This window comes from Stenella coeruleoalba, assembly GCF_951394435.1.
Source record: "Stenella coeruleoalba genome assembly, chromosome: 13".
Taxonomy (NCBI): Eukaryota; Metazoa; Chordata; class Mammalia; order Artiodactyla; family Delphinidae; genus Stenella; species Stenella coeruleoalba.
The window spans coordinates 88,332,824-88,404,912 of NC_137159.1; positions in this window are offsets into that span (position 1 = coordinate 88,332,824).

A 72,089-nucleotide genomic window follows, 5' to 3' on the forward strand; every position below is an offset into this window, starting at 1 on the left:
TGGGAGAGGGACTGGAGGAAATTGGCCAGGGGAGCAAGTGACAGGAAAGATCAAGATAGTGCCTTAGTCCGATGTCACATCTAGATCACTAGTACCTCCTGGGATAAATGACTTCCAGCTTAAAAACGTTAAGATTTGTTGAGAGGGAGGGGGAAAGAAGGGGTGGTGGGGAGAATTGAAAAACACCAAATTTCCTGGAATTCAAAGAGTACAGGTTATAAAATGATAGAGAGAAATAACCTGTGTGACAAACATATGTAGTATATTTATATACAATATGTATAAAATTATTTCTATAAATATATGCATTGTTTATAAATATGTATAGTATATTTACATATGCACATGAATATATCAATATATATATGCATATGCATTGTAATTCCTCCAATTCTTAATATCTTAGATTAGATAGAATAAACCATGTCTGTGCTAAAATAAGACTGTTTCTGATGATTATTATTTTCTTTCTGAATATCCATCCTACAAGAAATAAAACTCTGGTCTTGACAACTCCTGTTCACGAAGTGCTCAGTATGTGCTAGATACTATGATAAGGACTGCATTTATTTTCTTAGTTAACCCACACATTGAATGCTAGAAGTAAGTTATTCTTTTCTAATAGCTAAGGACAGCGAGGTTCACCTGAGATTAAATAGTTTTCCAAGGTAGCATTAAAGTGGAAACCACTGCAGGTAGGGGCATGTCCACCTGCCCTTTAGGGAGTCCTCATGCTCAGGCTCGCAGGCCTTCAGGAGGTAGAGCCTGATTTCTGATTTGGGACGAACCTCACAGATCCTTTACTCAAGGTTCCTTACTTCCCAGGTGAGGAAAGTGAGACCTGGAAGGGGAAGCTACCTCGTCCAGTTACAAGTGTTGTTAGGTTGGACCTGGGACCAGAAAGCTCACGTCCTGCTCCTCTGACCTGCTCTTCTCATTATCCTGCAATCATCTTCAACATGGCAAAGAATTAAGGAGTGAATACATGGTTGCTTAGACACAGTGTAAAAACAAACATTTGACTAAAGTGAAGAAGAAGCTAATTCAAATGTCATTTTATACAAAATAGAGGCCCCACAGGAGTTATGTGTAATTCACTCCTCTGTAGATGGAATTGTTGATGCCTTTCACTTGGGGATTGGTCAATTGGCCAGCGCCCACAGTTCTTGATTTTAAGTTGCTTTGCTTCTTCCTTCTTGTCAAGGAACTCATGATTTATTACTGAAATATCAAAAACTCTAAAGCAAAGCTGGGAGTTTTGACTTCAGAGTTCTGTGGACATACCGCAATTGCACAAAAAGGAGCCTGTGTGCATATGTGTGTTTCTGTGTATGTGAACTTGTGTTGCATGCTTATAAGTGAATTTTTTCTTGGGAGCTAATCCATAAGTTTTATCAAATTTTAAAGAAATGTACCCCATATGACAGGCAACTCTAGAGCATGGAAACTTTCAGGCCAATAAAGAGTCACTGATGTAATAATATAATTTTCTATAGTGATGGTTTTGACAAAAAAGCCGAGCTTTTAATTTAGACTGAAAGAAAATTGAGAGGTAAATGTGAAAATGGTCTTCTAAGCCATTTTATGCATTTATAAGCAACTCTACAAGAGTTTCTGGGCTTAGGAGACTAAAAGCTCATCTCACCCTCCCATGGTTCAGGAGTCATGGGTGAACATAGATGTAGTAGATCTTCACACTTATCATTCAGTTGTCTATTTGGTACTTGCATGGTCATTACTACTTCATGTGCCTCTGCGTACATTTCCTTTCAAGCTACTCCCTCCAATGTTGGAAGGCTTTGATTACTAGATCATCCCTTTCTGGAAGTGCACACTGCTACGCTATATGGTAAATTTTATGTGTCAACTTGACTAGACTATGGGGTGCTCAGAGAGCTGGAAAAAACATTATTTCTGGGTGTGTTTGTAAAGGTGTTTCCAGAGAGATTAGCATTTGATTAGGTGGACTGAGTAAAGGAGACACTCTCATCCATGTGGGTAGGGATCATTCAGCCCCAGAGGGCCTGAGCAGAACAAAAAGGTACAGAAAGAGTGACATTTCTCCCTTGCTTGAGTTGGGACATCCATCTTTTCCTGCCCTGGGACATCAGTGCCTTAGTTATCAAGCCTCCAAACTTGGACTTGGACTTTTACTAGTGGCTTCCCTGGTTCTCAGTCCATTGTGTTTGGACATGAGCTACATCACAGGCTTCCCTGGATCTCCAGCTTGCAGATGGCCATTCATACTTCTCAGCTTCCATAATCAGGCCAATTCCTAAAATAAATTTATCTATCTATCTATCTCCTATCTATCTATCTATCTATTTATCTATCTATCTATCCATCTATCACCTATCTATCATCTATCTATCCATCCATCTATCCATCCATCCACCCTACTTGTTCTGTTTCTCTGGAGAATCCTGATTAATACATGCCCTGTAACTATTTGTCCTTGTTTTCCCATCCAGGGTTAGATAGATACATCTAATGATGCAACATCCTCATGACAACCACCACTGCTTCCTGTCTACCTTCCTCCCAGCTCTTGTCCTCAGCTTCTTCCCCTCATCCTCAAATGCCATGCTTTCTGGTCTCCCACTGATATCTAACCAGATGAAGTCTGTTCCCAGAGATGAGCCCTGACCAACCCAAAGTAGTCAGGCAAGTATCACTTTCCCTTTTCCTATTACTACACTTTCCTTTAAAAAATCTTAAGAAACAATAACTTACTTGGCACTTATATTACACTGAAGGCTCATAGCCAACCCTAAAAAAAAAAAAGAAAACATTTTTTCACATACTATCTTTAAACTATGGCTCTTCCCCTATGCCTCAAATGTCCAGTTATCTTTATGGACAAAATATAACATTTTTCTATTTGCCCATAATAGATTTTATTATTTAAGATTCACAGCCTTCTATGACAAGCCTCCAGAGGCACCTGATGGAAAATTTATAGACAATAATCTCTAAACCAGGAGGTGGTAGTCTGGCGGTGCCTGACTGCTGCCCCAACTTTGACTACTTTATATTTCTTATATCTATATTTGATCAGATTACTGTTTTCTTTTTTTTTTACTGGGATTCATATTCTACCATTTGCTACCTTATAAATGACTGTGGTATTGGATGTATTTGAGTCTGAGACATGGGAAACTGAAAAAGAAAGAAAAAAATGTTCCTCATTCTTTTGAGGTCACTATAGTTCCATTCACCTACTTCTAAGAAGGTTTATTCCCTAACTTTCCCTTATTATTCCTGTCTTCTGCCTCCTACCTCCTTTTTCTTTTCTTTCTTTACTCCTAACTTTGAACTGCCATTTCCCTTGAAAAAGCTTTTCAGCACCATGGACAGAAGTGCGGGAGATGGATTCATTCCCAGTCATTTTGCCCCACCCAGAGCTCATAGTCCTGACCAAGGAGTAAAGAGGTATCTGGTTCACTCTAATGATGTTCTTGGTAAATAATTTTCTGAAGGACACTAGATAACATAGTAATTTTAATATATATTATCAGTCAGAGTAATATACAGATGTAACCCTATTTAAATGTTCTCATTTTGTATCAAAAATGAAGTTTTATAATAAATTAGAAATGGTGTTGTTTTGTTTTGTTTTGTTTTCATGTTTTCTAGTCCAGGAAATCTGGTCCAACAAATACACCTTGCTCCATGTAAAGACAAATCCAGCTTCATGAAAGCTAAAACTTCTGGAACAGCTAGAAGCCTCTCATTTTATCCTAGTGCAAGTTAATACAAGAACAGCACACCTGGTTCACAGCTGAGCTGTTGGCAATACTGATGAACATCTATAGGCCCTTTCTCCCTAGGTCTTTGGCTCCACCCACTTTACTTAAAATATTTATTATTATTATTGAGGTAAAATTGACATACAACATTGTCATATAATACACTAAGAGCCAGGTGTAAAACACAGTAATGCAGGACTCATTACCTTGCAAAATGATCACCACAATATCTAGCTACTGCCTGTCACCACTACATAGTTACATTTTTTCTTGTGATGAGGAATTTTAAGATTTACTCTCTTAGAAACTTACAAATAAGCAATAGAGTGTTACTTATTCTAGTTATCATGCTGCACATTACCTTCTCAGGGTTTATTTTATAGCTGGCAGTTTCTACCCTTTGACCTTCTTCACCAGTTTTGCCAACTCTCCCAACCCTTGTCTCTGGCAACCACCAATCTGCTCTTGGTATCTATGAGCTTGTTTTTTGTTTGTTATAATGCCACATACAATTGAGATCATGTGATGTTTGTCTTTCTCTGTCTGCCTTCTTTCCCTTAGTGTACAGTCCTCAATGTCCAGCCATGTTGTCGCAAATGGCAAGATTTCACTTTTATTGCCAAATAGTATTCCATTGTTTATATACACTATATTTCCTTTATCCATTCATCGATTGATGACACTTAGGGTTCTTCCATATCTTGACATTATTATTGTAAATAATGCTGCAGTGAACATGGGGGTGCATTTATCTTTTTGAATTAGTGTTTTCATAATCTTCAGATAAATACTCAGAAGTGGAATCAATGGATCATATGATAATTCTATTTTTTATATTTTGAGGAAGCTCCATATGGTTTATCAGATAAATGATTTTCCTGTATTTCTTCCCATTCAGTCAGTTGCCTTTTCATTTTGTTGATGATTTCCTTTGCTGTGTAGAAGCTTTTTAGTTTGAAGTAGTCTAACTTGTGTATTTTGCCTTTGTTGCCTTTTCTTTTGGAATCAGATCCAAAAAATCATCACCATGACTGATGTAAAGGACCTTGCCACCTATGTTTTCTTCTAGGAGTTTTATGGTTTCAGGTCTTATTTTCAAGTCTTTAATGCATTTTGAGTTATCTTTTGTGTATAGTGTAAGACAGTAGTCTAGTTTCATTTTCTTACATGTGGCTGTCAAGTTTTCCCAAAACCATTCATTGAAGACTATCCTTTCCCTTCATAAAGTCTTGGCTCGTTTGTCATACATTAATTGACCATATATTCATGGAGTTTTCTCTCTCTTCTTTTCCATTGATCTATGTGTCTATTTTTATGTCAATACCATAATGTTTTGATTACTATAGCTCTGTAATATTTTTTGAAATCAAGGAGCAAGATGCCTCCAGCTTTGTTCTTTGCTCTCAAGATGGCTTTGGCTATTCAGTGTCCCTTGTGTTTCCATACAAATTTTGGGATCTTTTGCTCTGTTTCTGTGAAAAATGCCATTGGAATTTTGATAGGGATTGCACCGAATCTGTAGATTGCTTTGGGTAGTATGGACATTTTAGCAATATTAGTTATTCCAATTCATGAGCATGGAATATCTTTCTATCAATATTTATTTGTGGTTTTTTTTTTCAATTTTCATCAATGTCTTAAAGATGGTCTTTATTTAAATTAAATATTTTGTGTTTGCTGTGGCTGTGGCCCCATAACATATTCCTAAGCTCCAAATATGTTATATTCAACCATTTTCTGAGAAAAGTGCAATTAATACTTTCTTTAGTTTTAAATAAAATATTATTCTCATGTATTTTTCTTTATATTGCTTTAACATGAAAAGACCAAAAAGACATTTTAATAAATGATAATAAGAATGGTTATAATGGTATTATCTATTTTGTTCACTTATGAGAAATGGAATATTTTCCCATACAGATAAATCCCTTAAATAATCATTTTTATGGCTATCAAAAGTAATTTACAAAAGCACAAATTGTTAACATGCAGTTCTCAGTCTCACCACATATCATTTATTTCACCTATAAAATTTTACTGCATTTCTAATTAAACTTGCTCATAAAAGGGTATCAATAGAAAAGCCAGTGTCTCACTTTCACATAGTAAATACTCATCTTCTTGCCTACTTCCTGCTATTATCTTTAACCCTGTGCACACATATGGTTTTGATGCCCTTTCTGTGTCTCTGTGTGTCAGTGTGTTCTCTGTATTTTCAGAATGGAGAAGAGATTCTAAAAGGAAATTTAGATACGAGAAAAAGAGTGAGCTCTGTATCTTATGTTTGAACAGTCTTCACCAAGAATCAGGTTGATTTACTTAGTGTGTTAGAACTGCACTACTTTGTAAATACCATGATTACGTATTTAGAAATTCCAAATATTTCTGCAGAAAAACTATTATAATTTAAAAGTCAGGTTGGCAAGGTTACTAGCTATAAAATCATATATTCACAAATTGATCAGATTCCTATATAGCAACGATAAACAGTAGAAAATAAAATTAATAATAGCATCAAAATGCATCAAACATATAAAAATAAACAAAAATCAGCAAAATCTCTACACTGAAAAGTATGCAACATAATTGAGAGAAATTAAAACAATAAATACGTGGAGAAATATAACCCCCTCATGGCTTGGAAGAATCAGTATTACATTAATTTCAATTTTTCTCACACTGATCTATAGATAGAATGAAATTACAATTGAAATTCTAGCAGATTTTTTTAGAATACTAAAAAACTGTTCTTAAAACTCATATGGAAAAGCAAATGGCTAAGGCAATCATGGAAGAAAAAGAATATAACTGGAGGCCTTAATCTACCAGAAATCAGGATCTATTATAAACTATGAAAATTAAGACAGAATAGTAAGATAGACAAATAAACCAAAAGGACAAAATAGAGCACAGAAGTCAGTCCCACACATAAAACTCACCTGATTTATGAAAATTGTGATCCTGTGGTGTAGTGGGCAAATAGGAGTCTTTTGATTAATTGTGTTAGGTCAATTGGATATGTATATGGAAAAAATTAATCTTAATCCCCACTTTAACCATTCACAAAAGTAAATTCTTACACACTGAAGATCTAAAACTGAAATATTTAAAAATAAATCTTTTAGAGGAAAATTATAGATCATGTCGATGACTTGGGGTAGGTAAAGGTTTTGTAAATAGGACAAAAGCCTGAAAATGAAATATTGATATACTTGACTATAATAAGATTAAGTACCACTGTTTATGAAACTATACCATTAAAAGCATGGAAGACAAACTGTATAGAAAGGGAGAAGTTATTTCTGATACATCCATCCAACAAAAGACTCACACACAGAATTTGTAAAGCTTGATTGAACAAATCAATAAGAAAACAAAAAATCCAGTAGAAAAATGGGGAAGCAACTTAAACAGACACTTCACAGAAACATATCAAAATAGCCAATGAATACATAAAAGGTGCTCAACTTCCTTTGTCCTTAGAAACATGCAAATTAATCTTGCAATTGATAACCATCAGATGAGCTAAAATGGAAAGAGACTTTCCATGCCAAGTTATATCAAAGATGGGGAACAACCAGAACTCTCAGACATTTCTGGTGGAAGTATAAACTGGAAGCACTTTGAAAAGCAACTGGGCAGTGGTACAATATAATCAGCAGCACTCTTCATAATGGCTAACCTCTATAAAATAACCAAGTGCCCAGCACCAGCTCAATGAATCCATAAATTGTGATAACTACACATGGGATTCTGGGATGATGAGGACGACCACACCAAAACTGCACACCACAACGTGGGTGAATCTTACAAACTCAGCGTGGAGCTGAAGAAGCCAGATGTGAGAGACCACATGTTGTACAATTCCATTATGTTAATGTCAAAGGGAGGCCAAATTAATCTATGGTGAATGGGCCAGGACAGCAGTTACCCCTGGAGGCAGAGGAGTGACCAGGAAGGGACACAGGGGTGGCTTCTGAGATGCTGGTTATACTTGGTTTCTTAATTAAGGATCTTGTAAATACAGGTGTGTGTTCTGTTTGTGAAAATTCATTGCATCATATGCTATATAGCTATGATTTTATATATTCATTAACGAATGTTATTCTTCAGTTAAAACATCCCCCAACTTATGCCTCTTCACATAAAATAATGTAACTTGATGAAATTAATGATTCTTCCAAACCTTTAATTTCCAAAACTGATTTCTGTGGCTGACTGAAGTTCAGAATTCTCGACTTTTCATGGTGCCTTTGCTCACATTAGCCAGAGTCCAGCTCAGCAATGTTAATTCAGATTCCTAGAGAGTCTTCAAAGCAAAATTCACAAAACTCAACTCTTCTTTTTATATGCTACTTTCAAAGTCTCAATAAATTTTAGCATGTGTTATTCTGTGAAGAGAGGTGTTTTCCTATGAAATTTTTGATCAAGGTCATCTCCCAGTTGTGACCACCTAGAGGGGTGGAATAGGGAGGGTGGGAGGGAGGGAGACACAAGAGGGAAGAGATATGGGAACATATGTATATGTACAACTGATTCACTTTGTTATAAAGCAGAAACTAACACACCATTGTAAAGCAATTATACTCCAATAAAGATGTTAAAAAAAAAGTCATCTCCCAGATTGGAAAGCATATCATGGACTATATTTATGCAAGTTTGGTTATACTTGGGTCTTTTAAGACCATACCTATGAATACCAATTAAAGAGAAAGTTTATCAATGCCACTTTGGAAAAGTAGAACTTATGAAAATGTGTGGAAATCTGAATATTTTGTAAATAAGAAGTTATCTCTACTGGTTGAGGCAAATTTATTTTTGAATTCGTGGCAGAATGCCTGCTGTTTCCCCCTGTTTTGTCCTTCACTGTCACAGGAAGGTGTGGCTGGGGAGGCCCCACTCCCTTCCTTGACTCCTTGGTTGTGCCGGGTGTGCCCTGGGCAAGGACAATGGCCAGGGGGCAAAGGGCGCTGGGGTCCAGCCTGCCCTCTGCTTGCAGACCCCTGTGCCCTGGTGTAGGGCTGCCTTTGCTTTAAACAAGAAGTGGGTTTTCTTATTGGTAAAAGGGTATGGTGAGAGCTAGCCAGATCTCATTTCCTTTTAACCAGAGTTCTCCAAACTTTCTCTTCCCCAGTCTCTCTGTCTCTGTCTCTGTCCGTGTACTGCTGTGTCCCTCTTTAAACTAATGATTACAAGACTTTTGGGATAATATCAATCCCTCGACCCAATATTTTTTAAAGGATCACATTCTCCTGGTCTAGAATGACCTTGTCATCTAGGAACATCTTATTCTGATCGTGCATACAAAGAATGGCAGCAGACGTGTAGATACACGATTTTTCCCCATTCCATGACGTGAGTTTGGTGGCTGAAACAGAAAATAGCTATGTCCTTGTTTCCTCAATGCTGTGGATCTTTTTACCTGCTCTCCCAATCCTCCTCACCTTAATCCACGTACCCAAATGTGTGCAAACTCACGCATGCACATATACACTCACATTCTGAATAATTTTATAAACATTTCTATCCTTGAATTTTTTCCTAATACTTACACTTGGCATTTCACACAGTCTGGTTGGAGGTTCTCCTTTCTGTGTATGAACTGCTGAATTGTCTTTACCCTCGACTGAGCCATTGCACAATCACCCTGGAGGGAGGTAAATATAACAGGCCATGAGCATTGAGGCAACTTTGCCGATAGCCCTGCGTGCTTGGAACTCACATTGTTTTAATGCCGTGTACTTATGTCAACTTGAAGCCGTTCTTGGGTTTGAGAATTGTCCTTGAGTGTTCTGCAATAAATTATTTAAGTGAAATATGGAGGAACCAATAAGTTAATAACCATAATTGGGATTAAAGGGTAATTTTGATTTTAAAAAGATGCTGAAAAGGATAAATACTCCATTGTCTCATTTTGCCATTAAAACGAAGTAAGCCTCCTTTAAATGCCTCCACGTAATGGAAGGCACAGGTGGGCTAAATACTACCCTCACGGTGAGGTGATAAGCCAGCATCAGACCCCATTGATGGTGGGATTCCGGGGGGGAGGCTTGCTTGTGCACTGCCCTGAGGACATTGACTGTTATCATTTACCTTGTATGTACCTTGGGCAGAACAATAGATTAAATCATGCTGAACAGAGAACACGATTCCACCTCCAGGAGGGGATTTAAATTTTAGATGCTGAGTGACACAGCTCAGGACCTGCCCAGAGTGGGTGTGGGGTGCCCTAAGTCAGTGAATTAGGGAGGAAACCTCAAGCCTCATTAGGAAGAGAAGAAAGGCCAGCAGTCTGGTAGGAGTCTGGCAGTACATGAAAAAGAAAGTACAATTCTGCTTCAAGAGAAGAAAATGAGTCCACAGAGGGAGGAAACTTCAGACAATGGAAGATGTGTGATGCCTCTGACTTTGGTCTGCAGTTGTATCAAACCAAGCCCATCCCACCCGTTGCATTGGGGGGGATCTTGACCCTTCCTCTGGGCGCCCCCTATGTAGGGCCTCGGTCATTTTCCCTGTCAGTGATTTATCAGATGCTATAACAATTTGATTACCCTGTGGCTTTGCTCTTACATGGGTCTGAGCGCTCATGGAATCGTAGTGGTTTCCTTGTATACTCCATACACAGTTCTTTACACACAGTGAGTGCTCAATAAGTATAATATATAAGGATTTTAATTCAGGAGGACCCTTCAAAATTATACCCATCAGTTCAGGACACGTGCCAGGTCTGACTCTGGAAATGCTGGAATCATCCATCCCGTTCCTCTGTAATGATAGGCAGGCCCTCTCTATGGCCTAAAGCTCACGTTTCCTTCCTTATTCATTTTTATTACCGAAGTTTTACTTCCTAACGAGCCACTTATTTTGAGAAATTTCTAATCTGAAAGGAAACCCAGTTTGGCACAGAGACAACACCTTTCTGGGCCCAAGTGACCATTTGGGAAGTAGTTCTCGGAGTACGTCTGCAGGGATGGGACGATGGGAGTCGAGACACCGCACGTGCTTATCGGAAAATCACACATCTGCCTTCTCCCTCTCATCCTAAATCTCAGCCTCCGCCTCTCAGCTGCATCCCCTCTGCTCACAAGGGCAAATATCATCTATTCAAGACACATCTTTACCTGTGGCCTCTCAGAGAAAAGCTGAACTCCTTAGCTTGGCAGACACAGGCCCTTCGCTAGTGTTCCAACTCACCATGTGTCTTCAAACCCGTAGGTGCTGAGATTTTCTCTCTTCCTCAGTCGTTCAGCACCCCTTGCCTCTGCAAATACTCCTTTCCTCCTGAGAAGGTAATTCCTCAACTTCTTCCTTCTGCAACTGCGGACTGAATGTTACATTTAGAAAATTCTACCGGAGTTCAGAGAAGGAGTGACGCTTAATAAGCCTCATATAAAAAGATTTGCACTGAATATACTTCAAAAAATCAACATTGTCTGACTTGATTATTAGAAGATTTCCTTAAATTTCTTTTTTAAAGTATTATTACAATATCAAAGCATTAATGTAGACTGTTGTAAATGATGTATAATTTCATCACCTTAACATAGCTGATTTTATTTCTTTCTGTTTCTAGTCTTTAATTGTGTCAGTACAGTTTTTTTAGATAGATTTAATAATGGTATATATACAATTTTATTGTGTTTTATTATCTTGACATTGTTGTATTTATTTTCCCTCACATAAGTCTAATATTAATGTTTATATTGTATCATAGAGTTTCTTCACCATAGCCTTGTAGTCATTCTTTTATTGCTGGACACTTAAGTTTTTTCTAAACTTTCTATATAAATAATAGCATAAAAACATCTTCAAGCACCATATTATTTTGATTTGTTTTAATTATTTCCTTAAAATAAATGTATAAGTAATTAGGTAAAAGAAAGAAAACAATGTCCCAAAATGTAATTAATAAATAGGTACCTTGATATTTAAAAACTTCATTAGCAAATTTCAATATCCATAACAGCTGACCTGGAAACTTGTTTAAAAATAAAAATACAAGTTCCCTGAGTTTTACTTAGAGATATTTGGATACAGGATAACAGAGATGGACTAGGAATTCAAATTTTAACTGTCACCTCAGACGATTCTGATGAAGATATCTAAATTACCAAATATAAAGTCAGAAACAAATAGAAACTAGCAGGTATGAAAGCCTATAAGAAATCACAACTTTATCATTCCTCAGTTGTGCACTTAAATACTGTCTTAAATGTTGTATTGCAGAAATTCAAGTTAACACAACATCAAGAAAAATTATGTTTTTAGTATTTTTAAAGTGTTTCTAGATGTTCTTACTGAGTGCATTTTCATCTTATTACTTTAGTTGAAATGTTAATTTATTTAAAAAGAGGCTGAAAACACTTGAAAGAAAATATTATTATTTAACTATTCGCATATTATTCCATACATGAATAGACAAAGGATAAAAGCAGTCCTAACAGTGGAAAATGAATGTTTGCATATACATGCACTTTGTAAAGCTTGTGCCACAGAACTTTAGTGCTATATAGAGTTTTTTCAAAAGCATGAGAGGATCACACACCCTTTATATGTTTCTTGTTATGTTTATTCAGAAACATGGAAACCTTTTTTAGTGCTGTGGATTAGGATGACACGTTTGTGACTTTCTGTCCTTAAGGCATTTTCATCCCCCAGCTTTTTCAGGAAAAGAAAAGACAGTTTAACCAGCGAGGGGTGGTGTGATTGGTTTGAGAGGCAGAGAAGCTGAAAACTTAAAAGGGAGATTTGGAAAAGAGGGAGGTAGAAAAAGGCAGAGATAATGAAGTCCCCACAGTCCTTAGCTGCTGGATAAGTGGCACATCTGTGTGGAAGCTCCAGAGCCCACTGGAAAACCCGGGAAGTCTGCAGGTTTGTCAATGTTTTAAATGCATCCCTCAGTCCACACACAGCATGAGCAGATAGTAGAAGACTTATTGGCATGAGATATCTGATCACTGGCTGAGAGTTAAACAGGAACAAGGGAGACACCTAGATAGGTAAGCTTAAGAAAAGAACAGAAACATCTGTGGCTGCTTGCTGAACTGAGGAAGACATATTTTATAGTTTATGTGAAGGCACATGAATTGCCTGGTAAAACAGAACAAAAAATGAACAATAAAACAACCCTCTGCGGGGGAAGGGGAGGACCAGAATCTAGAGTAGCTACAATGTTTTATCTACGATGTCCAGTTTCAACCAAAAATTATTAGACATGAGAATAAAGAGGAGAGTTTAGACCATATTAAGGGAAAAAACCCAAAATGGACTTTGATGTTGGATTACTAGTCAATAACTCAAAAGTAGCATTTATAAATATGTTCAAGTGGTTAAATGAAAATATGATGAAATGAACCATCAAAATATACTATTAATGAGTGAACAGATAGGAAATATCAATGGAAAATTGAAAACTATGCAAAAGAACTAGATGGAAATTCTAGAGCTGAAAAGTGCAATATCTGAACTAACAATTTACTAAATGGGTTCATCAGCAGCACATCAGGTAGAAGAATCAACTTAAAGAAGATAGATCAATTAAAATTAAAGAGCACAGAGAGAAAAGACTGATTAAAAATGAAGACAGACTCAAGAGATTTACCAAGCATCCCAACAGATGTGTAATTGGAGTTCCAAAAGGAGAGAAAGAATACAAGTCATAAAAAATATTTTAGAGTAGTAATGTCAGAAACATTCCCAAATTTGATAAAAACACTGATTTACAAATCTATGAAGCTCAAAAAGCCCCAAGTAAAAAAAAGTTTTCTATATCTAATGAAACAATCTTTTACTATTAAAAGCAAGAAAAAGACATTTTTGATAAAGAAACATTGGTAGAATTCATTGCTATCAGATATACGCTATAAAAAATAGTGAAAGAAATCTTTCATACTGAAGGTAACCCCTAGATGAAGATGAACCCCTAGATCTGTGAATAAGATAAAAAACACCAGAAATGGTAAAAATGTGGATAGATAAAAAAAATTGTATTTCATTGATTTTAAAATAAAATATCATTTTATTTACATAAATATTATATATATATATAATATATTGTATATATTTATCATTGATTCTCTTGATTTTATTAAAAGGCTGTTAAAGCTAAAGTTATAAAACTATATTTGCAGTTTATATTGCATATTTATTGAATATATATGACAATAAAATAACAAAGGAGAGGCAGGTGATATGGTTATATAAACTGGTATAGAGTTTTTACATTATTTTAGTTTTTATATTATTTTAGATTTCACTTCATTATTGAGGTGAAAGATGAATATTGTATTACCCAGAGCAACAATATAAACAAAAGAAAATACTAAACATTCAACATAGAAATTAATAGGGCATACTAAATTATATTTAACACAAAAGAAAGAGGTAATTGAATAAGAAAGGAATAAGAAAAGGATGAGATCAATACAAAGCAAAGAGCAAAGGGAAAGGTCTATATCCAATCATAGCAATAGTTGTATCAGATGTGAGTGGACTAAACCAGAGGTCATCAAACTATGGCCTGATGGGCAAATGTGGCTGGCCTGTAGTCTGTTGAGATGAGACTTTTGCCTTTAGGATTTTTAGTTGACTTAAGACATTTTGGGGTATTGGGTTGAAATGAATATATCTTATATGTGAGAAGGACACAAATTTTAGAGGCCAGGGTTGGAATGTAATGGAGTGAATCTTTATGCCCCTACCCCCAGTGTGTCTGGAAAGTGAGACTTCCACCCCAGTGTGTCTGGAAGAAGGTGGGACCTCCACCCCAGTGTGTCTGGAAGGTCATCTGGAAGGTGGACAAAAGGCCCTGTGGATTTGGAAGGCAGACATCAAGCCAAAGAAGATTATTCTCAAGTCTTAAGGTTTTGGACTTGCATGGGACCTGTCACATCTTCCTTTTATCTTATTTCTCTTATTTTTCTTATTTCTCTTATTTTGGAATGGGAATGTCTGTCCTATGCCTGTCCTACCACTGTATTTTGGAAGCATGTAACTTGTTTTATTTCACAGGCTCACAGCTGGAGGAGACTTTGCCTCAGGATAAGTTGAATCTCAATCAATATTTGGCTTACCTACCTATACTGTGTGGACTGTGAATCCACTAAGGCTTATTTTCAGCAACAGGAGGAGAAATGGGCAGAGGACTTACAGAAACAGGATATACTGTCCTGAATCAGAATCTCTTGCATGTGTTCTGGTTGATTACATTTTAACAAACACTCTAAATCCTTCTTCTCTGGTGTCCTATAAACCAGAGTTTACATAAGTATACTAAGGGTGCATGTTTTATACATGTGCTAATCACTTACAAGTCTTATCACTAGCCCATTAACTGGTCAGAATATCTAACACATCCCATAATTGTCAGAGGCATGATCACTTTTATGAGAAGTTTATCATCAAGCAGCCAAATGACGGTGATTGATGAGCAGGAGGAAAAACACAGAACATGTGTGTGCTTTGAGGAGAACGTGTGAGAGAAGACAGACACTTCCACATGTTTGGAATGTGCACAGTTTGTGGATGTTTGTGGTGTGCTTGGGAGGGATCCTTCGAAGGTCTCCTACTTAACTAGCCTCAGTCCATCAGCGTTGCTCCCAAGCTCTTGAGTGAGTCCTCTCCTAGGATACAGTACCAGCTCCAAAGCCCCTGAGGCATTAAAAATCTACCCCAGAAGATCCTGTTGATTTAGACAAATGCCCAAGTTCCAATTCCTGTCTTGTGAGTTTTCCCATATGGAGAAAGCAACTGATCTGGAAAAGGATGGAGGTGGCAGGGAAGTTCTAGGGTCATGGTGACGTGGAGCGATCATTCTTTAACAGGATAGAAATTCCAAGAAATCCTTGAGGGAGAACAGGAGCTGTGGAGGAAATGCCCATAACCATATCTCCTAGGGGTTCTTTTGATCACTGAAGCAATTTTTTTCCAGGAGTGGGAAAAAATCCACTGAGGCTGCCACACCACGCTTCCACTGCTTGACACAGGTGCAGAGGATCCCATGTGGTCTACATAGGAAGTGTAGCCAGGACCAGTAAGTGTTCCACTAGCTGCTAAAATAATAGTGGCCAGGCATGCACCCATGTGTTTGTTCATTCAACAAATTTGCTGAAGACTTTCACCATATAAACCGAACACTTTATAAGTGCTGTCCTTTTTTTGGCTCTGTGCTCTGAGCACAGAGGAGGGAGAGGTTGCCTCCTTTGGGCTAGAATGGTCAGGAAACTTTTCTTGAGAAAGTGGAACCTGAGCTGATAGAACCTGGGACAGATAGAATTTACACAGAGAGGAGAGGGACAGCTTTCCAGTTTGAGGTGATGACCTGAGTCACCGTTCAGATGTAGAGATGCACCAGAAATAGTAAGGAGCCTGACTGAACTTGAGGATGGAGGTGGGAATGTTCTAGGAAAGTAGACAGAAAGCACGAGAACGTCAGCCAGAGTGCAGAACTGAGATGTCAGACGTGGAAAGCAATGGTTAAGGAATAGGATTCTGGAAATACTGTGGGTAGAGGACTAGAGAGAGATACAGGAGTGGAGGAATGCCTAAGCTGGATCGTTACAGAAGAAAAAGTAGTAGAAATAGGGAAAGAAGAGAGATGGAAAACCCTTGTTTCTTTGTAAACAATTAGGTCTCGGAACTGGAGGAGGAAGTAGAGATTATAAAAAGAATGAGAGGCACTCTGTCTGGTCTTGTATCCAGATGACTGGGTGATAGAACCACAAATTAGGCAAATAAGATGCAAATAAGAAAACAAACAGGAGGGGGTGAGAAGATGATCGTGGAGGGTGAAAGAGCTGGATATTGGAGCTTCTGAGGCTGAGTTTCACAGTGAGATATACAACTGGAAACTGTAGTATGAGCACTCATACGTGGAGTATGAGAGCTTCGGACTTCTAGGAAAAGACAGCAAATTATCTTTTGGGGTGATCGGCACAGAAATTATACAGAAAGTGCAAAAATGGCTGAGGTCTCTGAGAAGAAACTCTTTGAAAGAAGATGTCTCATCAAGCACCTCGACAACTGCAAGTCAGTTGAGTAAATTAAACTTGTGTTTGACCCCCATCCTTTCAATCCATCCTCTTGTTCAGAGTTTAGATATTGCATTGATGTTGCAGTATGAACATCGATAGCAGTAGTGGATGTCAAATCAAAAGGACTCTCGTTCATTTATGGCTTTCCCTCTGCATTTGAAAATTTTATGAGACCTGTCCTAGATGTAAGTTTCCATTCTTTCCAGCTCATTGCTACTATTTCATCCTTTAAGCATCTTTGACCTCCTTGGAATGCAGAGGCTATCAAATCAACAATTATTTACTGATTTCTCACTATGTGCCAAACACTATACTAGGCACTGAGAATACTAAATAAATAAGTTATAGTCCGTGCTCATAATTTATTAGCGGGAACGCCACCTAGGCAGTTACCTAGTAAAAAAAATTGTAATGAGGACACTAATAGAGATATAATCTATAATAGAGATACAATAGAGACATAAATCAATAAATTACTATGGAAGTGTAGAAGATGGGGAGGAAAAGTTTCCCATAGGATGTGACATTGGATCTGGGCCTTAAAGGATGAATGAGAGGAATGGCAAAGCATCCCATGAGGTGGAAACACAAGGAAAAGGGAACGGAAGGAAGAAATTACACGTAATGTTTGCCTTTGTCATTCATGATAAAAATTTATATGGTTGGGGCTTCCCTGGTGGCGCAGTGGTTGGGAGTCCGCCTGCCGATGCAGGGGACGCAGGTTTGTGCCCCGGTCCGGGGGGAATCCCACGTGCCGCTGAGGGGCTGGGCCCGTGAGCCGTGGCCGCTGAGCCTGCGCATCCGGAGCCTGTGCTTCGCAACGGGAGAGGCCACAACAGTGAGAGGCCCACGTACCGCAAAAAAGGAAAAAAAAATTATATGGTTGATTCTTGCAGAGGCCACACCAACCTTCAATATATGAATGTACATAATGTGTGGGGGGATCTGGGGTCAAGGACAGCAAAAGTGTCATATGACCTCTTCAACTTGCCGAGGGGATCAGTCCAGCCTTTCTCAAGTGATCTGCATGTTTGCTTGCGTTCAAACCACATCACTCCTAAAAGCGTTTCCTTTGAAGTTTCCTTGTGTGGATGAACATAAAGCTGGTTTGATGGGAAGAGGGTGGAAACCTGGATCCACAGGGAGGGCTCTCATCCTTCCCGTTCTCTGGACACTTGAGAACATTTGTTGCCCCAAAATGGAGGAATCTGAAAGCCAAGCATTGTGTGATTCAACTGAATTGAATACTGATGAAAATAAGCGTGTTCATTATGATCTCTTAATAGCAGAGTAAATGTTGAACCAGCTTTTGTGTCTCTTAATTTTTTGACTTGCCAAAATTTTCCAGTTCATTTCATGCAAGTAATTGAAGCTATTGAACCCCAGTCACTGGTATTTTTTTTCAGCACTATGACTCTTTGAACACGAGATCAATCTGTCTTTCTTGACTTCATTGTGGTTACCCTTGCACAAGAGATGAAGGCAATTTGGGAGCTGCAGCTGTCAACCTATTGTTTGAACTCATGGCACATGGTCCTTTTAGGAACGTAGAGAAGACAGGCTTCTGCTGCAGCAAGCAGCAGCTCCCACCTTGACATCTGGCTGAATTCCTGCTCAAGTTAAAGCAGCTGCAGTTATTCCCCTGCTCTAACAACTCTCCTTATTACCTGGCAACCTATCTGAACCATTGACTCATTTCCAACCTGCCAGTTCTCTCGGAAGTTATGGAAATGGTCTTCAAACTGTAGCTTCAGCATCTCCTCCCCTACATGCTGTCTGTGCATCAATAGATCCTATCATGGACAGAGGAGAGAGGCTATGCTGTGGACTCTCAGGTGTGTGACTGGAGGAGGGATGCTGCTGTCTTTGGCTGAAGGGAAAGTATCCTGGCCACAGTGCGCTGAGGTTAAGAGCATTTGTCATTGGCTAACACTAGTCCTCTTTGGCACTGGATTGGAAACTGCAGGGAGAATCGGCCTCAATATTTTTTATGTGCTGTATAGTGTTCTATCTTCCTTTCTACTCTTGTTTTCTGGGAACCACTAACTTCATATTTTTGAAGGAGGTTGTCAGTGCTTGCAAATTTTTTACTATCTCTTTCCTTCATTCAGAGAAATGAGAAGCTTACCTTTAAAGAATGTGGGGATCAGGATTTATAGGCGCTCAGTCAAACCAGGACATGTTTTTACATGAGCTTATTAACCTTCACGTAGCCTGAGCTGCTACAGGCAGGGTGGGTGGGGTGAGGACCCAGGGTTTGGACGGGGGAATCCATTACCCTCCCTGTATCCTTACCTGTAAGAAAGCCTAAGAACATCGTTCAACTTCCCACACCTGTCTTCTGGGTTAAAGAAGACAACGTAAGTGGAAGTGTTTTGAAAATTACAAAACGAATACACTAACTCTATGTTGTTATAACTATTGGTAATGTATGGTTAGTCTTGGTCTTCGCCCTCGGGGAGCTAACCTAGTTAAGAGAAAGCACAAGCATAACACACGTCATTCAAGTACAGTTAATTTCTCCCTGCCAAGAGCCACTTACGCGTACATGAGGTATTCAGAAAAGGAGGATACAGAAATTCAGTGTCATATTTAGCTTCTTTCTGAGGCCTGGTTTTAAGTTTTTGTCCTTAGATTGCTATTTAATGCAAGAAAAAGGGGAGTGGTTATAAGGAAGATCAGAATAGCAATCTCACATCATGTGGGAGATGTTGTTTCTAGATTTAAATTTATTCATCAGAAAGCCTCGACTCCTCAATATGTTGGCTTCATTAAGATGTTATGGGTCACGACAAAGCAACTTATGAAAGTCGTGTAAGAAGTCCGGATCCATCAACCCCAGCTCTGCCTGCCGCACTATCAACTTCTCCCTCTGGATGACCATGGCAATTTTTTCATGTATCTTTCTTAATATTTATCATATTGGATTGCAGTCATTTAGTTATTTTTTTTTTACAGGACCACCAGATGAATCTGCATGACTTGGGATCAAGGGGAAAAACAATGTTTTCGTTCTTGTACACAATGCCTAAAATGGTGTTTTGCACATAACGATATTTAATAGATGCTGTGGAAAGAAGGGAGGGAGGAAGGAAAGGAACATAGGAGCAAAGAATGCAACACAAGCAAGAGGAGATTAGAACCAAGGGTCAAGAAATAAAATAAAGGGTAAAGAAGCAAACTTTGGGGTCAAAGACTTTAACAACTAGTAGGGATACTTATGGGAAAACCATAACCAACGTCAACTTTTCTATCCAAACTTAAGAAAATTAATGTTTAACTTTTCATTCTGAAGTAATTTCAGACTTAATGTTACAAATTATTACATACTGAAAATTACACTTATCCTCTCTTGATTTTAGCAATGATAAGCTTGAGTTTTTCAAAATGTGAGCTCAATGCATCACATCTTAGTTTGCTTTTATTTATTTCTGAAATTAAATACAAAACTGTGGTCAAATTATTCCTACTTTCCATAATGAGTATTTTTCAGTCAGTAAGCAATCAAAACTTTATACCAAGTATTTGTTTTATGTTAAACAAATTGGTGTCGAATTTTAGGTTAATTTTATGATCAGAAAGATAAATAAATACATGAAGTATAAGTCACTCTAGGATGAGAACGTCCGCTGCAATCTTGCCCTACATTAATGGTTGTTCTCTTTCAATTACCACCATTTTTTGCTTTCAAGGTACGGAGCGAACGCCTCCTTCTCCCCTTGTACTCCTCAAATTACCAAGTTAATTGTAATTCACAACTTTTACTAAAGTCAGATATTGAATTTTCTCTGAGGAGAAGCCTTTTAAGTGTTCCACAGATATTTTAACCTCATAGTACGCAAAATCAAACACGCCACTCTTTCTTTTCTACTTCCTTCTCCCTGTGTTCCCTACACAGATTCTTTCATTCACGTTTGCATTCATTCCATAACCATTTAAGTGCATAGTAGGCACTGGAGCCACAGCAGTGGTAGAGACGGACACATGCCCTGCTTTCACAGAGCTTACATTCCACTGGAGGGATGTAAAATTAAATAATGAATTATAATTTTAATTAATAATTTAAATAACAATTATTTAACTCCCTTCTTGGATATCCTTCCAAGAAGGAATGCAAGGTTCTAGGAACGTGCCCTAACGGTGAACTCCACCTGCTCTATTGGAAATGGGAAGGCTTCATAAGCTATGATTGAGTTGAGCTTGAAAGGATAACTAGACGTTAACAGAGAAGGATGGAGGGTGGGGAGAGGTTGCTGGGCAAGAAGCTGCTGAGTGCGAAGCCCCAGAGCGAGCCATGACATAGTCAAGGCATGCATTTTTGTGCCGCTGCCAAACTGTCTTCCAAATTGGTGAGCGTTTCACATCCCCACCAGCGACATAAAAGAGCTGCAGCTGCTCCACATACTTGCCTTTGCTTTGTACCAGCAGATTTTCCTCATTGCAGGCATATAGGAGTATTTCCTTGTGATTTTCACTTGCATTTGTCCAATGGCCAAAGTTGTTAAGGACCTTTGACAAGCTTAATTGTTATTTGTATATATTTTTTGTGTGTGGAGTATCAGTAACTCTGTCATAGTTGGAAGTAGACATCTAGTCAACATGTGGGACTGCTCCCTCGTCTCATGACACCATTTCTGCAGCAGCAGTTCACCAAGTCCTGCCCATCTTACCCTCTAATGCCTTCCATTACTGCTTTGGATTCTCTCGTCCCTGTCTCCTCCCTAGATTGAGAGATGGTCCTCTCCAGTCTGGACAGGTCAGTAGCTTCCTGACTAGCATCTGCTTCCTCTCTCCTACCTGTCAGTGTGTCCTCTAATGTGCAGTATCATCTACTGCAGCTAAGTACCTGCTCGTACCAAGCCTCCAGTTCAGAGTCACCTGAGGTGAAGGTCAATGGCATTTGTAAGTCCCATGTGGCTGTGCAGGGCTGGCACTTCCTCCTCTCCAGCCTGGACGGACGCCACGCGATGCTCCCTTTTTGTGCCGCAGCCATGCTGGTCTCCCTCCTCCTCAGTTGCCTCCCCTCCCCCCACCCCCCACAGTCCCCAGGCATCCAGGCTCTTCCCTCTCTCTGATTGTCTCATCTCCCCCGTCCTTCTCATGGTCCTTCCACAGCCTCGGCTCTGAGTCTGTCTCATCATTTTATTCTCTGGAAATCCTTCCCTGAACAAGTTTTACGTTTTCATTAACCTTTGTACCTTTCACTTGAAGAACTTGTTGAAAACAGGCTTCACAATTATTTTGTGATACTCTGATTCATATATACGGCATTCACCATCTCACGCTCTATTCTGTCTGCCCCGTGGGTGCAGAGAGCATCCCTGCCCTGGCTCACCTGTAAGTCTGACGCGCCAGGTAGAGTGTCTGGCGCAGTAGGCACTCAGTAAGCACTGGTTTATTGAACGAACAAGTGGATAAATAAGTGATGTATTCAAGTCTGCAACCACCGCGCCACCAAGGAAGCCCTCCATCTGCATTTCTAATGTAAGTTCACTTTATCTTTCTAAACCTTTACTGGAATGTGCTGCCAGGGAAGTCGCGCGTGTGAGTGTGAGCGTGTGTGTGGCCGGAGCTGAGAGGGTGATGTCTTCGACCTGCTGTGCTTGCCAGGCCATGGGCAGCAGTGCAGCAGAGGCAGGAAACTGCAGCCCGAGAAGCACGTGTAGATACAAATTCCTCCTCCTCCTCCTCTCCGTCGTGGAATTTGCAGAAACACAAAAGGGGACATGATATTTTCCTTAAAAAAGTGGAATTGAGATTGGAGACAACTTTATGGAAAATTGAAGTGTCCATGTGTCCTGGGTGACAAGTCTCTCCCTGCTGGGCTGCAAGGTCCTGTGAGCAGAGACCAACCCTCACTCGTGTTTATCTCGCTCCCCTAACCCGCATAAGGCTTTGCACCTAGATGTGTCCAATCAAATTGAAATTCTTTATTTCCTTGTTATAGTTTGCATCAAGGATTTCTGGGTTTGCCTTTTCAGAGTGGAAGTAGAGGAGACACAGGTATTACCTTTTGATTCATTTCCTGTGGGAAAATACCAAGTTTTATTTTGAAATTGCCATAAGCAACCTTTCTAAGCCATGAAAGTATTTTCCCTACAGCGAGGAAGAATTACAGCTGGTCAGCTCAGCCCATAGTACTCAAGGGCATTGGGTTCCAAAAAAATGAAAACAGTTCTCTCCATTTCCACCCCAGCCTCCTTCTTAGCCGGGGTGACCCCGTGACACGGTTGGGGCCAAGGGACCTAAGGGGCTCTCTGGGTATCGTGTGTGTGTGTGTGTTTGGAGGGCTGGAGGCTCACTGCCACCCTTTGTCACTTCTTCCTGCCTGGCCTGTGAAGGTGCTACTCGAGGAGCATCAGACGTCTTGTGTCTGAGGATGAGAGCAACCCTCTGGGGATGGAGGAACAGACGCTGATGGAGCTGGGTTGCTTAGAGACACTGCAATCCTTCACCAGACTGGACTCCTATCTGGGAAATATGTATATTACATCTTCTACACACACACACACACACACACATATATATATATAATAGATATATATATATAAACAGTAAGTACCTTATTTAGTTACACTCCCGTGGTTAAGTTCTTTCGATGTACAGCTGAAAAAAAACTAACTGAAAAGTAAAAATTCCTGGATTTTTCCCCAAGGATCCTGGCCCTTCCCCAAGGAGCCCTGTGCTTTGGGATGACCCCCCAGCAGTACATCCTCACTCTCCAATGCCAGGATCACTTCTGTTGTCATGGGCAGGAGTGGGATGCTATTTACACAGCCCAACCAAAGTGATCTCAGGACACTTGACTGAACAGAAGTTGGAAGAGAGGTTTGCTCTCTCTCCACTGAGCATGGACAAGGCTGCTTGGAGGCCTGACCACTGACCCAAGCCTGTCTGTCATGAGGTTTGCCACCTGCCTTCTGAAGGGGTGGACATGGGGGAAGACAGAGCAGAGGGGTCTGTATTCTTGGTGACATGGTGCACGTCAACCAAAGCGCTCTCTACTTTTTTTTTTTTTTTTTGCGGTACGCGGGCCTCTCACTGCTGTGGCCTCTCCCGTTGCGGAGCACAGGCTCCGGACGCGCAGGCTCAGTGGCCATGGCGCACGGGCCCAGCCGCTCCGCGGCATGTGGGATCCTCCCAGACCGGGGCACGAACCCGTGTCCCCTGCATCGGCAGGCGGACTCTCAACCACTGCGCCACGAGGGAAGCCCATATACTTTTTAATTTCCAATTATGTGGGACAATAAATCAACTTTAGGTTGAGTTTTCTGTTATGTGCAATCTGTCTGTGCTCTGTGGGTGAAGAAGGACAGATACTAGCTTCTGGGCTCTAGTACTAAATCCTGCTCTTTTACACACTGTTTCAAACATCCAGCAATAAAAACTGTCAGGAGTGCACAGTTGGAGGGATGGTCAGAAGTCCCTAGACTTGGTTCTGAAACAAATAAAAAGGATACTAAAAGAAAAAGACATGGTTCTAATGCTTGAGAATTTGGTAACATAATCAGTTAATTCAATTCCATACAAAACACAGGAGATAATGAGGTAAGGGGTTTTTATTTTATTTTAGTTAATGAGAGAACTAATGGATTAAATGATATTAATTTTCACACATCTAAAGGATCATCGTGATATTGGTGTGGGAAGCTGACTGGAGAAGGGAGGGAGGAAGACCAGATAATTGTAATTTTCTGTCATCTAGATGGGAGGCCAGAGCTTGGACTCCATGAGCAGAGGTGGTAGAGGGATGTGGGGAGTGAACAGAATTTGATGACCTTTCTCCTGCTCCCACAGACAGACAGGGAAGGAGGACACAGGTTAACCTGCCTAATGAGAGGAATTGGGACCAAGAGAGAAAGACCAAAATTAGGAGGACATGTGGACCTCTAAGCTGAATAGATGCAGTTTGGTTAGCCATTGGGCAGGTCCACGTGGGTTTCAGAACAGACTGAGAGAGAAGCCTTAGAGCAGGGACGGAGGAGCAAGTTTGCAGGCTTGGGGTGAGGGCTCTACCCACCCTCCAGGAGGGGTGTGGGACGGCTGTCCATGCTGCTCTGTTCTTCAACAGGTGAGCCACAGCCAGCTTGAAAATAATGCTCAGGATTCTAGTTTTAGTTACTGGTAGGTGATAATGCTATTAAATGAATACTGGAATTTGGGAATGGGGAGTAGACCAGTTTGATATGAGTTACAATGAGTTGAAGGTGATTCCAGACAGTTGGGTATAGCTGCCAATTAAATAATCTCTTCAGGAGAGAGGTCAGACTATGGACTTGCCTACAAGACTCAGTTCCAGGTAGATCTGGTTGAAGTCATGACAGTAAATGAGGCCATTCATTAGGGATTTACTGAGCCGGCGCTGTATGTTAGGCACTGAGCTGTATGCTGTAGCCAGCAGCGTAAGGTCATCAGATTCAAAGATGAACAGGCATCATGCACGCCCTCGAGAAGCTCATTATTTAGTGCAGTCGCAGGATAAAGTCTTGGGGACCATCCTAGCAATCAGGCAGGTTAAAGAAGAGATCGGTAAACAGAAAGAGTGCGTGGGTAGGTAAAAAACAGTTGATAGTGGGTTCATCAGTCGCAGATCAGTTGAGAAAACAGAAGCCAAACGTTTTGGAAAGGATTGGAGGAACAAAAGTGGGGGTATCCTGTTGGAAGAGAAACAGAGACGCATTGTCGTCCAGATCAGGGGGGCTGCGGCCCCGGGTAAAGCCACCAGCTGAGCTCACAGCAATCTTGAAAGCACCTTGACCTCTCAGGGCAGGAACTCGGGAGCCTCCTGCTTCTGCCTGGGCTGCTGCCACATGCTCTGTGCTCTTCCTACAATGGGGTACTGGCTCCTAACTGCCAGCATCTCTATCTCTGGGTGCTGTGAATTCCAGTTAACAAAAAACAGAGAAAGAAATGACAATAAACAAAGAGGGTGGGAGAAGACTTGTGGAGGTGATGGAAAAGTTCACAGTATAGACGGTGGTGATGGTTTCACGGATGTATACTTATCTCCAAATCCATCAAGTTATATACATTAAATATGTACAATTTTTTGTATGTCAATCATACCTCAATAAAGTGGTCTCATGAAAAAGCCAAAACAAGCAAAATTCCACCTGCATATTTTCTATTCTGAAGTCTATGTTGGAGGGGTGCCCTCAAGATGGCAGAGGAGTAAGACGTGGAGATCACCTTCCTCCCCACAAATACATCAAAACTACGTCTACATGTGGAACAGCTCCTACAGAACAACTACTGAACGCTGGCAGAAGACCTCAGACTTTCCAAAAGGCAAGAAACTCCCCACATACCTGGGTAGGGCAAAAGAACAAAGGGAAAACAGAGACAAAATGTTAGGGACAGGACCTGCACCTCTGAGAGGGAGCCATGAAGGAGGAAAAGTTTCCACACGCTAGGAAGTCCCTTCACTGGTGGAGATGGGGGGTGGGCGGGGGGAAGCTTCGGAACCACGGAGGAGAGCGCAGCAACAGGGGTGCGGAGGGCAAAGTGGAGAGATTCCTGCACAGAGGATCGGTGCCGACCAGCACTCACCAGCCCGAGAGGTTTGTCTGCTCACCCTCTGGGGTGGGTGGGGGCTGGGAGCTGAGGCTCAGGCTTCGGAGGTCAGATCCCAAGGAGAGGAGTGGGGTTGGCTGCGTGAACACAGCCTGAAGGGGGTTAGTGCACCACAGCTAGCCGGGAGGGAGTCTGGGAAAAGGTCTGGAGCTACCTAAGAGGCAAGAGATGATTGTTTTGGGGTGCGCGTGGAGAGGGGATTCAGAGCACTGGCTAAACAAGCTCCAGAGATGGGCGCGAGCCGCGGCTATCAGCGCGGACCCCAGAGACGGACATGAGACGCTAAGGCTGCTGCTGCCGCCACCAAGAAGCCTGTGTGGAAGCACAGGTCATTATCTGCACTTCCCCTCCCGGGAGCCTGTGCAGCTGCCACTGCCAGGGTCCCATGATCCAGGGACAACTTCCCCAGGAGAACACCCGGGGTGCCTCAGGCTGGTGCAACGTCACACTGGCCTCTGCCACCACAGGCTCGCCCTGCATTCTGTACCCCTCCCTCCCCTCTGCCTGAGTGAGCCAGAGCCCCCGAATCAGCTGCTCCTTCAACCCCTTCCTGTCTGGGCAGGAACAGATGCTGTCTGGGCAGGAATAGATGCCCTCAGGCAACCTACATGCAGAGGCAGGGCCAAAGCCAAAGCTGAACCCCAGGAGCTGTGCGAACAAAGAAGAGAAAGGGAAATCTCTCCCAGCAGCCTCAGGAGCAGTGGATTAAATCTCCACAGTCAACTTGATGTACCCTGCATCTGTGGAATACCTGAACAGACAATGAATCATCCCAAAATTGAAGCAGTGGACTTTGGGAGCAACTGTAGACCTGGGGTTTGCTTTCTGCATCTAATTTGTTTCTGGTTTTATGTTTATCTTAGTTTAGTATTTAGAGCTTGTTATCACTGGTAGATGTGTTTATTGATTTGGTTGCTCTCTCCCTTTAAAAAATTTTTATATATATGTATTTTTTTCCTTTTTCTCTTTTTGTGAGTGTGTATGTGTATGCTTCCTTGTATTGTTTTTTCTGTATAGCTTTGCTTTTGCCATTTTTCCTAGGGTTCTGACTGTCCATTTTTTTTGTTGTAGTTTTTAGTGCTTGTTATCATTGGTGATTTTGTTTTATGGTTTGGTTGCCCTATTCTTTCTTTCTCTCTTTCTTTTTTTTATTACATTATAATTTTTAATATTTTTTTCTATTTTGATAACTTTTATTTTATTATTATTTTTTCTTTCTTTCTTTTTTTCTCCCTTTTCTTCTGAGCCATGTGGCTGACAGCGTCGTGGTGCTCTGGCCAGGCGTCAGGCCTGAGCCTCTGAAGTGGGAGAGGCAAGTTCAACATTGGTCCACCAGAGATCTCCCGGCCCCATGTAATATCAAAAGGCGAAAGCTCTCCTAGAGATCTCCATCTCAACGCTAAGACCCAGCTCCACTCAATGACCAGCAAACTACAGTGCTGGTGTTACACACCCTATGTGAAACAACTAGCAAGAAAGGAGCACAATGCCACCCATTAGCAGAGAGGCTGCCTAAAATCATAATAAGGTCACAGACACCCCCAAACATACCACCAGACGTGGTCCTGCCCACCAGAAAGACAAGATCCAACCTTACCCACCAGAACACAGGCACCAGTCCCCTCTACCAGGAAGCCTACACAACCCACTGAACCAACCTTACCCAGTGGGAGCAGACACCAAAAACAATGGGAGCTACGAACTTGCAGCCTGTGAAATGGAGACCCCAAACACAGTAAGTTAAGCAAAATGAGAAGACAGAGTAATACACAGTAGATGAAGGAGCATGGTAAAAACCCACCAGACCAAACAAATGAAGAGGGAATAAGCACTCTACCTGAAAAAGAATTCAAAGTAATGATAGTAAAGATGATCCAAAATCTTGGAAACAGAATGGAGAACATAAAAGAAATGTTTAACAAGGACCTAGAAGAACTAAGGGCAAACAAACAATGATGAACAACCCAATAAATGAAATTAAAAATTCTCTAGAAGGAATCAATAGCAGAATAACTGAGGCAGAAGAATGGATAAGTGACCTGGAAGATAAAATAGTGGAAATAACTACCACAGAGCAGAATAAAGAAAAAAGAATGAAAAGAATTGAGGACAATCTCAGAGACCTCTGGGACAACATTAAATGCACCAACATTCAAATTATAGGGGTCCCAGAAGAAAAAGAGAAAAAAAGAAAGGGACTGAGAAAATATTTGAAGAGATTATAGTTGAAAACTTCCCTAATATTGGGAAGGAAATAGTCAATCAAGTCCAGGAAGCACAGAGAGTCCCATACAGGAAAAATCCAAGGAGAAACATGCCAAGAAACATTAATCAAACTATCAAAAATTAAATACAGAGAAAACATATTAAAAGCAGCAAGGGAAAAGCAACAATTAACATACAAGGGAATCCCCATAAGGTTAACAGATGATCTTTCAGCAGAAGCTCTGCAAGCCAGAAGGGAGTGGCAGGACATCTTTAAAGTGATGAAAGGGAAAAACCTATGACCAAGATTACTCTACCCAGCAAGGATCTCATTCAGATTTGACAGAGAAGTAAAAACTAAGAGAATTCACCACCACCAAACCAGCTCCACAACAAATGTTAAAGGAACTTCTTTAGGCAGGAAACACAAGAGGAGGAAAAGACTTACAATAACAAACCGAAAACAATTAAGAAAATGGGAATAGGAACATACATATTGATAACTACCTTAAATATAAATGGATTAAATGCTCCAACCAAAAGACATAGACTGGCTGAATGGATACAAAAACAACACCCATACATATGCTGTCTACAAGAGACCCACTTCAGACCTAGGAACACATACAGACTGAAAGTGAGGGGATGGAAAAAGATATTCCATGCAAATGGAAATCAAAAGAAAGCTGGAGTAGCAATTGTCATATCAGACAAAATAGACTTTAAAATAAAGACTATTACAAGAGACAAAGAAGGACACTACATAATGATCAAGGGATCAATCCAAGAAGAAGATATAACAATTGTAAATATTTATACACCCAACATAGGAGCACCTGAATACATAAGGCAAATGTTAACAGCCATAAGAGAGGAAATTGACAGTAACACAATCATAGTAGGGGACTTTAACACCCTACTTTTGCCAATGGACAGATCATCCAAAATGAAAATAAATAAGGAAACACAAGCTTTAAGTGACACATTAAACAAGATGGACTTAATTGATATTTATAGGACATTCCATACAAAAACAACAGAATATACTTTCTTCTCAAGTGCTCATGGAACATTCTTCAGGATAGATCATATCTTGAGTCACAAATCAAGCCTTGGTAAATTTAAGAAAATTGAAATCGTATCAAGTATCTTTTCTGACCACAATGCTATGAGACTAGATATCAATTACAGGAAAAAAAACCTGTAAAAATTACCAACATGGAAGCTAAATGATACACTACTAAATAACCAAGAGATCAATGAAGAAATCAGAGGAAATCAAAAAATACCTAGAAGCAAATGACAATGAAAAGGAATCCAAATTGGAAAAGAGGAAGTAAAGCTGTCACTGTTTGCAGATGACATGATACTATACATAGAGAAACCTAAAGATGCTACCAGAAAACTACCAGAGCTAATCAATGAATTTGGTAAAGTTGCAGGATACAAAATTAATGCACAGAAATCTCTTGCATTCCTGTACGAGAATGATGAAAAATCTGAAAGTGAAATTAAGAAAATACTCCCATTTACCATTGCAACAAAAAGAATAAAATACCTAGGAATAAACCTACCTAAGGAGACAAAAGACCTGTATTCAGAAAACTATAAGACACTGATAAAAGAAATTAAAGATGACACAAACAGATGGAGAGATATACCATGTCCTTGGATTGGAAGAATCAACATTGTGAAAATGACTATACTACCCAAAGCAATCTACAGATTCAATGCAATCCCTATCAAACTACCAATGGCATTTTTCACAGAACTAGAACAAAAAATTTCACAATATGTATGGAAACACAAACGACCCTGAATAGCCAAAGCAATCTTGAGAATGAAAAATGGAGGAATCAGGCTCCCTGACTTCAGACTGTACTACAAAGCTATAGTAATCAAGAAAGTATGGTATTGGCACAAAAACAGAAATATAGATCAATGGAACAGGATAGAAAGCCCAGAGATAAACCCACACGCATTCTTGCCTCCTTATATTTGATAAAGGAGGCAAGAATATACAATGGAGAAAAGACAGCGTCTTCAATAAGTGGTGCTGGGAAAATTGGATAGCTACATGTAAAAGAATGAAATTAGAACACTCCCTAACACCGTACACAAAAATAAACTCAAAATGGAGTAAAGACCTAAATGTAAGGCCAGACACTATAAAACTCTTAGAGGAAAACATAGGCAGAACACTCTATGACATAAATCACAGCAAGGTCCTTTTTGACCCACCTCCTAGAGAAATGGAAATAAAAACAAAAATAAACAAATGGGACCTAATGAAACTTAAAAGCTTTTGCACAGCAAAGGAAACCATAAACAAGATGAAAAGACAGCCCTCAGAATGGGAGAAAATATTTGAAAACGAAGCAACAGACAAAGGATTAATCTCCAAAATACACAAGCAGCTCATGCAGCTCAATATCAAAAAACAAACAACCCAATCCAAAAATGGGCAGAAGACCTAAATAGACATTTCTCCACAGAAGATTGCCAACAAACACATGAGAGGATGCTCAACATCACTAATCATTAGAGAAATGCAAATCAAAACTACAATGAGGTATCCCCTCACACCAGTTAGAATGGCCATCATCAAAATATCTAGAAACAATAAATGCTGGAGAGGGTGTGGAGAAAAGGGAACACTCTTGCACTGTTGGTGGGAATGTAAATTGATACAGCCACTTGACTGTATCAAGTCCGAGATACAGATCCTTGACTTGACTCCGAGATCCGTGTTTTCAGGACTCTATCTGTTCTGGTTCCCAGGCATGCATCCCATTCTGTAGGATAGTACCCTAGTCTCACAGGGAGCTTTCTCCTGGTTGAGTGTAACTGAGTCCTCAGTAGGGCATTTCCTGATTTCTGTATGGTTTCCTGGATGACAGAGTGTGTGGTGTGATTGGGAAGGGACATGTGACCACTGCTGCTCTACTGTGCAGATCATTGCTTCCTTGGTGGGACCCTCTCCCCACTCAGAAATATGCTACCTCCAGAGCTCAGTCTTGACCTCTTCCATTCAGAGACTGGGGGCTCGGCAGCCACAGTGTTGTGCGTAGAATCATGTCCCCCCAAAAGATATGCTCAAGTCTTAACTCCTGGTACCTGTGCAGGTGACCTTATTTGGAAATAAGGTCTTTGCAGATGTGACCAAGTTAAAAGGTGGCTCCTACTCCAGTGACTGGTGTTCTTATGAGACGAGGGAAATTTGAGCCCAGAGGAAGGGACACCATGTGACCATGGAGGCAGAGACTGCTGTGATGCAGCTACAAGATGAGCAAAACCAGGAATGCCAGAAACACCCAAAGCTGGAAGAGGCAAGCAAGGACCCCCCTCCAGAGGGAGGGAGCGTGGCCCTGCAGACACCTTGAATTCTCACTCCGAGCCTCCAGAACTGTGAGAGAATAAATTTCTGTTGTTTTCAGCCACCCAATTTTCGCTCTGGCAGCCCCGGGAATCTCACAGAGGCAGCTCCCTGATTAACCTTGGTGAGAAGAGAGTCCTCTCGCTTTGTTGAGCCCATTTATGGTCTCATCCCCACCGCTGTGGTCACTCTGCAAGTTCGCTCACAGAACAGGTGCCGGGGACTTGGGAAGGAAATGAACTGGATTCCGGGGAGCAGGCCACTCCCACTCCCCAGTTATGGTGAGACCCCTTTGCAATGGTATTGTTGATGAGTGCTCCCAGAGACACGAACATCCTCACACGCCCTGTGCACTCTGATGGGTCTTCTACACACTTTTCCCGCAGACCTTGTCACCAGTCCTCCAACCCTGTTCTCTGCATGTTGTGATCATCAGGCTAAACAGTGAGCCCCTGCCCATGAATCCATGCCCATCCATACTTCTGGCCACGACTCCTTCCTGATAAATAAGACAGCCTGTTGAAAGGTTTCAGTTTCTGCCCTTGGTAGGGTTTTCTTTCAGGAACTCTACAGTGAGGATCAGCAAGTGGCAGAAGCTCACCCCTGCCTGGCGACAGCACATGATACGGACCCACATGTGAGCCACGCCCACATTCTCTTACCAATCAGCTTGTTACAGGGACCTCCAGTGTAGACATGGGTGTGGGGTGAGGGGGGGTTTAGCCACACGACATGAGTGATTCTGTTGGGATTGGGGCTGCTGCTGCTGAAGCTGGCGGGAGCTTCCCACCCACATATACACACGATACATAATAATTGTTTTTAGTCGCATGCCACTTGGGGTTCCATGCTGGGTGTTCTGTACTCATCACGGCCCAGAGAAAGCCAGGAGCTCTCACAGGACCGTGATTATTTGCAGGAGACGGCAGACTTTTTCTCACTTTCCAGGGACCTGTGAGATGACTTCCTGCTGGACATGGTCAAAGGCTCTACACAGTGTCCTTGTTTGTCACAGCTAATTGGAGCTCCACTGGATGGACCAGGCCATATAGGACCCAAGCAACTGGGTAACTTCCTTATGGTCTGGACTTTGCTACATCGTGATCTGAGTCCAACTCCCAATGGGCAGCTTTATGGGTTACTTGGTAAATGGATCAGACACACAATGAAATGTGGCATATTTTTTCTCCAGAATCCAACGGGGCCCTAAAAACGTTGTCTTTTTTGGTGGTGAGTGGTACAATGATTGTCTTCATCATTCAGGGGATATGCTGACAAGTCTTGGACCACTAGAACCTAGGAACGTCTGGAAGGTCCATACCCCTGTAGCCATGGGCTCTCTCTCCCATCCTCTGACTTGCTCTCTTTGGGTAACTTATAAGTAATTCAGTATGTCTGAAGGATAGAATCTGCATGAGATATATATAAAATAAACTATATCTATCTCTACCTATATATAGCCACACAGATAAGCAGGCTATAAACCAAGGCAAGTATTATATACTGTACTGAAGAGTTTAGAATGTGTTTTGAGGGCAGTGGGGAGCTGTTAAAATTTTTAAATAGGAATTTACATTATCTGGCTTGCGCTTAGTAGGACTTTGCCAGCATAGTATGAAGGAGGGGTGGGGCGTCAAGGCTAGGAAACCAGTTAGTCTGGCTGATTTGGTCAGCTCTACGAGAGCGGAGGGGGCATGAATCACGGTAGTTCAGTGGGATGAAAGGAAATTAATGGATTCAAGAGATATTAATCATCATTGATTCCCTAGCATTATTCTAAGTATTTGTGGTAGTATGATGAAGAGGGAAGAAAAACCCCTTTATAAAGCTTATGGTAGTGGAGGAGAATGAATAAAATAATTACACAAATTATTGTAAATTATAAATATAGAAAGCTACATAAGAGAGGAGGAGCATCATACTTCAGAAGCATACATGAAGGAATTGGTCACTCTTAGGGAAATCACGGAAGGGGTCCCAGCTGGGGCTGGGTATGTGAGCACATACGAGGAACTGAAAGATCCCAGTGGCAAGAATGCCAGGAGAGGGGGCAGAGAGTCAAGGAAATGAGGCTAGTATGGGAAGGAGGCCAGTTCACAAGGACCATTGAGGGCCTGTTATAAATTTGTTCCTCGTCTGAAAGCCAATTGGAAGTCACCAGAGAGTTTTAAGTAGGGCTATGTGTTGGTTTGCGTTGAAAAAAGATTATTTTCACTCTCATTGCAAAATGGAAGCTGGAGGAGCCCAAGGGCAGATGCCGGGGAGACCAGTTAGCTGGCTATGGCCACCAGGAGAGAGGTGATGTCCCTGGAACATGGAAAGGAGAGTCAGATTCCAGTTACAGGAAGGAAGAGAGCTTATTCTCAAGGAAGAGTTTCAGGAGGTGGGGAGTTTCCTTGCCCGGAATGGAAAAACAATAGTGACAAATAGGAGAAAGAAGAGCTGTGTGGGGTTAGGGACAGGGTACAAGGAACACGAAGCAACCTGGGAATAAAATCCAAGATGGGATAAGGCAGGAGAATCCCTCAAGGGGGTGGTTCTGCATGACAGGAAGCCCCAGCGGTGGGCTCTCTCTGTCATGAGGGTCCTGAGAAACAGTGCTCAAGGTGTCTTCTTTGGATGGAGTTAGAGACATCCTTTTAGGCTCCACATCTCAGTGTGTTTTATTTAGTAACTGTAGTTTGTCAACTCTCAACAATATTAACAACAACAACAAAAATCTCCATGTGAAGAAACTAAAATGTGTAAAAGTGAGTGAATGGAAGTTGTACATGTGGTAGGGGTGTGATGAAGTCAGAGAGTAAGCTGATGAGAATAAAGATGCTCTCTCTATTTTCTTTCTTTTTGTGTTGTGGGAAAGAATATCACAGGATTAAGGAGCTGTGATATTTGGAAGCATAAGCTCCAATTCGAACATGCTGGCATTTACAAACAAAGTTATAGTCTTTGGCATCATAATTCTATTGCTTATTTATTTCTTCTTTACTTTTCAGAGCAGTTTTAAGCTTAGAGAAGAGTGAACAGAAAGTACAGAGAATTTCCCAGACACCCTCTCCACAAACTCCCCCTACAGCTTCCCCTATTATTAACATCTTGAATTTAAATTAGTATGATATGTTGTTAAAACTGAGGAACTAATACTGAAGCCTTGTTATTAACTGAAGTCCATAATTTACTTTAGGGTTCATTCTGTGTTGTACCTTCTGTGGGTTTTGACGAATACGTTATGTATCCATCATTATGGTATCACAGAATAGTTTCACTGTCCTAAAATTCCCTGTTCTCCACGTATTCCTCCCTCCTTCCCCTCCTCCACAATTGCCTGGCAGCCGTTGATCTTTTTCCTGTCTCCATAGTTTTGCCTTTTCTGGAATGTCATATACTTGGAATTGTACGGTACGTAGATTTTTTTTTTTTCCGGTACGTGGGCCTCTCACTGTTGTGGCCTCTCCCGTTGCGGAGCACAGGCTCCGGATGCGCAGGCTCAGCGGCCATGGCTCACGGGCCTACCCGCTCCGCAGCATGTGGGATCTTTCCGGACCGGGACACGAACCTGTGTCCCCTGCATCGACAGGCGGACTCTCAACCACTGCGCCCCCAGGGAAGCCCCAGGTACGTAGATTTTTCAGGTTGGCTTCTTTCACTTAGTAACATGCACTTAAAGTTCCTCCGTGTCTTTTCATGGGCAGATAACTCATTTCTTGTAAGCACTAAGTAATATCCCACTGTCTGGAGGTACCACAGTGTTTTTTATCCATTCACCTAGTGAAGTTTTTGGCTTCCAGTTTTTGGCAATGATGAATAAAGTTGCTATAAACATTCAGGTGCAGAATTTTATACGGACATAAGTTTTCAAATCCTTCGGGAAAATGCCAAGGGGTGTGAATCCTGGATCATATGGGAAGAATATGTTTAGTTTTATAAGAAACTGTCTTCCGAAGTGGCTGCACCATGCGGCATCCCCACCAGCCATGACCGAGAGTTCCTGTTGCTCCACATCCCTGCCAGCATTTGGTGCTGCCGGTGTTGGATTTTGGTCATTCTAGTAGGTGTGGAGTGGTCTCTCAGTGTTGTTTTAATTTGCATTTCCTTAATGACAGAAACTGTCATGTGAAGTGTCTCATATACTCCATCACTCCAATTCCTTGTGTTTTTTCTCTCTTCATGCCACTTATGATACTCAGAATCATGTTATTTTTCTGCCTGCATCTTCTCACATGCTTATTTCCATGTGTATGTCTTCTTCAGTGAAGTGTCTGCTCAGATCTTTTGTCCACTTTTTAATTGGGTAGTTTGGTTTCTCACTGCTGAGTTTTAAAGTTCTTTGTTTATTTGGGATACCAGTACTCTATTAGATATATGTTTCGTGAAGATTTTCTCCCAGTCTGTAGCCTGTCTTTTCATCTTCTTAACAGTGTCTTGCAGAGCAGAAGTTTTTAATTTTAACCAAGTCCAACTTCTCATTTTTTTCTCTTGTGGACCATGCATTTGATGTTATAATTGTATTTTTAAACATGGTTTAATTTTTAGTGTTGTTATCTTAATTTATGTTAATTTTGACAGGATTGGCAGTTGTGAATTTGATTTTTAAAAGTGACAAAATCAGCATTAGAGAGTGGCATGGACATATATACAGTACCAAATGTAAAATAGATAGCTAGTGGGAATCAGCCGCATAACACAGGGAGATCCACTTGGTGCTTTGTGACCGACTAGAGGGGTGGGATAGGGAGGGTGGGAGGGAGGGAGACGCAAGAGGAAAGAGATATGGGGACACATGTATATGTATAACTGATTCACTTTGTTATATAGCAGAAACTAACACACCATTGTAAAGCAATTATACTCCAATAAAGATGTTAAAAAAAATCAGCATTAGTCGGGAACATATCCCTTTTGCTGTTTTAGTAAATTCATAGTATTTGTTTTTGTTCCTGTTGGTATTGGATGGATCTTTTGCCAAAGATATAAGTCATAATCTCCTTTCTACCTTTGCTGTCTGATGCCTTAAATCCTTGTGAGCTGAAGGGAAACAATTTTTGTGTAGAAATTACTGATTTGCATCAGTTTTCTGCATCAGCACAGCCCATTGGTAGTTACAATATATCATCAATAAAGCCATTGTGAAAACTGATATTTTCACTTTCTCAGTTTAAACCTGAGTTATATTGCTCTCCTTTGTCTTCGCCTAGAACCACTACATATTAGGAATTACTAGTTTTTCTTGTTTACAATCCTGTCCTGCTTCGAGGCCATTACAATTGCCCATCTTTCCACGTGGAGGTCTGCGGGCCCTTCACCTAGACAGCTACGGGGCGCACCACCCCCCATCATTCAGACGTCTAATAGAATCTAAAAGGTACTATGTCCTCAAAGTTTCCCAAACAATCATGTAAAATGCCTCATACACTCTGACACTTCAGTGCCTTTCCTTGTTGTTTTCTTTTTCTTCATGCCACTTATGATGTTAAGAATCATTTTTATTTTTCTGCCTGCATCTTCCAATAAAATACCATCTCCAAGAGTGCAGGGCTTTCTCTGCTCAGGTAGTGCTTGACAAATGTTTTTCAAATTAACCTGAATAAGCACTGGATGAAACACTTCATCAGATCCCTTCTATTGATCTATCAAACATATTTGCTGTGCCGGCTATTTCAGTCTATTTGGGATAAGGATGTAGTAAAAATAACACTTAAACTTTGATTTTGTTATCAACCGTGTGCATAGGCAAGCAGAGGATTTTGTCTGATTTACAGAAAAAGGAAGTGTAATACAGAAGGTTTTTTTGTTTTGGAGTAGTTTCCTAATTCTATGCTGCCTCTTTTTTTTAAAGCTAGCATGAATGTGAATATGAAAAACAGAATTAAGGAAAATTTATTCCATTGTTGTCCAAAATGTATGAAATGGCCAGCGCAGAAAGCACTACTTTCTATCACCGAGAATCTTGAACAAGCTGATATCCTATGCCTCACAAGTCAATTACAAGCGAATGGTATAGCAAAGGCTCTGAAACATTCAGCAGAAAGAAAAAAAAAACAAAAAACAGTTCAACTTTGCTTAAGCCTGGCTTTCACCAATTCATTTGATCTCTGTTTTACTTAAAACTTATTCCTTGGAACTGGCATTCCAAAGAACACTCTTTGGAAAATGTAGGGTTGGTTTTTTTTTTTGTAATTTTTAAAAATTTGTTTGGAGAACAAATGATAGTCAAAATTTTAGATAATTTTCCAGGCCAATAGCAATTAAAGTTATAGGTAATACTCTTTTGTTATTTGATGTTGTTAGCAAGAATTCGCTGTCAAACGTCTGATTATAACTCATGGCAAAGAAAGTCTCTTTATTAGCACATTGAACAAAGGCAAAAAAGTACAGAGCATAATGTAAATTATTAATTATCCTTGTGATTTCCCCCATCAAAGTGTGAATTGGAGTGAATCTCAATTAGATGCAGCCTTAACTGAAGATCCCTTCTGGAAAACATGCAGATGAATGGGTAACTGTCTCTCATGTAAAAATATGACCTCTTCAAAGAGGCTTTCTCTAACCTCTCAGTCTTAACTAAACCCCTCCCAAGGCACTGTTTCAACCCGTACCTTACTATTAATATTTTTCTGGAATTCTTAGCATCTGACAGCATCTCCTATAATTTTGTCTGGTTGTTTACTTGCTCATTGCCTTCCTCTGAGCCCACCACTTCCACAAAAGTTTTCTGAGGGTGATCTTGTTCACCACATCCTGCTCGGCACCTGGAAAATGGCTTGGAATGTATAGCAGAAGCCCAATAGGTATCTGTGTGCAAACATGAACAGTAATTTATTACTCACAAGCCAATTATATCACAACTATCATACGATGGATTAAAATGTTCAATCATTCATTTTAATTGGGCAAAGCATAGAAAGAATGAACAGAGCAGACAATCAGGTTTGCTAAATGATTGAATCCCATGTTCACTGATGTTAGTCTACTACTCCAGGACTGACATGCACTTACTGGCAACACAAAGTGTTGTGTTAGTCATCTCACACGTTTTAATAATAGTAGAGGTGCATTTCATATTTTAAGGATTTTTGGTCTTTGAGTTTATCATCCATCACCCCAACAACCGTCACCTTGGTTAGACTTACATTGAGGTGATCAGTTTTGAATAGGTTCATTTAGAAAAATTTATTTTGGGGAACTCTAGAGATAGTTGCCTGTTTTGAGCAGACTCAGTTAAGTGGCTTTTAAAATATCAAATAAATATATCTATGAGTCTGCTTCTTTTTTGGCTATAGTCACTAGTTTGGTGTATTTTTTAGATTCCACATATGAGTGATATAATACAGTATTTGTCTTTCTCTGTCTGACTTATTTCACTTAGCACAATGCCCTCCAAAGTGGGGAGAGGGAAGGAAGGAAGGGGAAATACAGGAGGAGAGGAGTAAGAGGTACAAACTGTTAGGTATAAAGTGAGCTACAAGGATGTATTGTACAGCATGGGGAATATAGCCGATATTTTATAATAACTATAAATGGAGTGTAACCTTTAAAATTGTGAATCCCTATATTGTACTCCTGGAACTTATATAATATGGTACAGCAACTATCCTTCAATAAAAACACGAAATAAATAGTCCCTAATCTAGGCTGTGTATTCAATGAAAGGAATTACAACAAAAACGAACTTCCCAAAATCTACTTTGAATCACTTAATTCTAAGCACATTTATTAGACAGTTCAAATGTTATCTATTTTAAATTAATCAAAGATGTCAAAATCTAGAGACAAATTCTCCCTCCTTTGATTTCAAGTATGAGCAAGCTCCACTCAATAGGAAGAACTCGCTTGTGAACTTGTGGCTCTTTGCGGTCGGGACTCTGGTGTGTAAGCATGTCTGCAAGTATGGGGTGTGTGTGTGTAGGGGGCATTCTTTTTTATAAACAGCACCACTGAGATATATTTTACATACCATAGAATTTACCCATTTAAGGTGTTCAGTCTAATGTTTTTCATTCTATTCACAGAGACGTGCAACCAGCGCCACAGTCAAATTTTAGAATATTTTCATCACCTCAAAAAGAAGCCCCATGCCCTCTAGTTGTCACTCCCCTACCCTCCTATCTCCACCCCACCATTATCACTCAGTAACCTCACATCTACTGAATCTACTTTATATCTCTATAGATTTTCTGCTCTGGACATTTCTGCCTTGGAGCCATATAGTATGTGATCTTCTGTGACTGGCTTCTTTCACTTAACATGTATTTTCAAGTTCCATCCATGTTGAAATATGTATCAGTACCTCATCCTTTTTTATGGCCGAATAATATTCCATCATATGGATATACTACTTCTTCTGTATTCATTGGACAATTGATGAACTGTTGGGTTGTTTTGCCTTTTGACCGTTATGAATAATGTTGCTATAGACATTTGTGTACAAATTTATGTGTGGACGTAAGTTTTCATTTCTCTTGGGTATATACCTAGGAGTAGAAATGCTGGGTCATATGGAAACTCCAAATTTATCATTGGAAGAACTGCCAGACGGTTTTCCAAAGCAGCTGCACATTCTACACTCCCACCAGCAGTGTATGAGGGTTCTGATTTTCCGCATACTTGTCAAAACACTTGCTATTATCTGACTTTTTAATTCTAGCTGTCCAATTAGGTGGAAGTTGTATCTCATTGTGATTTTGATTTGGTTTGATTTAATCTGATGCCTGAAAACGTGGAGCATCGTTACACGTGCATGTTGGACATTTGTATGTCTTCTTTGGAGAAATGTCTATTCAGATCCTTTGCCAAATTTTAATTGGGTTGTTTGTCTTTTTATCATTGAGTTGCAAGTGTTCTTTACATATTCTTCATACAAGTCCCTTATCCGATATGTGATTTGCAAATGTTTTCTCTCATTCTGTGGATTGTCTTTTCATTTTCTTGCTTGTGTTCTTTGGAGTACAGATTTTAATTTTGATGAAATTCAGTGTACCTATGTCTTCTTTTATTTGTACTTTCAGTGTCATATCTAAGAATCCTTTGCTAAATCCAAGACCACGCAGATTCACCCCATGGTTTCTTCTAAGAGTTTTAAAATGACTACATTTAATTCTTTCATCCATTTTGAGTTAATTGCTCCGGATGCGCAGGCTCAGTGGCCACGGCTCATGGGCCCAGCCACTCCGTGGCATGTGGGATCTTCCCCGACCAGGGCACGAACCCGCATCCCCTGCATCGGCAGGCGGACTCTCAACCGCTGCGCCACCAGGGAAGCCCAGAGTTAATTTTTGTGTGTGTTGTGAGGTAAGTGGCCAGTTTCATCATTTTGCACTTGGCCATACTATTGTCCTAACACTGTTTGTTGAAAAGACGATTCTTTCCCAGTTGGAAGGTCTTAATGCTATTGTTGACAATGTATGGGTTTATTTCTGGATTCTCAATTCTATTCCACTGAACTACGTGACAATTCTTGCACAGTATCTCACTGTTTTGGTTACTATTGCTCTGCAGTAAGTTTTCAGACCATGAGGTGTGAGTCTTCCAACTTTGTTTTTCTTTCTCAGAATTGTTTGGCTATCCCGGCCCCTTGGAATTCCATATAAATTTGAGGATCAGTTTGGCAATTTCTACAAAGGAGTCAACTGTGATTGGGATAGAAATTGTGTTTCTACTGAATACTCTCCAGCTCAGAGACTCCTTCCTTGGTCGCATCCAGTCTGCTAACAAGGCCATCAAAGGCTTGTACCTCATTTCTGTGGCAGGCTCTTTGATCTCTAGCATTTGTTTTTTTATTTTTTCTCAGAACTTCCATCTCACTGCTTACATTACTCATCTGTTTTTACATGTTGTCCACCTTTTCCATTAAAGCACTTAGCATTTTAATCACAATAATTTTAAAACCTTGGTCTGATAATGCCAATATCCTTGCTCTATCTGACTTGGTTCTGAAGCCTATTCTATCCTTTCAAACTGCCTTTTTTACCTTTTCGAATGTGTTACTTTGGTGAAGGCTGGCCATAATGTCCCGGGTAACAGGAACTGCAGTCAGTAAGCCATTAGTGATGTGGTGATGAAGTGTGAGGAGAAGAGAAATATTCTAGGATTAGGTCTCTGTTTTCTGGTGAGTCTGTGCCTCTGGACAGTGGACTTCACAAGAGTTCTCGGTTTTGCCCCCTTCTGACGTGGGCCAGGATGGCTAGAGGGGGCTGGGGTTGAGTGTCTCCTCTCTCCCAGGTCAGGGATGTTTTGGTAAACTCCAAATAGTTTAGAGTCTGGTAAAATAGTTTCTTCTGAGAGCAGAACTTATTAGGAACAGAGTGTTCTGGTGTTCTCCCTCCTGGAGAAGCACAAGGGGAGTTTTCTCCTATTTTCACTGTGAGAACCTGGTGGAGCTCCTGGAGTGGGAGCCCCGGGTTACTGGGTCCCCACTGGAGTTCTTACCTCTCAGAGTTGGCCTCCATCGATTTGTCAACTACAGTTTAGGATTTCCAACCTAGTACTGGTTCTTTGGAGGTTTCCGCTTCAGTAAGTTGTAAGTTTTCTGTGTTTTCCTGTCTTTCTCTCCAAAGTTTGGGGCAGTGACCTCAGCACTCAGCATTAAAAAAACAAACAAACAAAAAACTTTTTGAAAAATTACTGATGAAAATAGTAGGTGAAAAAGGAACTTGTAAAGCATTTGGGCCAAAGAGCATTACAGAAATGGATCTAAATATCTAACTAGCTACACACTATCATATATCTCAGCCTCCTTTAGAATAGATAAGCCTGTATCAAACTCTATGGAACTCTCAGAATGCAGGAAGCCATAGTGCGTTTACTCCCTCTCTCTCTCAATGGATTCATCCACATATTTATGAAGAACAAGGCTAGATGCTTTTGGACTCTTGGAATGACTCTGGTAAGCCACCTTCCTCCTCCTCATGAACTGACACTAATAACTATGAGAAAATTTTAATTATAATAATAAACTTAACTGAATATCTGGAAAGCCACACCTACAAGGAAATGACAATGTCTTAATCAGGTTCTGTTGGCACAGAGGGTGAACCATGATTTCTATGTGTGAAGCTAACCTCAATAGCCCTGGGTTAGTTTTCTCTTGTTTGAAAGTGATGTAAGAAGAAATAGAAATAGATTACAGTTTGAGAAAATCAAAGAAAAAAGCAAGGACAAATGCTATTTTACTAAGAGGATGTGGATAGTCTTAGGAAATCTGAAGCCAGAAAAATTTTAAATGGTCTGTGCTGAAACTATTACTAATAAAGGATTTAACTGGAGATGTGAAAGATGAAAACTCAAATTGTATGGAAAGGTACATACTGACCCCAATTTGGAAGGCCAGGGTTGGAAAGCGTTTTTCTGAGAATAATGAGACTGCTGTACCAATAAGCATGTGTTGCCTTGAAACCTCAGAAAATAAAATGGTGAAGGAACTTTGCAAAGTGCTGAATCTGTTTAGCACTACTTTTTTAAGAAGATAAATTTCTAGTACAACCATAATTAGTGAAAATCCCTCGGTGTTTATGGTTATCAGATTTTCTGGTTAAATTAAAATTATTGAGAAACTTGTTTTTAGCAATTCTACATGTTTTGTTTTTAATCATAAAAGTTTCAGTGTAGGTAATATGATTTATTTTTCTTTAAGATTGAAAATATTTCAATTTCTAAACATTATATCTAGTTTGGAAAAAAGAAAATTGGAGCAACTGAAACACTCATACAGTGCCAGTAGGAGTGTAACCTCTTTGAATTTATCTAGCGTTCTGCACTGTTACTGTCCACATGTGTATGTCATAACCCACAATTTTACTCCTGGGTGTATACTCAACAGAAATGCACTAAAAACACACAAAGAAATGTTCATAACTCCATTATTATAACCCCATACCCCAATCCAAGTGTCTCTTAACTCTAGAATGAGTGAGTACTTTGTTATATATTAGTAAATATGCCATGATGTGATGTGACATGACATAGCATGACACACCATGATAAGGCATGATGTGGTATGCACTGACACAGCATAGCGTGGTATTATAAGATATGATATGATAGTGAAGCAAGAATGGGCACCCTACAGTGCCCCTGAACATGAATGAATCTCACAAACGTAATGTTGAGCAAGGGGAACCAGACACAAAAGAATGCATGTGTTGTTCTATGTATACAAAGTTCAGAAGCAGGCTGCAGGAACTCTGCAGTGAGAAGCCAGTAGCGTGATCTCCCCTGGCAGTGTTTGGACTCTAAGGGGGCCTCTTAGGTGTTGGAGATTCAATTCATGACTTGGATGGCGGTTACATGTAGCTTTTATTTTGTGATTATTCATGTAATTCATTGCTGTAGATTACATGATATGTTAACTTTAGGTTATGCTGTGGGTTTAAAACAACTATTTTTAAATGATTGGAAGGGTTCCACAAGTATGGAAAAGACTTTCAGGAGGTGAGGTCACAGGGACCCAGAAGGATCCAGATATGATGGACCCTTTGGAGAACTTTGGTTTCCCTCTGAGGAATGAGGGGACCATTGGAGAGCTTTGAGCAGAGGAATGGTCTGCTCTGATTTATATTTTGGGATGATCATTCTGGCTACTGTGATAAAAATATACTGTGGGATGGGATAAGAAGACAGCAATAATGTGAAGAGTGTATGCATTTCAAATTTTGATGCATTTTGGTAAATTGCTCTCTATAGAATCTGCACAAATTAAAAATCTCACAGACACTTTTCCACTTCATTCCCTGCACAGTGGACTTTAAAACATTGGATTTTGTCCATTTGATGGGAAAAAGTGATATCTTATAGGAGTTTTATTTACATTTCTGATATGATGGATGGGGTTGATCTTATTTGCACATTTTTGAGAGCCACTTGCAGAGCCTTTATCAAAGGTCTTTGCATACCTGTGTCCGTGTTTCTGCTGGTTCACTGATGTGTTTATTGCACATTTGTGCATGTCTATTACATACCAAGGAAATGAAACTTTCTCTGTGATGTGAGCTCGAGCTACTTTTCTTCCTAGGTCATAGGTTTTTAAGTTAAAAGCTCTTCTGCACTAAAATATCATTATTAAAAATCATAATAATAAAAATATAAAAATAAAAACTCACAGGTTTTCTTCCAGTACTTTTGTGCTTTCTTTTTTTCTTTTCTTTTAAAGCTTAGATCATTGTTCCATTTAGAATTTATTTTGGTATCAAGTATGAGAAAATCCTCCAGTTGTTCCAAGACCAGCCAAGTGTTAAGGGCAACAGTGCAGACATGGGCTGCCCGGTCTGAGTTCTGTCTCTGGCCATTTACTACTCTATGACTTTGGGCAGCCCCTCTATCACTACACCACTTATCTGTCCACTCAGAGTGGATAACAAGACATACCACCTGAGGATGAGGGGCATTCAGGGTGAGCCACCAGGCTCATCATCGTCTTTCTAGGCTACTCGTGAGGGATGCTGTGGGGCAGGTGTCATCATTTCCATCTTGTATGTACCTACCCAGCCAACTCATCTGTAAACCAAGCGTGGGCTTTTTCTTCCCATGGCAGCTGATCACATGACAATGGGTATGAGTTGCAGGATAGCTGTTGCCATGGCACTGATGGATGACAGGAAGCTCAAGACACCTGAGCACGCAGCCTGCATGTGCCCCTTAGTCCCACTAGGCTCATTCTGGTAAAACCACTAACGTCACACAATGGCTTGTTGCTGGGTCAATCTCATCATATAACTTAGTGACTGATGCAAGGCAGGGCAAGATGGACAATTCCAGATGCATGTAATCCAGTGTCAGGTGTTCTCTCTCTACCGATAGCATACTAGGTATTAGTTCTCAAAAGGTGGCAATTCATCACTGCAGATGACATGGCTTTGCTTCAGACCTCCAGAGGCTTACATTATGATTTGACCATGGTGTTGACTACAAAATCCACACGGCATCCGTTTCCCGCTACTAACATCTCTGACACCATATGATCTGCTGGGTCATATGGCCTGAGTCTTGATTGCACTATAACCTGGACCTGCTACAGTACCATTTCCTGCCTGGGCCCCATTTGAATCTGGGACCCTTTTGCATTGCCTGGTATATGGACAGAAGCAGCATTCTCAAGTATGGGACATGCTGGTCCAAAACCCAAAGAGGCCTACCAAGTGGAGTAATTTCTTGTGGTGGGGGACAAGATGCCATAGCTTGTCCTTTATTTTGGGTAAGATATCCTGACCACTGGACCCCTAAAAGGTTTCACTGATGTCATATAAAGTTTATCTACCTCGCTCTGGGGTGTGTGTGGATTACCAAGGACTCCAACAGTCTAGTCACCTCTTACTAGCCAGATGAGCGTGATGTCCTAGGGAGCTGATGTCATAGTGAGCTGATGTCCAGATGGTCCAGATCTTTTGGACCATATCATGAGAGTGGGTGGAAGAGATAACATAGCCCAGGTAGAAAACTAAATATATGCTATTGTCAGTTTCATGTGAATGCAGACTTTATGATCTGCTGTTCTAATCAAGATGAGAAAGAGTACATTTATTAAATCAAAAGCCTCAAGCCTAGTGCCTGCAGTCATGTAAGCTTGCTCTGACACAGGTATAGGTAGCTCGTGAGGGACTACTGGCCCCTTCCCAGATAGACCTGAATTCCCCAGAGAGTCAGACTGGTGAATTAAATGGAGACACAGCGGGACCATTACCCTGGCATAGTTTAGCGCCTGAGTGTGGCACTAATTCTTGCCATCACCCGTGGGATGATATTTTGATAGGTATTTTCTATCTTGGCTGGAATGGGGGCAGGATTCAGTTTCAGAGGCTTCTCTTTGGCTTTCTTCCTCTGATATCTCTGACTCCACAGGTCAAAGACCTTATGTGGAGTTTGTACCAGCTACCCAATGTGTCTTCCCCAAAAACGTATTAGGGGACTAGAAAATGACAACATGGTGAGTCTACAGACCCAATGGATCCATTGCAAGCTGGACATTAGCCGTGATTCCATCTGTAACCTGATCCCATATGCCCCAACTCTAACTGAAGGGTAATAATGACCCCACGCGTCTCCAGGTATAATTGTCAACTCTGAACCTGTGTCCAACAATCCTGGAAGTGATTGGGTATTCCCCTTTACCTGATGTACAGTTACCAAAGGAAATGGCACACATCCTTTAGTGGAAGGTCTGGGGGGTTGACTGCTGTGTATACTTGTCATGGTTTTTCAGGATCCTTCCTCCAGGGAACATGGCCTTCTCTTCAGTTAATGGGTCTTGGGTCTAAAAACTGACTCAGGTTCAGGGACTGCACAAGGGGTACTGCTCTGACTTTCCAGCTCATCCATCCTTGATTTCTTCTGATGATGTGAGCAGTACCCATCTATATCCCCCATAAGAGTGCTGTGTTCTGTAAACCATCTTCATAATTCTGAAGGTCAGGACTCATTGGCTGCCAATCCAACTTCACCAGTCATGATGATAATTGCATCCACCTGGCTTCTGATATGGACACACTGCCAACTGGCCTCTGCTTGGCAGAGTCTGCCATCCCTGTACTTAGAATCCCTGATTCTGTGATGACGACACCCACCATCGATCTGAAATTTTTGTGGTGCTGGTGCCTCTCCTCCTGCACATTCCTCCTTGTTTTGGTAAAGGGCGAATCTTCCGGACCTTCCCAATGACCACCCCATTTGGCAGGTGCTCTGTCCTTACAGAGCATATTCATCTCTGCATGTCTACTTCCGTGAGCCCTTCAGTCCCTCCTCCCACAGTCTGCCATGCAATTCCAGCATTTCATCTCACTTAGCATGGGCCATTGATTTTTCCATGCTTCTAGGAAACACCCAAGTGGTGATTTCACACCATCTCCTAAGACTTTGCCAGGATGCTGAACCTTGTATCTCGAAACTGCTTCCCAGTCAACACACTTTCCCTGACGCAAGCTTTTTCCAGGGTCTCCCGATCAAGCATTCCTCAGAATCTAGTCCCACACCTTCTCCTCTGACTCCTGCCAGTCCCTATTGGCTGAATCTTATAACTCCTTATCTGACTCACGTCATCTCAGCCGTGATGTATCCCTAATTATGATCTAATGGTCAGAAGGCGTGGAGGTAGCTTTACCAGGAACTAGCCCCTGAAGTTTCTTTAAGTAAGAATGGAGTTCTTGTCCTTAACAGAGAGAAGTGGGACAATTCTGCAGGACAAACATCTCAGAGGAACATGGGAATTCAAGATTTTCACATACCAACCTAGATGTGCCCAACCCATGTGCCAGGTTCCATTCTTTCTTAATCAGAATCCTAACCTGCGTTGGTTGGGAGCTTGACTTTCTTTTGGGCCTGGCTACACTGAAGATTGAGTGCCGTGCCTGTGTGAGGGGCTGAATAATGTCCATCCCTTGCAAAGATGCCCATGTCCTACCTTCAGAACCTGTGAACCCATAAGTCTCCACCACAAAGGGAACTAGGGCTGCAGGTGGAATAAGGTTGTTAATCAGCTGACAACACTTTCAGGGGGTCCACCTAGCACATCTCGTGTCCATCACACTGTAACTACGACTGAACCATTTTACTATTTTAAGGGATTTTCCATCTATTCTTTTTTTAAAAGATTTTTTTGATGTAGACCATTTTTAAAGTCTTTATTGAATTTGTTACAATATTTCTTCTCTTTTATGTTTTTGGTTTTTGACCATGAAGCATGTGGGATCTTAGCTCCCAACCAGGGATCAAACCCACACCCCCTGCATTGGAAGGTGAAGTCTTAACCACTGGACCCAAGGGAAGTCCCTCCATCTATTCTTATTTAATATTTTTCACTTATGGACGTTGAGATATGCAAATATCTTTCAGCAAGTTTAAACAAAAGCCTTTTTATTGACCTCATCTGCAAACAGTATATTCCTGATACAGTGGAAGAATATTTTTAAAATATTGAGTGAGCATAAAAATCAACTTAAAAATTTGCCTTTCAGAAGTGCAGATACACTAAAGACTTTTTCACATAAGTAGCAGGAGAAAGAGTTTCTTAAGGATACATTTTTCTAAGAAAGAAATTTTGAACCCATGAGGAAGGATGGGGCACACGGAGTAATGATGAACAAATAAATCACTATAATGAATGATTCTAACAGAAAAGACAAATGCTGGAAGATCTAAAAAACACTCTCTGAGAGCACTAATAACTGATAAGCTGGATGACACATGTAGACAGGATTAGATTTAAATGGTTCAAAAATACTTTTACTCCTTGATAAAAAGATAGAAGTGTTTATTAAAGTTGGACACTGTTAAGTATGTGATTAATATTTAATGGGAAAAACTAAGAAGCATAGAAAGAGAATGTATAACAATCCAGTGGAGTAAAAATAAATCAAAATATATCAATAACCGTAATAAATGTAAATATTTAAAAGTTTTCTATTAAATAGGGAGCCCCAGAATACTTTTTAAAAATGATATTTCCTTTATGAATTTTATGAGACACACCTAAAATATGAAAGAAATGTTAAAACAGATGGATAAAGATATGTCAAACAAATATAAACAAGGAAAACAAGAACAGTAATGTTAATACTAGAAAAAATACAGTCAAAGAGATGAAGCTGAAGACCTCTCTTAGGTCTTACTATGGTCATAAAAAGTCATAAAAGCTTAATTTTGTATATTCCTAACAATATTATCTCAAAAACATAAACTAAAAATTGGCAAAATGGTATCAATAAGTGGAAAAAATCTAAAAACCTTAGATATATTTCTCAGACTATTCTCAGAAACAGATAAATCTAGAAAACTAGACAAAAATTTATGCAAACTTATGAGTTTGATCTGATATTGATCTAACGGATATACACCCAACAATGAAAGAGCACACATTCTTTTTAAGCATACATAGAACTTCCATTTTAAAGAAAGTATATTTAATCACAAAGGAAGTTTCAAAAGATACCAAGAAAATTAATGTCAGACTGACTATATACTTGGACCACAATTTAATAAAATTAGAAACTACAAAGTATAGTATAAGAAAGTCTCCCATTAATTTATAAATTTTAAAGCACCTGTCAAGAGCATTCACACATCAAAGAAAAAATTACAGAGGAAATAAGAAAATACTTACGTATTAGTCAGGGTTCTGCAGAGAGACTATACTTATAGAAGGAGAGCCAGTGGGGTAGTTTGAAGGCCTGAGAGCCAGGGAGCTATGGTGCAGGTTCCAGTCTGGGTCTGGAGCTTGAGGACCAGGAGTGCTGAGAACAGAGGACTGATGTTCCAGCTGAAACTGTCAGGCAGACAGAGGACGCATTCAGCCTTCCTCTGCATCTTTGTTCTGTTCAGGCCCTCAACGGACTGAATGATGTCCACTTACATTGGACTGAGTCCTCTGAGCTGTATGCTAATCTACTCATTGATTTGATTCATGTGCATATATTCCTATTATCTCAATGGAAACATGTATGAACCAAGATATCAGGACACATCTCAATCCTACCGCTGGTTAAGTTCTTGAGCTGTATGTTCAACCAAATATCTCACTTTTCTGTGACTTTTTGAAAAAATGAAGACTTACAGAGAAATATTTTGAGTTACCGTTGGGAAAATCATGGTATAAGGTTATTTCTGTTCGCTTACTAATTCACGCATAAACATTTGTTTAGTGCCCATTATATTCCAGACCTTAGGTCATTGACAGATAATCTCATTATAATAACAGTTTGTTATTTGTTTTGTTATTCTCTTTGTTACTGAGATATCCATCATCAGTTCACAGCAAGGCTTTCACAGGAAATGTCAGGATGGGTTTTTTCTCTTGCTTCCCCTCCTTGTTCCTTCAACACACTCTTGTCTGTCTTCTACGCCCACCACTCCTTTGGTACTTTCTTGACAAGCCCTCTGGTGATCCTCATTTCCCCAGATCCAATGGTCAGTGGTGAGTTCTATGTTTTCAACCTGCTTGACTTATCTGACAGAGTTGAAATGTCTTGAAACCGTTTTTTTTTTTTGGTTTTTTTTGATACCACATTCTCTTGGATGTCTTCTAACCTAATTGGCTCTTTTCTATCTTCTTCGATGGCTTTTCCTCTCCACCCAAACCTTCATCTTAAAATCACTCGGTTCAAACCTGAGCTCGATTTCCACCTCTCCATACAGTCTTCTCTTGGGTATTTCATCTATTCCAAGAACTTTCTGACATCATTTTATGCTGATGACTTCCAAATTAGTATTGCCCACCCAGATGTCTCCTCTGAGAAGCAGTTTATACATATTCAACTCTTGACACTTACCTGATATTTCAACATTAACTCCCCACACGAATCTCAGTTTAAACATGCTCAAAATGGTTTTCTTGATGTGCTCTGAAAATCTGCTCCTGTCCTGGCCTCTTCTCCACAGCACCACCCATCAAACTGCTCAAACCAGAAGTCTATGTGCTTCACCTGCATATGCTGACAACCAGCACTTGTTGCACATTCTCCTTTAAAGAATATCTTGAAACTTTCACTGCCATCCATTGATTCAATCTACTATTACCTCTGATCAAAATTTCCACAGCAGGTTCTATTTGTTCTTCATGTTTCCACTCTTTATTGGTAACATATGCAAGTTTTGAAGCATAATAGTAAACACATTTACCCCACACCAACCCTCATAACCTACAAATATTAGGGCATGTCCCCTCCTCACAGAGTCAGTGTCATCTTAAGTTGTATCATCTTATTTTTAAACAGTAATTTTATGACACAGGTGACATGTCTAAGCTATATATTGTTTGATCTTGATTGATTTTGTGGACAAATTACACGTCATAAAAGGATGTTATAGTCTTTAAGTGTACAGCACAAATTCTAAGTGTACAGTTCAATAAAATATCACAAATTATCACAACTGTGTAATTAGAACCCAGATCAAAATAAGAAACGGCTTTTACATGACTGCCAATCCCCTTCTCATCACCCACTCCCCAAAGTGAACCATATCCGACTACTAACACCACAGATGAACCTCACTTGCTTTTCAGTTTCATGTAAGTGAAATCACGTGGTGCATATGCTTTGTGCCTTAGTTACACTGATCAACATTCTGTTTGTGAGATTTGTCCATGTAGTCATGTGCAGTTGTAGCCCACATATTCTCATTGTTGTATGGGATTGCACTGTGGGAATGTGCCGCCCTCCAGTTATCCATTCTACTGCTGGTGGTCATTTGAATGGGCTTCAGTTTGGGTGTTAGGAATAGCCCCGCTGTGAACATATCCATGCATGTGTCTTGGTGCGTATGCCCACATTTCCCTTGGGGCTGTACCTTGGGGAGGAATTCTGGATTGTAAATTTCTGGAAGATAAATGTTTACCTTTGGTGAATACTACTGATGTGTCTGCATAAATAATTCCCACCAGAAGGGTGGACGAGGTTGGTTCCTCCACATCAGCACCCATGCTTCTCTAATTCATTCTGGGAAGGAATGCAAGTGGTATCACCCTGTGGTTTAATTTGCATTTCCCCAATGAAAAATTACACTGAAAATGTTTTAAAATGTACATAGTCAAGCCTTTTGCCTATTTTTCTAATTGAATTCTTTGCTTTTTTTCTTGTTTATTTATTGATTGTTTTGGAATGTTTTATATGTTATATAAGATTTTTCTATCAGGACACAAATCATAAATCATATGTACGTATATGTATGTCCATATATATGACCTGATGATAAGAAATTCTTCACATCTTCCAAACAGTTCATTTTCCCTTTTTGCTTAGCACTTGTGAATTTGTCTATTTCCCTTTCTTTTGTTTCTGTTAGTATTTATTTCTCTATTTGCCGCTATATATCTCATATGTAATTACTGAGGTATACTTCACATACCATGCAGCTTTCCCACTTAAAGTATACAGTTCAGTAGTTTTTAGAACACACTCAGAGTTCTGCAACCATCATCAGTTAATTTTAGAGGATTTCCTCAACCAAAGCCATGGGTCTTACCCATTCGTGGTCACTTCTCACAGCCCCTCAACATTCCTAGCCCTAGTCAACTACCAATATATGGTATTTTCTGGCTGTTTTTTGTTTTTTTTCATTTTGCAAAACAACTTCAAGGTACACCCATGTTGTAGAGTATATCATATAATAATTTTATTATTTGGCAAACTTTTTATTGTCAAACAATATTCCATTTGAAATGGAATGGGTATATCATATTTTATCTATCCATTCAATAATCGATGGACATTTCAGTTCTTTCCACTTATTCGCTGTTACGAATAAAGCTGCTGGGGGCCTTCAAGGACAGGTTACTGTGTGGACGTTTGCTCTCATTTCTCTTGGGAGGCATGGAGGGTTCTGTGGTAACTGTGTTTAACCTTCTGAGAAGCTGCCAGGTTGTTTTACAAAGTGACTGTACTGTTTATAGTCCTACAAAGGTGTATGAATGTATGAGTGTTCTGATGTCTCCAAGTTTTGTTAACATTTGCTGTTATCTTTTTTTTTTTTTTTTTTTTTTTTTTTGCGGTATGCTGACCTCTCACCATTGTGGCCTCTCCCATTGCGGAGCACAGGCTCCGGACGTGCAGGCCCAGCGGCCATAGCTCATGGGCCCAGCCGCTCTGCAGCCTGTGGGATCTTCCCGGACCCGTGTCCCCTGCATCAGCAGGCGGACTCTCAACTACTGTGCCACCAGGGAAGCCCTAAATTTTTGATGTTATTGTTTTCTTGGTTTCAATTTTGGATTTTTAATTACTTAATGTATAGAAATACCATCAATTTTGTGCATTTATGTTGTTGAACTTATTTATTAGTTCTAACACTTTGTAATGCATTTCTTAGGAGTTTATATGTGCACAAGATCATGTCCTCTATAAATAGGGGTGATTTTACTTATCCCTTTCCAGTCAGGATGCCTTTTATTTCAATTTGCCCTGACCAATAATTTCAGTGCAATGTTGAATAAAATTGGTGAAAGGAGACATCCCAGTATAGTTCCTGATATTAGTAGGGAAGTATACAGTCTTTCACAATTAAGTATGATGGTAGCTAGATTTTTCACTGATTTCCTTCATCAAGTTCAACGAGCTCCCTTCTACTCCTGGTTTGTAAAGTCTCTTTGTTATGAAGAAGTGGTGGATTTTGTCATTGTTTTTTCATTTATTAAAATAACCAGGTTTTCTGTATTTTATAATCATATAATTATCACATTATTACATTTTCACATGTTAAAACCAAACTTGCAATAAAGATGTTAAAAAAACCCCAGAAAACCAACCTTGCATTCCTGGGATAAATCTCATTTTGTCATTGTGTATAATCTTTATTATACATATTTTTTTTGTCACAAGGTTTGGTTTGATATTAGTTTGTTGAGGATTTTCACATCTAGAGTAGATAATGTTTTAATTTTATAACTGAGAAAAGTAAGACCTATAGAAGTCCAGCACATATTCCAAATTCACACAGCTAGCAAATGAAAGAGGTAAGATTGAAGTCTGGGAGTCTGCCACATTGCGAATTCCATGTTTTTGATCATCATACTTTTAATAAAGACTTTGAGATTCAGTGACATTCTTAACTTCTAAAACTGCAAATTCTGAATCAGAATTAATATATTCTATATCTTCATGTCTTTATGAGGATTTATCTTACCTCTAAGAAAGACCATTTTCTCTATTGCTTTCTTTAAAAAAAATCATGTTTTTTTAGAAAGGCTAATATGCTAAGAAATCAGTCCAGACTTCTGCCTAACTCTCCATGGGTAAAAATTCAAAGACATATAAGAAAAATATCAAATAATTTCTATACTTTAATGAAGAGGACTATACTATGTTGCATTGTAGAGAATTCTTTTGAAATTTTTCAGATTTAATTTCAGGTTCAAATGGAAAATTAATATTTTAAAATGTGTAAGTCCCATAGGAATGACACACTTTAAGTAAGATAGATGTGTCTACATAAAAAAACATCTTCTTTAACTTACAGACTTCATGTATCTATCTTTTGGGGGCTTAGAAATGTGCCATGGAGTCACTAATCAAAACAATTTTTTCTTTTGTCATATTAGTGTCACGCATTACATTCCTGGTGGCTGCAATCAGGTCACTGAAGCAATTTCTTTTAGGATTCCTGTAATTTACTGTAAAATTCTAGATCTAGTACCTCTTTTCAAATTCACCAATATTTGGCTTTAAGTAAAACTTTTCAATAAAGATTTTGTTTGGCATTATTGCAGTTAGCCAAGCCAGTTTTATATTTTTCTTGAATTTCCTCAGCATCTGGCACAGTTCTGGGTATATGTTAATCTGATTAAACTAAAAAACAGATACAAAATTACTTTATAATTTCCAAAACACTATACATGTATGTGATGTCAATAGTGGTGAAAATAGTAGTAGGCACTCAATAAATATGTTAAATTTACATGACTTTTATAATAATTCGCTTTCAGTTTGCCAACTCTTACAATCTAGGAGTCATGTTTGTATACATAACAGATTATATAATTGTTTCTTAATCATTTGTTGAAGATCATGAGGAATTTTAGAAGAGATTTCTAGATGCCTGTTGACCTGGGAATACCAGGTTACACGTAACAATACATATCAAATTTACATAGAATACCAGGAACAGTGAGGACTAATATTACATAGAATTTACATAGAACACCAGGAACAGTGAGGACTAATATTGACAAATCGGACAATTTATGTAGATGTTCTGAAGATAAAAACTGACATTCTTTAGGCCCTGTTTAGGATACCTTTGAAATGAACTTTTAAGTGAACACACACTAATATTCATGTTCAATATATAGACTTGATGAATTCAAGATAAAGCTCACTTTCCTTAAGGACACATAGAAAGTAAGTATGGAGATAAAACCCAAGCCAGGAGGCCTTCTCCTAAACAAAATGTTCCTTCTGTTCATTCATCTATGAGGAAGGATGGCTCATGAATTTTTCTGACTCACTAGTACACAGTAGTTCCTTTAGGAAAGGAAGACAGCATACTTTCCATGACAAACATAAAGTTATTCCATTAGTTATGGGGTTTTTTTTGGAACAGGTAAATGAAAATCCCAATTTGAATCAACTTAAGCATTATCCTCGTAAATAAGAAGCCCAGAAGAGGGATGGCTTAAAGTTGGTTAATTCAACATTACAACCAAGTACTTGAGAGTTCAGTTTCTCTCTACACTTCTGTGCAGTCTTAGGCTGATAGTTTACCACTCACCATTACAAGAAGACTGTCATCCCAGGCATTACGTCCAGACACGACAGCATTCTCTGGAAGAGTAAGAGTGACTCTTCCTTGTGTCTCTCAGTTAGAACAAGGATGCATGTACTTTGAGAAACATCCATCAGACTCTCCCAGATATGATTGGCCAAAAGTGTGTCACATGCTCATGCCTAAACCCATTGCTGGCAAGGGGGGTGAGTGATAATGATTGGTTTAAATCAAAGAGGAAGTTTTGTACCTAACAAAATCAGGGTTCTACTGCCAAGAAAGAAGTGAGGAAAGGGTATCGAGTAGAACCAACAGCAATTGTTACAGTTGTCTACCTACATGCATGCAATCCCATGTAGTACATGTCGTGTATCTCTTTTCCTCAAATAAATACTGATATAATATTTTAAATGTAATTCTTTCTTACCTGGAAGTTTAACTTTTATTTATGACTTTTCTGACCCTTAAAAATATGAGTAATATGAGCCCTTGGGGAAAATAATGCACGTACTAGAACGAACTGGAGCTTTGTAATAAGAGTAGTTTCATTTATGGGCTAGATTCTCAGTTAACAGGTGTGGTTGCTATCCAAGCTCCTCTTTTTCACAGGTCTCTCCCTGGGACCTCTTCTGATTGCAGCAGTCATTTTCATATTAAGCCTTCATTAAACATGAAATTTCAGCTGTTAGAATTGAACCTTCCTCCTCCTGACAAGATTGCAAAAAGCTTAGCAGAAACCATTAGGATCAGCATGGACAGACTCATGAAATGGGTAATGAGTTCACATGCACAAGGCAGAAAACTTCAAAAATCTGGAGGCCACTGAAACAGGTTAAATCCCCAGAGTGTCATTGTCAGATACAAAAAAGAATCCAAGAGAAAGCTCTAGATCTTCAGAGAGGCCAGGAAATGTCCATCAGAAACTGGTCCTTCACGGGGGCTGGCCCCCACTGGCCACTCAAGGGTTAAGACAGGCCTCTACAGACTAGAGAAGTAGTAGTAGTAGTGTAGGGGACCCCATAAACGAGGCCTTCTTGACCTTCTCCTTAAGCATATCTCAATGTGCTGTCACACCCAAAAGAAACTCAAATTTGACTCTAAAAACTTGAAAAGTAATATATATTAACTAGTGAAAAATTGACAGAGACAATAACACTGAATAGCATGCAAAGCTTCTTTGAGACTCTCTTCAATACCTCTGTCTTCTCCCACTCTACTTGGGGGCTTCTCCAGTCTCATTCTTCTGGTGACTAAAACCTAAAGAGACCTGTCTGAGAACCTGCTTTTTTCTAAAATCTCACAATCTTCCCACTGCTTCCCTCCCCTCAACCTGCAATTCTCTACTCAGGGTTTCTCAGCTTTAGTACTATTGACACTTGGGGCCAGATAAGTCTCCTCTGTTAGGGGCTCTCCTGTGCACTGTGGGATGCTTATCAACATTGATGGCCTCCACCCACCTGAAGTCAATAGTGCCCCCTAGTATGGCCACCAAAAGTGAGGGCAGGCTTTGCAGAATTTCCCCTGGGGGACAAAATTGCCCCTAAGAACCACAGTTCTCAGTAATTCATACCTTCTCCTGGGTTTTTAGATCTACTTTCCCTAACATATCCCATTTGTATTCCCATCTCCCAATCTTGCAAGCAAAAACCAAAAAGAAAAAACAAAAGAAAAGCAAAAAACATCCACCCTTTTCTTTTTTTTTTTAAGAATCAACATTGATTCACATGTTTTATTTTATCATACATTCTTCTAGGACCAGGTTTATTTTTCCAGTTTTGTAGAAAATAGATGTCTCAGCCACCACTTACTTAACTGTCCAGTCTTTAAGACTAATCAATATGTTCTCTGGAAAGATTAATAAACCTTATGACTAACTCATTTTCTTAAAATTCTTTAAAACATAGAAATAACTCTCTTTTTCACTCTCAAAAGACAGTATTTCAACAGCAGCCAACACAGTGTTTTAGCAGCCTAAGTTTACCCCCTAAATAAAGCTTTGATTTTATTTTGACAGACCAGTGCTTTTACTATAAAACATTCCTTGAAAGAAGGGAGTGGCATGTAGACATCAATGCAAAACTTGGAATGATTAGGTCATAAACATGTTACCAAACCAAACCTGGGTCCATTCACATGTGCACAAGAAAGCCATCTACTGACACCAGGTTTTGATGAAGGAAAGAGCAGAGTTTATTGCAGGGCCAAGCAAGGAGTATGGGCAGCTAATCGTCAAAAGACCTGAACTCCCCATGGCTTTCAAGGAAAGGTTTTTAAAGACAGTGTGAGGGAGGGTGTTGCATGGTGTGTGTTTGGCTCGTGGACATTCTTCTGATTGGCTGGTGATGAGGTAATCGGGAGTCAACATCATCAACCTTCCAGTTTCAACCGGTCTGGTCTCTACTTGCTTGTGGTCAGCATATAGTTAAATTCTTCCACCTGGTGCGGATTTCAGTATCTGAAAAACAGCTTGAGGACATGGCTCAGAGTATTATCTACAGCCCTTGAGGAAGAATTAAATGTCCTTGAATTTGTGTAATGGCTAAACTGTTATTATTTTGTCTTGCTTGACTCTTTTCCTTTGTTTCTGCATCATCTCACTGCTCTGTTTAAATTTGTTCTTTGGAACTTGGGGACGGCCTAGGAGGCTAAAGTTTTTCTACAAACAAGAGGCAGGCAGAGGACATGACGGGGGCTTCTGTCCCAGGAACATCCCATAGGGTCCTGCTTGGTTACGAACATGGCACTTACAAAACATAGCTTATGAGAATAGTCAAAGTAATAAGTGGTTACTGTTCTGTCCCTCTTTAACACCCTCAAAAATAAAAAAAGAAAAGAAAACATTTCCTTTAAATTTTCCCCTTAAATGTCTCATCAGAACATTCTACTTAGAAGGTCATGGATGCGGGTTTATGCTTACCCTTGTCAGATGGACAGGTGGATGGGAATCAAGGTTAGAAGAAAGCTTGAGACTGACACTAGAGGACCAGTGTGTTCAGATACTCAAAACCAGGGGCCAGGGTAAGAACCCCAGATGCAAACTGAAAGGTACAGAATCTTACAGATTCGGAAAAATGGAAGCAAAGAGCAAGATGGAATAAATGAAAAAGATTCAGAGCCAGGTTCTGGGGGAAAAATGTATTGTGTCTGTGGCTTACTCTTTTTGATTCTAGTGTAAGGAGTAGGTGCCAGTGGTTCCTTTGTAGAAGACCAGGTGGGAAAAGGCAAAAAAAAAAAAAAAAAAAAAAAAAAAGAAAAAAAAAGAAAATAAAAGAAAAAAAGAAAAAGAAAAGCTAAGAGCAGAAAAAGCAGCAGGGAGAAGGTGCAGACAGGCTGGGCCAGAAATCAAATCAGCGAAAGTGCACCAGAGCCTCAATAAAGGTCTTGTTAGGTGTTGTGAAAATATTAGACATTTATACTATTAATCTTTTATACTTTGGGGATGCTTCATACTTAAAAAGTATTATATAGGTATGTTATAGATCATAACTGTTAGTATTAATTTCATTTTAGAAGGAAAAAATCTTAGACTCATGGGAGTAGAGCAATTTCTGGCCTCCAGAAGATGGAAAAAACAAATGAATAGTATAAGAAAAAAATTTAAAAATCAAATAAAATATAGAATATCACAAGGCAATGAATGTTTTAGAGCAATTGCAGAAAAGAAGGATGGCATCATTTTGAAGAGGGAAATAAGTGTTCCCCAACACCTGGCTTGGAGTACAGGTTACCTGGAGAAGAAGTAAGCCATGAGTTGGAAGCTCATTTAATACTCACCGAACCCCGTGAGATACTATCCTCCTCACCTCACAGTTGAGGAAATTGATGAGATTAAACATGTGACTGACATGATGCAAATGTAAAGTGACTGAGCCAGGGCTCAAATCTTTGTCCTCGACTCTGCCCTTAACCAGGACTACTCATCTCAAGAGGATTTCTTGTTTACAAATGTCCTGTATTTCTACGTTGCATAAACTCGACTCCTTCAAGTGGCAGGGATGATATATTTATTAAGCCTATTATTTTAAAAATTCAGTTGAACATGTATAAAAAGTACACAAATCCCAGGCGCACAGTTCAGTGCATAATACCCAAGTGATCACACTCCTGCCCACATTACCAAGGTAAAGAAACAGAACATGATCAGCACCCCAAACCCACCTCACACCACCTTTCCCTACAACTTCCCTTCCCCTGGGAGGTAGCCACCATCCTGACAACTAAAATCATAGAAGAGACAAAACAAATAACTTCTACAAAACAAATCATTAAGTGTCTATTCCTTTCACCTGACTTCATTTTTCAACATTCTGTGTGTGAGGTTCATCTATGCTCCTGTTTACATCACTACACTACATAAAGCATATTCTGCTTCATGAATATACCTCAATTTATGTATCTACTCTAGTTTGGAAGGACACTTGAAGTCATTTTGGGGCTAAGGCATAGAATTCTTCTATGACCATTTTTATCCTTTTTTTTGAATGAACACTTGTTCCCATTTGATTGGGAAGTGGAACTGCAGAGTGTGTATGTGTGCAGTTTCAGGTAGATTCTGCTAGTTTGCCAAAGTGTTTCAAAGTACATCAGCTGTATTTCATTTATCTTATTTGCTGTTTAGGTTTTCATTATATGATATGCCACAGTATACTTATTTATTCTACTCCTCATGTGTTTTGGTGCCCAGGTACCACCCTTTCTATCACATGTGTATGTATGGAGCTGATTGGCCAGACCTTTTCTAAAACAGCTGCACAACCGTCGGCATACACGAGTTCCCAGGTGACGGGCATCCTTACCCACCATCTTGGAGGTGATTTAGCTCCCTTTATTGCTATGCATTCTCACTGATTGTCTGAAGCAATCTACTACAGTGGTTACCAGCATAGACTCTGACACTAGAGTGCTTAGGTTGAATCCAAGTTTTGCCACTTACTTAGTTTTTTAATCACTATCAGTTTCTCATATAAAAATGGAAATGATGATAGTAAAAATAAGTCACATAGTTACTGGAGTGGCAAGTTAATAGGTTAGAACACTTCCTGGCACACAGTAAATTATGAGATAGGTATGAAATTAAATTTGCTTGTATTCTTCTGATATTATCTCCATATAAATCAATCTCCATATAAATAAACTACAGAGTAGACACTCAGTAATGTGTGTTTAATGTGATTCCACTGCTATGTCTTAATTTATCAAATTATTCTGTAATTCATAAGGATGTAGTGGTCTTATACCACTATCTCTGTGTCTCTCTGCCAACATGGTTCTAGAATAATTTTATTAAATTAGCAAATATTGATTATATCATATAGTAACATCATCGATTATGTTATGTGTTGATTACATAATGTGTTCTCATCTCCTAGAGCTGCTATACAAAATTGCCACAAACTGGGTGGCTTAAAACAACAGAAATATATTGTCTTATAATTCTGGAGGACAGAAGTCCTAAATCAAAGTGCCAAAGGCTAACTCTCCTTCTGAAACCCATAGAGTCCTTTGCCTCTTCCTGGGTTCTGGTAGTTTGCTGGCAATCTTTGGAGTTCCTCAGTTTGCAGCTGCCTTAACTCCAGTCTCACAGGTGTTCTCTTCTTGTAAAGACAACAGTCATATTGGATTCGGGTCCACCCTAGTGACTTCATCTTAACTTGACTACATCTCCAAAGAGTCTATTTCAAAACAAGGTCACATTCACATGTACCAGGGCTAGAACTTTAGCATGTCTATGTGTGGGACACGATTCAACCCACAACACACAATTATGTAAATATTTCATGGCAATACCAGTAGAAAATTATGCCTATGCTAATTCTTCCATATATTTTTCTTGATTTTTCTTTCAATGATCCACCAGTTGTATTATACTTGTAATAATTTCTACGAAATGATCTGTTATAGCCAATACAGTCATCCCTCCACCCTAATGGGGGATTGGTTCCAGGACTCTCCCATCACACTAAAATCTATGGATGTTCAAGTTCCTTATATAAAATGGCATAGCAAAGTCAGCCCTCCACATCTGCAGGTTCTGGGTCTGTGAATAGGGAAGGCCAACTGTAATCAGTCCCTTTATTTCCTGAATACTTCCTTTCCAGAGCTTTCTTATCTCCTTTTCCCATTTGTCCTGGTTTTTGTCTAGATCTACTCCATCACTGACATGCAGAGACTTGGTTCACAGTGCTGCTTTGTTAGTGCCTCCTGCATTCTATACCTGACTTTTCCTTGATTTACTTTCACCTTTATTGAAATAAATTCTCTGCTATCTTCCAAAGGGAGAACACATGATGGTCAAATTTTCTAAATCCTTGAAAATTAATTTATTCTATGTATTTCACAGTTACTTGATAGCTTGGCTAGGTATAAAATTCTTTATGGTAATATTTTTTTTCCTTCAAAATGTGAAGGTAAGTCTTTGCTCTTATCTAACATAGAGGACTTCCTTAACAAGGTACTTCCTTAACAAGGTTAATGGACTTCTAATTTGTGAACTCTTCTATGGAATTAAATTTTTTCATCTCTCTTTCTGTGGAAGTCATTAGTAAATCCTTTCCTATGTTTTCCATTGCTATATATATATACATATATATATATGTATATATATATTTATTTATTTATTTATTTTACTTTTATATTTCTAATTTTAATGACTTTTTCTTACCTTCTGTTCACTTTTCACAGTATACTGCTCTTAGTTTATAGAAGCAATGTCTTTTCTCATCACTGTAAGATTTAGAATTTCTAAATGTCTCTTTTCCTTCTTGTATTATCTCTATTTCCTCCATACTCTTTTATTTTGTTTCAGTTGCATTTTTTCCTTTCTCAGTGAAAACTGTTTGCAAACGTTAAGTGGTACCTGACTTTATATTTGTGAATTATGTGCTCACAAGCTGATGAGAAGTTCAGATGCATGAATAAGACTCGTTGGCTGCTTGACATCACTATAGAGATATCAGGTTGGCGGTGTGTTGGGGAGCAGACATTTCATTTTGGGATCCTGAACACTGTTTGATGGAATGGGCTTTATTTAGTTTCTCCAGAGAATGATCCTTCAATCTCTTGACTGGATCTATATGCCTGGGGGATATTTTCTAGTAGCTGAATAGCTAATCATCTTAGAGTGTGTCTTTTTTTTTTTTTTTTTTTTTTTTGCAGTACGCGGGCCTCTTACTGTTGTGGCCTCTCCCGTTGCAGAGCACAGGCTCCGGACGTGCAGGCTCAGCGGCCATGGCTCACGGGCCCAGCCGCTCCGCGGCATGTGGGATCTTCCCGGATCGGGGCATGAACCCGTGTCCCCTGCACCGGCAGGCGGACTCTCAACCACTGCGCCACCAGGGAAGCCCTAGAGTGTGTCTTTAATGTAATATTTATAAGACCACCGTGTTCTCAGGTCCTCAATCTACTTCCTTGTACTTTAAAATAAACTTACATTCTGTTCTCTAGAGATGTGGATGGGGTCGTGAGGAGGCTGGTTACATTATCCTGAAGACAGCAGGTGGGGAAGTGTCACTGAGGATGTGGCTGCCCCCCCAGCCCCTCCACACACACACAGATGTTCAGCCAGTGCAGCTTTTTGCACCTTTTCTCCTTACCTCCTCACTTCCATGCTACTGATAACTAACAATTCCTGAGATCTCAGAGGTTTTGCCTGGAAAATTAGCTTCCTTCCTTTTGATATCATCCTATACCAGTATTTTATTTGTAGCTTCTTCCTCCCTGCTAAAAAAATGATGATTCTCCATCCACATTTTTCCATTTTTCATTGGTCTTTTCGGTTGCTATGGATATCAAGATTTTTTTCTAATTTCCCACTATTTTAAGAAGAAGGATATGTAAATACATGTGGCCAATCTGCCATCATTAACCAGAAGACTCAACTAAAGTTTATTTTTTTAATATATATTTTTAATATGACTGGAATGTATTTTAGTTCATGATGTGAGGGAAGGACCTGCATTTTGTTAGTTTGTTTGCTTTATGTCAAATAACTATCCATCTCTACCAGCAGCAATATTGTTGAATAATGCTTTGCTTTCCCAATGATATATGAGGTTTCTCTTAAAATTTTATACACTTTTTAATATATGTTAGATTCTGCTTCAGAACTTTCTCTGTGTCTTTTTAATAGCATTGCTTTTTTTCTTGATTCTAAAATTATACTATTTTTTTTTGTGTGTGTGTGTGGTACATGGGCCTCTCACTGTTGTGGCCTCTCTCATTGCGGAGCACAGGCTCCGGACGCGTAGGCTCAGCGGCCATGGCTCACAGGGTCTAGCCGTTCTGCGGCATGTGGGATCTTCCCAGGCCGGAGCACGAACCCGTGTCCCCTGCATCAGCAGGCGGACTCTCAACCACTGCACCACCAGGGAAGCCCAAAATTATACTTTTTTTAAATTTGAAAAATATAGAAAATTACAACAAAGAATATAAAAACTACCCTCTTCCCACTCCTCTGCATTTATTTTTCCACATATTATAATGCACATATGCACAATTTAAACACAAATTGGAATTTGTTACATATATTGTTGAGCAATCTTCCTTAGTCACTTAACACTATATAGTAGACACTTTCTTATTGCATTATATTTTACAACAAGATTTCTAATTGCTTAAGAGTATTTTATCTTATAAATACATCATAATTTGTTTCTTTAAATAGTTTGCCAACACTGGCTATTATGTAAATTTTAAGTCATCTGTTTCCAATTCAAAACTGATTCTTCTTTAAATCTGCACTTTTGAATGGCTTGTGAATTAACTTTTCCATCTCTGTTTACTGAACATATTGTTCTTGCTTTTCTTCTGAGCTCTGGAATCTTCTCAATGATGGACCAGTGCATGCTATGTCAGAGACACACTGATTCAGTTTTAGAGCTTTCTTGAATGTATTCCACTGTCTTTTAACCAACCATCCACGCTGGTGTCCTTGTTATACGGCCAGGAATCTTCAGCCTTCGGCCTTTGCAAGGCTGTTTTCTCTCCTGGTCATCACTGGGTTCTTCAGTCTCTGCTCAGACAGCACTTTCTAAATAAGGCTCACCCTGACCACTGGTTAAATTTGCAAACTGTCTCTCTCTCTCTCTCATGACTCTGAATCCTCTTATCCTACTGTACTTTTTGTCTTTTATTCCTATAGCAGTTATCACTTTCAAACATATTATATGATTTACTTATTTATTCTGCCTTACTTTTTTATCATCCTCTCTGCACACCAGAATGTAATCTCCATGAGAGCATCTTTGTTTAAATCACTGATACATCTGAGTACCTAGAACAGTGTCTGATACATAATAGATGCTTAATAAATCTTTTCTGAATAAATTCATTTTATTCTTTTTTTTTTTTTTTTTTTTGCAGTATGTGGGCCTTTCACTGTTGTGGCCTCTCCCGTTGTGGAGCACAGGCTCTGGACGCGCAGGCTCAGCGGCCATGGCTCACAGGCCTAGCCTCTCCACGGCATGTGGGATCGTCCCAGACTGGGGCACGAACCCGTGCAGGTGGACTCTCAACCACTGCACCACCAGGGAAGCCCCTCATTTTATTCTTTATTTTTATTCTTTTATCCAGTTAAGTATTTACTGAGCACCTAGAATGAGGCCTGTCCTGGGAATAAACTGACGTCTGCTACCAATGCTGACTCATAAGGACCTTCCAATTGGGTGGGGGTAGAGAAAGTATGAAACCAGCATCACAGTGGGGTGCACTAGGCGTCCTCATACAAGTACACAGGGTGTTACAGGAGCCGGAGGACAGGGCTTAAGGGGAGAAAACGCTTGGTGTGTGTGCAGAAGGTGTGCAGTAGGGAGGGTGTGAATGATGTCGCTTGTCCTGAGTCTTGCTGGAGTGAGGATGTTCCTACTACGGAAGCAGGTGGGGCAGGGCAGGATGCTCATGGCAGACCACGAAGCACTTACCTAAGGAGTTTGTACTTCCTCTGAAGGTAGCTGAGAAAGGTTGAGGGATTTGAAGTTACACGATCAAATATGATTTTTTGTTTTTTTTTGCAGTACGCGGGCCTCTAACTGTTGTGGCTTCTCCCGTTGAGGAGCACAGGCTCTGGACGCGCAGGCTCAGCGGCCATGGCTCACGGGACTAGCAGCTCCGCAGCATGTGGGATCTTCCCGGACCGGGGCACGAACCCGTGTCCCCTGCACCGGCAGGCGGACTCTCAACCACTGCGCCACCAGGGAAGCCCATCAAATATGAATTTTAAAAGGTCACTTTGAAGTTGTGTGAAGGATGAATTGGAAAAGAGACAGACTAGAGACAGGAGATCATTTTGCAAGGTATTGCTGTAGCCGAGGCAAGAAATGATAAGGTCCAAACCAAAGTCATAGCAGAGAGCATTGAAAGAAAGGAAAATATTTCATACCAGTTAAAGAATACAGCTGACAGGGCTTCCCAAGCAAGTGATTAGAAAATAGATTAGAGAAAGTAGAGGGGGACAATTCTAGGACATACTCCTGGGTTTTTTATTTTAATAACAAGTTAGATAGTGATGTTTCTATATAAACATAGGAGATGGGGCCAGAAAACAATAATCAGCATTTTAATATGCTTGTCTTAATGCATATAGTACATGTCCAGGTGAAAGTATCTTATGGGCAGCTAAGAGGGTGTGTCTAAAATTTTAATACAGCAACATTGAACGTAAGTCAGTATTTGGGAAATGTAGCCTGTAGGTGCTGATTGAAGCTATGTCTGAATACAATTACCCAAGATATATATAAACCATGAGGAAATATAAAAACTCAGAATAAATCTTGAGAATATCAGCAATTAATTGTCAATGAGGGGTGGAGAGCAGAGAAAAAAAGAAGCAACCTAAGAGAATGAGGATCTAGAAAGAAAAGAGAAAAATGAAGAAAGAAGGAACTAAAGCATCAGAGGTAAGGAAAGCTGTCAACTCCCAAGAGGGTCTCCATCCTTTAGGTCGCCCATGACCTTGGGGAGGCTAAATTCCATGAAATGTGGAGAAGACACTAAGGTGCCATCAGTGCTCTTATTTTGTTTTAATTTTAAGTGACTTGAACATTTTTTAATAAAGAGGGAGAAGAAGTAGAACAGCAGAATCAGAAAGGAGTCATGACCCATCCCGTCCCCATTTTAAAGAAAACATAAAGTCTCAGAGGTGTGAGATGCCTCGTCTAAGACCTTACAGTCAGACAGCTCAGCTCCCCATCATGTACCTGACCACTGGCAACTGTATTTGCTCATCTGGCTGGGATTCTGAGAATAAAATACAGCTTCTTGAAATGTCTTTCTTATTCACTTACTTAAATTGTATTTTAGAAACAAATCGTATCAAGGTTAGAGTCATCGTGTATTATTGGAGAGGATGGTCTTGGTACTAGACATTTTTCATAGGATCCTAAACTTTTTCCTGGATCGGCTGTGTGGTTGTGACAGTGAGACATGAAGCAGGTGGCGGAGACACAGATGATCTCCGGCCAATCTGTTGTCTGGAGATCATCGGTTTTGTAGTTGACGCCAGGCGTGACCTAAATCCAGTGTGAGATAAGTTTAACTCAAAGCTACTTTCCTGAAGTTTTTGACAAGCCTCTGAGATATTCACCAGCTCTTTCCTCATGGGTCAATGTCAACATAAGGATCCCTTTGATAGCACTGATACGAGTCTGAAGACGCAGCACCAATGCTTTTTTCTGTGTTCATGAAGTCTTAAGCCCCCGGCCTCTTCCCGTCCACACACACTGTCGACTTATATCTGAGTAGCTCTCTGCTCCTTTCTCACCCCTGTTTCCTGCTATTCCATGTGCAGCCATTGTCAAGCTGGGTATCTGATTGGCTAAAATTTGAACTTGCACTACAGGTGGTGCTGCAGGTAGCTGAGAATAAAGGTGTTACATTGTACCTCTGTGATGAGGGTGCAACCCAGGCTTCTGTGAGAAGTGAAAGAACACAGTGTCTGCCAAACACTTGACAATGCTAGGTTCCCTTCTACGTGATTGACAAATATCAACTCATCTAACCCTTAAGCAACCAGATACGGTGCTACCGTCCCTGGTTGACACAGGGTAGAACAGGGCAGGAGTGATGCGGCGTCAGATCAGCGCTGGGAGTTCATCTCCATGCCAGCCTGTGCTTCGTATCAGAAGGAGTTCTGTGCACGTGGTGACTTACTACTGAAATGACCGCTGTACACCTGTTCCTGTTCCTCTCAGGGCACCCTTCATTTTTACCCTCCCGATAAAAATAAAAACACTTTTTTACACTGCTACTGATTAAAATCATCTCTCGTTTGCTCACCCCAACAGAGTTTAGCAAACTATCTCTTTTTAAGTATTTCCACATGGTGAGTGGCATTCATAGCAGTTAGTGATGGATCTAGACCATGATTAGTAAAGCTTCCAAGAAGGCAGCTCTCATGGGAACAATGCAGAAGGTGTGAGGAACTTCAAATTCAGAGTGACAAAACATCCCGCATGCTTAGGTGCTGCTATGTTTTCACTACATGACTGGAGTGTCAAAATTCCAGCTTCTTGTCAGAATATTAATTAGTATTTGAGACTCATTAAGCTGGTTTTAGTGATTTATTTCATTCTGTAATTAGATATTATAATTAGATTATCTCTATCAGATTTTCAACTTTCCTTTAATAAAAAAGTGTTCAATAAATACGGATCAAATTATAACACACCATTTGAACTAAGTTATAAATCTTGTTTTGAAATCGTTGAACAATAGCCTAGTGATGGGGTGGTACTTTTGTGTTTATATGAATACATATTTCCTAGGTGGTCAATGTTTCCCAGTGGTATTTGGGGACCTTTGTTAAGTGACATACTGCCTCATGGTATTAAATTTTGACCTTCAGAATTCAGAGGAAAATTTATGGAATGGTACCACACACTGCTAGGCTCTGTCATTTATAGCCATTCTAAAGAATGGTGCCTTCCCATACGGAAGTAACTCCTTATGGAAGACAGCATAAAATGAGATATATGTAATAAACTGGAAGGAGAACCGGTTAATTATTCTCTGTCCTTTGTTTTTGTTACTGTACAGTTATGTGGACATGTGTGTATAAGCCGTCCCAAAAAGCAGGAGTAGGTAGAGGGATCGTGGCCATTTATAGGAGATATTCAGACAGTTCTGCTTAAGAAGAGATTGAATCTCTCTACTTTGCTATAAATTGAGCAAAATGTCAAGGTTGAGTCCATGGATAAGGTAAAGTAAAAATCATGAAACGGAGAGAGAGAGAGAGAATTATTTTGCTCTGCCTCCTGGGACAGCTGTGCACTGGTGTTGCTCTGACCGGTGCTGGCTCCGGGGCCTGTGTGCATCCTCTGCCTGGCCCTGCCTCTGGTTCTCGTAGACGCTGCTCTCAGAGCCGCCCCGAGGGAACCCTGAACATTTTCACTTGCTCTTTAGCGTGGGGAGAGAGGCAGGGTTTGGAGCCAGCAGTGGTTCCCCGTGATTTGGGTCGACTTTCTTGCTAAAGAAATGAATACCGTATTTTCTTAAACATAAATGTGGACATATGGTCTGACACATGCTCTGAAAATGGGACAGAATATTTGAAGTCAGGTCTGTTCCAGTCAATCAGGACATATGGGCACCGTTCAGAGTGATTCTGAATCTGAATTTCTGATTCGTTCGGAAGCCCAGTAGCCCCAGAATCTTTGGCTGCACGACCGACACTGGGGACCCACCACTGCCTGCTTGCTAAGTGCCGCTCTCGGGTCCGGCCTGCCGTTGCAGACAGCGTAAACAAACCCTGCCCTGTGTATTCTTGCCCAGAACCTTCTGCTGATGAAAATGTACTGAATTTGATAGAAATTATTATTTTTCCATGTTTTTAGAGGCATCTTATGGGGCTTTCGTGTGGGTTAATATTCTCAGCCTTGGGGATTTGGGCAAGAAGTTACCCGTGAAAGCGTGCCCTGCTGTTCGTTTGGCACCAAGGAGGGCCAGAGGGAGAAGCAGAGCCTCCCCACGAGACGGGGGCTCAGGAGTGATGGGTTTGGGGAAATGGGCAAGGAAATTCAGCAGAAAGCATGTGGAGTTAAGGGCCCGCTTGTGATACAAGAAAGAGGGTGAGTGACCCTAAGGAAAGAGGAAAGTCCAGCATTCTGGAACCAAGGAGACAACCAAGGGCTGATGTGTTGCTGGCCTCGAGGGTCTGGTCTGCACACTGCACCTGGAGCAAGATTTGTCCTTGCACCTGAGGAAAGAAGGAAAGGACAGGTGAGGACAGAAGGACCCCTCTCCACTGTGTGCTGATTGAAAGGGGCCGTGGGCCAGACTGACGGTCGCAGCGTCACTAAGAAGGTGTGGGTTCTTCCCGACACCAGTCGGGGTTTGAAGCTGAGTGATGTTGGTTTTGCTGGCACATCATAGGAAATCACTGCTGCCGGGCTGGAGTGTCTGGGGCTCACGTGCACAGTTGTAAGAGACAGGACACCCCCTGGACACCACTGCTGTCTGGACTGAATCCCAGAGAGCGATTTCAATGACTGCAGAGTCTGAACCCTAAAGTTGATATTTTTGAGGCTGCATGTTGCCCTTTTAATTTAATAAAGTATGATAGGTTTTCTTTTTCACCCAGTTTCACCTTTACTTTTTTCTCACAGCCAGCTCTGCAAGGCGGCTGTCCAGCTTCCCTGCACAGCTCTCCTGGGGAACCTCGTCCACCACGGTTTCCGCTTCTGTCCACGCACAAGGCTGTATCCCTTGATTTATACGTCCCCGCTCCTCTGAGCTTCACCCCCATAACTCCCTATTTTACTCATCTCACTTGGATGTCTAAAAGATGTATTATTTTTATTCAAAATATTTACACAACCCTCTCTACGCACCAGTACTAAGTATGAAATCTCTTACACTCTTGTGGGGGAGAAAGCATTGGATATGATTAAAAACATGAATTTATAATAACACGATTAGATGAGCCCATGCCTCCGTGGAGCTGCCTAAGTCATGACCGGGAGAACCCACTTTATTTCGGGTGGACAGGACGCACTTGGAGAGCAGTGGCATTTAGGCTGACGTGGAAGAAAGAGAAAGAGAAACCACTCAGTTGGTGAGTAGGCATTCCAGGCCAGGAGGGAGCCTGTGCAAACATCTTTAGGGCTGAGAAAGAGCTGCCAGCTCAGGAATCGCTTGGAAAGGAGAGAGCTGCCCGGAGCGAGCTGAGGTTGGAAAGGTGGGCAGGAGCATGTCACTCAGAGACACGGTACTGTGTGGGCTCTTGGGTAAGATTTCCTGGACTCAAGGTCCCAGCACTGCAATTTAGGCTGAAAAGACTTGGGGAAATGTCCACATTCTCTTGGCGTGTACTGTCCAGTAGGGCAGCCTCTTCCATGTAGGACTGCTCAGCATTTTAAATGAGCCAGTGCTGCCCAGGAACTGGATCCTCAACTGTATTTAATTCTAATTAATTTAACTTTAAAACCTGAGGCTCAGTTCAGTTGTTGGAAAAGTAGTAAATATGTTTAGAACAACTTGGGAATGTGAATCAACTTTTTCAACTGTCAATTTTATGAAACCTAAATACAGATCAACTATTTCTAAGAAACTGGCCTCCAAATTGCGATGTGCCCTGCGTGTAAAATACACCGTTCAGGGCTTCCCTGGTGGCGCAGTGGTTGAGAGTCCGCCTGCCGACGCAGGGGACACGGGTTCGTGTCCCGGTCCGGGAAGATCCCACATGCCGCGGAGCGGCTGGGCCCCTGAGCCATGGCCGCTGAGCCTGCGCGTCTGGAGGCTGTGCTCCGCAACGGGAGAGGCCACGGCAGTGAGAGGCCCGCATACTGCAAAAACAAAACAAACAAACGACAAACAAAACGAACAAACAAAACTACACCCTTCATTTGGAAGACTTCCTGTGGAAAAAGAATGTAAATATCTCATTAATAATTTTTATATGGATTAAGAGTTGAAATGCATTGGATTAAATGAATAGAATATATTTCAAAAATAAATGTCACCCATTGCATTTTACTTCTGTTAATGTGGCTACTA